The sequence below is a fragment of the Capricornis sumatraensis genome, chromosome 1 (assembly GCF_032405125.1).
Source record: "Capricornis sumatraensis isolate serow.1 chromosome 1, serow.2, whole genome shotgun sequence".
Taxonomy (NCBI): domain Eukaryota; kingdom Metazoa; phylum Chordata; class Mammalia; order Artiodactyla; family Bovidae; genus Capricornis; species Capricornis sumatraensis.
The window spans coordinates 99473919-99534866 of record NC_091069.1 but is presented as its reverse complement, the minus strand read 5'-3'; the positions used below and the strand labels follow the sequence as shown (position 1 = coordinate 99534866).

The window sequence follows — 60948 nt, the reverse complement described above, 5'->3', positions numbered from 1 at the left end:
GCAGTTACCCTTCAGCATGGCCAAAGGCACATGGTGTGATTTCACTTCCTCTCTTTGGCGCTATTCATGTGGGCTGCCCTGTGCTATTTAGTGACTGGGATCCCAAAGAGGCGGGTCAGCTGGACTCGTGTGTTTGGCTGACCACAGCGACAGTATGGAGAGGATTCAGTTATCGACATGCCTTTCATCCTGGGATGATGATGGTGTTTGGTGAGATTTACCTGCTGAGGTGAATGTACACCCTTGGAACTTCTTTGGCTGGACTGCAAATTTATAGCATACTTTTTGATCTTACCATGTTAAAGTTATGGGACAGAAACAAGTATTCCCCCTTCAACTGGTCCTTGGAAAAAGATTAAACAGGGATACAGTGTAACATTTACTCTTTGCCTAATAAACTCTTTTGGTGGGTATTCCCAGCTCCCGGAGACCCAAGCTTGATTCTTGGGTTGGGAAGATCCCCTGGAGAATGAAATGGCAACACTCCAATATTCTTGCCTGGGAAATATGGTCAGAGGAAACTGGCGGGCTACAGTCCATGGGGTCGCAGAGTCAGACATGACTGAGCAACTCACACAGACAGACAGCTTCCATAAGAACCTCATCATGAAGTTATGCAAACACTGAATTAATCCAGTAAGCTCACCTGTGGTACCCCTATATGCCTGGACCTCAGTTTGTTCTGCTTTAAACTGGAGGATGGATTTGACCATCTCAAAAGTCTCCATCTTGCTCCAATATGGTGTTTTTCTCAGCTTTTATTTACCCTTCTGAGTTGAGACCCCCAAGAATTACCTTCCTTGTTGTTGTTCAGTCACTAAGTCATGTCCAACTCTTTTGAGACCCCATGGACTGTAGCCTGTCAGACTCCTCTGTCCTTGGGACTTACCAAGCAAGAATACTGGAGTGGGTTTCCATTGCCTTGTCCAGCAGAATCTTCCCAACCCAGGGATCAAACTCACATCTCCTGCATTGTCAGGCAGATTCTTTACCACCAGGGAAGCCCTACCTTCCTTGTCATCAGAAGAATAAAACTAGGGTCAGTGGGTGCTTCTGACTCTGAACCATTTGCTCTGGGTATGAAACTCCTAAGATTTCTCTACAAGGGTTTCTGTTTCTGCATCTTTACCTTTAAGAACATCAGTATCTGAATAAATCAGACAGAAAGTGTCCGTTAGGATAGTAACAGGGATTTTTAAGGACATTTGGAAGTGTGTTTTTCCTTTCCATCCCCCAGCACCAGCCTGGGTCCAGGCTCATCCTCTCCCCAGGACTCCATCCTTTCTAGCTCCAGGGACTGTTCCTAAGGGGAGAGTTACCGCCATCTGTCTTGCACAGATGTGAATTTCCACCTCCAGGGTACAGATTACTCAACCAAATCCCACAAACTCTGATAAATATTTGGAAAAACCACCTTCTTCCTTCAGTAACAGTTAAACATCACATAAGACTGGGGGCAGGGGTTCTCTATCCCCAGAAGGACTTCACGGGGGAAATAGCAACTCTGTCCCTGGTTAAAGTTTCAAAGTCCTTTTTCCTTTTGAACAGGACTGTGGCGGGCAAAATACACATCCCTGTAAAATCACCTCACAGCTGGAAGTACGCAAGTTTTAGCGAGTCACAAAAAATAGGGAAACTCACACAGAGTTTCCTTGGCCACTTCCCCATTTGAGTGATCACACACCCAGAGCTGCAGCTCGGAGGGCGCTCTCAGTGAGAAGGGAAAAGGTGTGTTCACAGCCACCCAGTCGGGGGAGGGCGCAAGCCCGATTGGGAAATCCCTGGACAACGAGGATATAAATTCTTGCCCGACCGCTGAGCTTCCACTGAAGGTGAAAGGCCTGGCAGCCTTCCCAGGAGACAAGCTCCAGGTGAGCAATGCAGAGTTGCAGGTAAGGGGAGGAGGGCTCGATCTGGGAGTCAGGGCGCCTGGGCTCCATCATTTCTCCAGGGAACCTCAGGAAGCTTCCCTGACATCTCTAGATCGCAGATGGTTCCTCCAGGTGGCTCCCCTCTCTCTGTGACCTTCCTCACCCATGGGAAGGTGACTTGGACCTTTTGCGGTTTCAGTTTCTCTGTCAAGAAAGGGGCTGGATCAGAGAGTTTCCAAGGACTTTCTACGATTGGAGTGAGTGAGTGAAAGTCCCTCAGTCCTGTCTTGACTCTTTTGCGACCCCTTGGGCTGTAACCCGCCAGGCTCCTCTGTCCATAGGATTCTCCAGGCAAGAATACTGGTGTGGGTTGCCATGCCCTCCTCCAGGGGCTCTTCCTGACCCAGGGATCGATCCCAGGTCTCCTGCATTGGAGGCAGAGTCTTTGCTGTCGCTGTGATTGGAGTGACAGGCGAAACTGCCATGGAATCAGGAAGAGGGGAGGAATGGCTGAGAGGGTCTGTCTCTGGCTCAGAGAAGGCTGTGCCTCGGGGACTTACACTGAGCTTAGAGGCTTTCCTCTTTGGAAAGATCACGGGATGCTTTCTTTTCCAAAGTATGAGTAACTTTTCTAACATCTGAGCTCTCGGGGTTGGCTGAGCCCCAAACCTGGCTGCCTTGGAAGAGCAGTGGGCAGAGTGTGGTTAAGTGCCAGTCCCAGAGGCTGAAGGGCCCAAGTTCAAGTCCGGCTGTGCCTGTTATAACTGTATGACATCATGCGTGTGTTCCTATGGTGACTGTCTTTTAAGAACCCTGTATTAAGTGAATCAGGAGTGCCATCAACAGAGATGGTCCACCCAATGGCCAGCAGCTCACCAGTAGTCCGCGATCAGGAAATGGTAAGTAAGTGTAAGTGAAGTGGCTCAGTCGTGTCCAACTCTTTGCGACCCCGTGGACTGTAGCCCACCAGGCTCCTCTGTCCATGGGATTCTTCAGGCAGGAATACTGGAGTGGGTTGCCATTTCCTCCTTTAGGGGATCTTCCCACCCAGGGATTAAACCTGCATCTCCTGTGTCTCCTGCATCGGCAGGTGGGTTCTTTACCACTAGGGCCACCTGGGAAGCCCAGCAGAGCAAATGAATCCAACCCACATGGAGCTTGGTGCAGTGCCAGGCACAGGGGGGTGCGATCTGAAGGTTTTCTCTCTGTGTTAACCGTCCTCCTTCTCAAATCCCAACTCCGCTTTGGGAGCCTGTCCTCTCCCTGGCTCCCAGCTCCCTCGGGAGCCCCTGGCCCCACTCTGCCTGTAATGCTGTGTGATCCCGGGCCAGGGCGTGTCATCTTGGTAAACTGGGGCTGTTGAGTGACCTGCCCTTCGGAGTTCCTCCCGCAGCTCGCTGTCTGCGGTGGGGTGATGGGGCGTCCCTCCATGCCCCCCAGTTCACCCTTCCCTGAGCTCTGCCTTCCAAACAAGGCAGGGGTGGGGAGGGGGCTCCTCCCACGTGCATCATGGAAGCGGTACCTTCCTTGTAAACCTCATGACAGTCTTGTCCATTTTAATGGTATTTCCCACTTTTTAACCTGTCTGGTTATCCTAATGGACAAGAAGAGAGTTCAGGTGGAATGGGGCGGGGGGCTGTGAAGACAGTCACTGCCGCAATTGTTCCCAGCTGGTCTGGGACCCCCCCTTTCCATGCTGCCAGCCGGCCTTCCCCCTCTCCCCTCAATGTCTCTACTCCCACCAGCCCCTCAAAGCCAGGCTGTTTGACAGTCAACACCGGGGTGACCAGGAGTGCTCAGAGCTAGGATGGCAGAGGTGGCATCTGGTAAAGCACAGCTGAAGCAGAGCAAGCATGCAGCGTAGAGTCAGGTGGTCTTTTTCTTTTTTTAAGATTTATTATGTTTGGCTGTGCTGGGTCTTCGTTGCTGCATGCAGGCTTTCTCTACTTGCGTGAGTGGGGGCTACTTTTTGTTGCAGTGTGCAGGCTGCTCATTGCAGTGGCTTCTCGTTGTGGGGCACAGACTGTCCACACAGGCTTCAGCAGTTGCAGCTTCCGAGCTCTAGAGCACAGGCTCAGTGGTTCTGACACACGGGCTTAGTTGCTCCGTGGCATGTGGGATCTTCCCCGACCAGGGATTGAACTCTGCGTTGCAAGGCACGTTCTTAACCACTAGACCATCCAAGAAGCCCCAGGTGGTCTTTTCATGTCACCATCACCTGCTCTGTTCATGGGGGATACTTGATCATGACAGTGCCTTTGACAAGAGGTTCTCAAACTTGAGCTTGCTTCAGCATCCCCTGAAGGACTTTATTAAAATGATGGCTGAGCCCACTCAGGGTTTTGGATTCAGTAGGTGCAGGGGAGGAAGGGGGAGGAGGACCTGCGCTGCTCCTGAGTTACCAGGTGGTGCTGAGGTGACTGGTCTGGGGACCTGGAGAACCACTTCCTTAGGAGGTTAAGAGATCTCATGTCCAGAGGCGAATCAGCTGGAACAAGTGAGTGTATCAGTGTTGAAACCAGACCTCAGTTTCCTCTCAATTTTGTTCCCCACTCACGAAGGCGTATTGCTTGAAGGAGGGAGGGAGAGGACAGCGAAAAGATGAAAGGGATATGGAAGTTTCCAGCTGATGGGGTCACAGGAAAAATAGTGATGAGGATGGTGTTGACCCTCTAGCTTCTCAGAATACCTGCTCCAGTGTTCTTAGCCCTGGCTGAGCATTAAAATCACCTAGAGAGGTTTTAAAACCCCCTGTACCTGGGACCAATTACATCAGGAACTTTGAGGGGTAAGGCTCAGGCATCTTCAGCTTTTAAAGCTTTCCAGGCACTTCTGATGTGTAGCCAAGGCCGATATCCACTGCTCTGTTCTACCTGCTGTGTTCCTCACTGGCACACTTTTATAACCTGTTCAGGGACTTCTTTTTCTTTAACATCTATTTACTTATTTGCCTGCATCAGGCCTTGGTTGTGGCATGCGAGCTCTTTGGTTGCAGCATGTTGGATCTTAGTTGTGACATGTTGGATCTGGTTCCCTGACCAGGGATCAAACCTAGGCCCTCTGCGCCCTAGCCCTGGCCCACTAGCGGAGTCCCAGAGGAGGGATTCTTAATGTGGGGTCCACTGAAGGGGCTTAGAATTCTGAGAGTCTGTGAACTTAGATGGGAAAAAAATTACATTTCTTTTTTCACAAACATCTAAGTCTCCCCTCAGAACCTGGGTTCTAAACCTGTTATGTATCTGATTGACTCTCATTAGATAAATGGGCATTTGATTCACCAGTAGCATGAACAGCGAGAAATCTGAGAATCTGTATGGAACTCCATCAAAACATTTCTGGAGCATACTTGAGTTAAGAACCTCATATGAAACATAAATAATTTCCTAAACACAGGAGGTCAGTTATCATGGCACTTGATTATGGGCCAAAGGAGCTCCATTTAAAACTGGGATATTATCTTGCTATGTGACTTGGACATATAACTTTATGTTTCTGGATGTTTCATTCATCCGATGAAATGGATGGATTAGAGAGCAGGGGTTCTTTTGTTATTTTAAAAATGGTTTTGGATAGTACCCATTTCACTCAAATTTTTCATGACACGTCAAGAGGAACTTTAAGAGTGCTTGGGCTTGATTGGGGATTGCTAGTCTGAGTGTGGTCAGGGGCCAGGAAGTAAGTCAGATATGTGAGGTTGTGAGTGGCAGGACCTGTGACCCACTGCAATGAGTCTGTCCCTTGGAAACATTTAATGGAAGACAGCGCCACCACTCTGACTGGAAGACACACACCCACATGTTGAATAGGCCTGCGACCCCCCAGTCTGTGATTCCCAGCGTAGTTTTGACACCTTGAGACAATCAGATCACATCACCCTTAAGTTAAAGGGATGAGGGCCCGATCCTGGCCCCACCACTTCTATTTGTATTTCCTTGGAGGTGTTATTGAACATCTGTAAGCCTCAATGTCTTTCTCTCTAAAAGGAAAATACTAATACCTAGTTTGTAAAGTACGGAGAACGTTAAGAGAAATCATACATGTCAAGACTTCAGCCAGTGCCTGGCACATGGGGGATGTTCAAGAAATGTTGTCATCACCATCTTCACCATCATCATCATCAGATTATGAGACACTGGCCTCAGAATTTCAAAACCCACTCTGAGAGGGCTGGCGTGATCAGAGGCACAGGGACTTAACATTATCTCTGCTCTTAATTCCCGTGGGTCTCTGCTTGCTTTATTTAAGGATAAGCCAGGCCTAAATATCAATGCTTCTCAAATCACATGGGAGTCTTGGTAAAGCACAGCCGATTCTGGTTCCCTAGGTCTGGGCTGGGGCCAGAGATTTTGCATTTCTCATAAGTGGTATATGTCCACGCTGCTGGCCCAGGGACCACACCTTGAGTAGGAAGGCTTTAGAATATTTGAGACCAAGTGATCTTATCTGGGAGCAAGGAAGTTAACATACGGCTTTGGATGTGCCCTAAATTTTCTAGAGCTGATAGTCATCAGAATGTTTCCTTAACTGTCTGTGCTTGGCAGAATTATAAGACACCCCTCACTGATCATGCTTTGTCTAAGCCCCTCCCCTTGAATGAGAGTAGGTTATACAAACGTTATGGGATGGCTTTCCCACAATTAGGGGACCATATGCAGCAAAGGAGAGGGGATTTTGCAGGTGTATTTTAGGTCTCCAGTCAATTGACTTGAAATTAGTCAAATGGAAGTCCTGCCTGGCACAACCAGCTGGGCTGCTTATTTATTTGTGTATTATTTTGGCTGCGCTGGGCTTTGGTTGCTGCAGATGGACTTTCCGCAGTTGTGGGGAGTGGGGCTGCTCTCTAGTTGAGGGTGTGGGTTTCCCCTGTTGTGGAGCACGGGCTCTGGGGTGTGTGGGTTTCTATGGTGTGTGTGGTTCACGGGCTTAGTTGCCCTGTAGCATGTGGGTTCTTCCCAGACCGGGGATTGAACTCATGTCCCCTACACTGGCAGGTGAATTCTTAACCCCTGGACCACCAGGGAAGCCCTTAGTTCTTTAAAAGAAGATCTGGGGTCACAGTCCAGAGTAAGAGAGATGTGAAGTAGAACTGAGATTGTCCCTTGGCTCTGAGGAAACAAACTGTCCTGTTGAGGAGAGGGCCCCGGGGCAGGAAGCGGCAGCGGCCTCTAGTTGCTGAGAGTGGCCTTGGCTGACAGCCGGCAAGAAAGTGGGGACCCCAGCTGTAGATTTGCAAGGAACTGAAATCTGCCAACAGCCCCAGGCACGTGGGCCGGGACCTCAAGCTTTGATATCTGCCTGTGGGGCTTCCCTTGTGGCTCAGCTGGTGAAGAATCCGCCTGCAATGCAGGAGACCTGGGTTCAGTCCCTGGGTTGGGAAGATCCCCTGGAGAAGGGAAAGGGTATCCACTCCAGTATTCTGGCCTGGAGAATTCCATGGACTGTATGGTCCATGGGGTCGCAAAGAGTCGGACACGACTGAGCGGCTTTCACTTCACTGTGGGACCCTGAACAGAATCTATCCGAGGAGGCAGACCCACAGTGATGTGAGCTCATAATGGGGCCTGGTTTCACATCACTGAGTCTGTGGTCTTTGGCTCCAGGGCAATAGAAAGCAAATCCAACGTCTTCATTCTTTTCCTGGATTGCTGTGCCTAAAGAGAACTTTTGTAGACAACATCCACCTCAGATTATCTCAACACGAGTGCTGGGGTAAAAAATTGGTGTTTCTATCTGTTGTTGTTCAGTTGCTAAGTTGTATCCAACTCTGCGTCCACGTGGACTGCCGCCCACCAGGCTTCCCTGTCCTTCACTATCTCCCTGAGTTGCTCAGACTCAGAGCCATTGAGTCAGTGATGCCATCCAAACATCCCATCCTCTGTTACCCCCTTCTCCTGCCCTCAATCTCTCCCAGCATCAGGGTCTTTTCCAGTGAGTTGGCTCTTCACATAGGTGGCCAAAGTATTGGAGCTTCAGCATTAGTCCTTCCAATGAATATTCAGGATTTATGTACTTTAGGATTGACTGGTTTGATCTCCTTGCTGTCCAAGGGACTCTCAAGAGTCTTCTTTAGCACCACAACTTGAAAGCATCAGTTCTTGGGCACTCAGCCCTTTGTACGGTCCAACTCTCACATCCGTACATGGCCAAAGGGAAAACAGACACTCAGGACCAAGGGAATGGACCCATAGATAGAAGTAAACCTCAGCCTCCTATCAGGGTGCCCTGACTATCCGAGGTGGCCGCCATCCAGCAACAAGGGCTCAGGGTTCACCATGGTAGAAGACAGGGCTGGGGTGGGGGGTGGATTAACCAGAAATAAAACTCCTGGGGTGACCCACGTCCTTCCCGCTTCCTTCTTATGATAACCAGTCCTGTGACCATGCCTAACTTCAAGGGTAGAGAGAAGTGAAATTCCTTGTGCGCCTCAAGGTAGCACCAGTCCAGATGCTGGGAACCTGAGTCTATCAACCCCTGTGCTGCCAGAGAGGAGGCAGCATTTCAGATAGCTCAGCTTCAGGATGCTGGTCTCACACCAGGGATGGATCTGGCTGCCCTGGCCGCCTGGGAGAAGCCAGAGCGAGCACGTGTGTGTGAAGGGAATGCCGCCAAAATCTTGGCTTTCTCTGCCCACTGAAGTGGAATAAAAAAACACGGAGTTTGGAGGAGATGGAAAGGCAGCTTTAATCCTCAGCCGGCAGAGGGGGAGAACACGATAGGCTCTTGCCTCAAGAACTGTGTCCCCTTCCATGAGGAACCTGGGGGCTTATATTCGATGAGGGCTCACAGTCAGGGCGAGGTGATGAGGAGCGAAGGTGTGAGGATCCTGTATTCTTCCTCTTGCATTGTCTTAAAAACAGTCATAGGCTGGCATCAGGTCGTCTGTTAATTGAGGCTGGCAGTCTGGTAGCCTGTAGTTGGGTCTACTGTCTTGTGTGTTGCACTGGGCCTTCTTTCTATAATGTAAAAAAGAGAAAAACGACAAGGGGTGATCTGTGGGGAAAGTGCTGTAAAGGTGAGGAGATACAGTCAAAGGATAACAGGTGCAGAATGTGAGTTGGGGGGCAGAAACGTAACCTAGTTACAGACTACAGATTAGGAGCAGTCGAAGTAAAAGCTAAGAGTGGCCAGGCCTGCTTACTCTTCTCTTTATCTTCTTTGGTCTTAGGAAAGACAAGGAAAACTCCTCCCTCTCTTTTCCTTTTCCCTGCAGCAGAAACTCTCCCTCTGGGCCCAGAGGAGAGCAAAGAGTTTCTTGGTGGGACTTCCTGGGTTGGTGGACAATCCAATCAGTTCTGGGCTGTCTTCAGGCTAATGACTGGGGATTCTTGTGCCAAGGACTTTCCCCACACCTGATAGACCAGAATCGCTTGGGTTTCCTAGCGTGATTGGTTTATTTTGGCTTGATTTTCACCAGCTCTCTTGTCTGTGCTGGGCACAGGGCTGGGGGGGAAATTATGCCTTTCGTGACCCTTAGGGGACAAGCCATTCTGGGTGGGCATATTTTCCAGGGAGTAGGAGAGGACCTTTTGAAGCATAAAAAGAAATATTGCCTCTGTTCTGACAGCTTAATAACTTGGGGAGGAAATATTTCTAAAATATATGTATGGGGGTGAATATTTGTACTCACTGCAAGCTGATGTCACAAAAATGAGCTTTTAATAACTTTTCTAATAATCTCATTTGGTTCCTGAGGCTCCTGTCGACTTAAAAAATAGTCGCAACCTAAAAGTTGAGAGCTGTGTTTCATTTGATGGGAATTTTTTAGGACTTCAGGCCTGGGAGACAGCATCTCAAGTAACCCTGAGAGAATTACTCTGAGGAGGTGGTGGGGAGGAGTTAGGTTGTATAGGAGTTTGCAACGAAGGGTAGGTAGTCTGAACATCAGAAGTATTTTTGTGAATTACAGAAAACCAATCTGAAATTAAGGAATCCAGTGCCCTCCTGTGTATGGGAAAATGCAAGAGTCTGGGCTCACTGAAATCATTCCTTTCATATGTATCTCAAAACACACACCCAGTATCCTGGGTTTTTTTTTTTTTCTCACATCCTGAGTTCTTCAGGGCTCACTGTAGAGAGTGGCTGCACCCTCATGGATGCCAGGGCATGTGTTCTTCTTCCTGAGTGCCCTGGAGGGCTGGAAACGCTGATGACTGTGACATCCTTGTTTACTGATAGGGCAGGAAATACTCCATTTCTCACTCCTATTAGTGAGTAAAGAGGAATTTAAGCTGCCAGTCCATGTTATTCTGGTCTAGGTTGGTCCAGCTCTGCCTCTCTGGGTTTTATTCAGTCTCTTTTGGGTATATGGCTCAGATGGCAAAGAATCTGCCTGCAATACAGGAGACCCAGGTTCGATCTCTGGGTCAGAAAGATCCCGTGGAGAAGGAAATGGCAACCCACTCCAGTATTCTTGCCCAGGAAATCCCATGGATAGAGGAGCCTGGCGAGCTACAGTCCACGGGTTGCCAGGAGTCAGACATGACCGAACGACTGATGCTTTGGGTAGATGCTCAGTCTTTGAGAGTTTCTGACCTTGCCACCTACTTCTCGCCAGGACCAGAGTCTGAGAACTGGGGAAGCTGTGTCCCCAGGGTGTGATGGGGAGGGTGGCTGGTCCCCATCTGCTGGCCCGGGGGCTCCTCACTGGCTTCCATGAAGAGGCTCCTGGGCCTGGCTGGTCACACAGTGTCCACCTAACATCTCCTGCTGAAGTTCATGGCTGGGAAACCCGGGGTCTGGTCTTGCCTGGGAGTCAGAGCCAATGCATTGGCTGACAGGGCCCCACTGTGCCCCTTGATGGCCCCATGGGCTCTGAACGACTGTGGCTTGCTGGGAATGAAACACATGAGTGGAGTATTTGAGTGGCAGGATAAGCTGGGCTGATTTGCTGAATCTCTTGGTTCATGGTTCCTGGGGCAGAAGTTGGTCAAAGTTTAAAAAGTTCGACAGGGAATGAGTGATTTTATTTTTTTATTTAATTTTAAAAATCTATTTTTCTTAAAAAATTTTTTTATTGGTGTATAGTTGATTGATAATGTTGTGTTAGTTTCAGATGTACAGCACAATGAATCAGTTTTATATATACATACATCTATTTGCTCCTTTTTATTTTTGAGATTCTTTTCCCATAGGTCATTACACAGTACTGAGTGGAGTTCTCTGTGCTGTACAGCAGGTCCTTGTTGGTTTCCTGTTTTATGTGTAGTAGTGTGTATTGGTCAATCCCGATTTCCCAGTTTATCCCTCCACCCTTCTTTACCCCCCGGCAGCCATAAGTTTGTTTCTGCATCTGTAGCTCTGCTTCTGTTTTGCAGATAAATTCACTGGGAAAGGGTGATTTTAGAGAGAAAGGCACTTACTGGTAGACAGTACAATAGAGAGTGTGTAGCTCATGGTGGAGCTGAGTCTGAGCCTTACCAAGTTCTCCCCTTTGAGATTCCGCCGAATGTGGCCCAGTGGCTGATTCTGCCAAAGAAGGATCTTCCTGTGCCCTGGCTTCCAGTTAGCGCATCTGTCCCCCTGACCCCATTAGGGTCAAGGCTTGCTGCTGACACAGCCACGCAGACCTGAAGAAGTCCCACCGTCCTGCTCCAAATTCCGTTAATCCCAGGCAGGAGGGAAATGCTAGCTTCTCTTTGCTACAGGACAAAAGTAGTGTGTGGACATCTCTCAGGGATTCCGCTCTGGACCAACACGTTTGTCTGCCTCAAACCTGTCTGTAATTTCTCTGTATCTGAAGTTAGAGAATCTCAAATGCCTAACATTCTGTGCTTCCCAGAGACCTAGTTCCAAATACTTTTTATTTGGCTTCAACATTGAATTAGTAGTTGCTTTTCCAAGATTAATTTTGATGTAAATATTTCCCCATAGGTTTCAGGGGGTTTTGTATCACATCCCTGAAACACCCTGTTTAGATTTTTAGGAATTTGCGAACTGGACGTGACTCAGTGGTAGGTGTGAGGCTGGAGAGAGATTTGACTTCACCGATAGTCAAGGTCTGGCACCGCGTGTTTGTGTGCTGGATGACTGTACTTCCTGACTCATAGATGGAAGCCACTCGTAGTGGCTTAAAACCTTCCGGGAACAAGGTGAAGGTAGAAATAAAGAAAAGTTTCATCTTCTAGGTGAATTAAGAGAGATACTCAAATATACTAGAGAGTAAAATTTTTGCTCCTTTTATCTCTGGAGCTAACGTTTGCTTATTTTACTCTTAATAAACTTTCAGGGGTTCAGGGGAAAGTATGTATGTGTGTGTGCATGTGTGTGTGTGTGTGTGTGTGTATGTATGGCCCAGGTGGGACTAGGGTGGGCCCAAGCAGGGCTGGGGGTCCAGCCAGGGTTTGGGGGCCCAGGCCCCACTCCTGAAAACTATGGGAAATTACTATTTACATCAAAATTAAGCTTGGAAATTTTTTCTAAATTAAAAGCTGAAGCAAAATGAACAGTATTTGGATCTAAGTTTCTGAGAAGCACAGAGGTCATGAGGGGTCATGAAGGGGTCAAGGGCCCAGAAAGAGAGACACACAGAAAGACAGAGAAGATGAGAATAAACCAAAATTGGTGACTCTGGGTAAGATACACTGGGCCTCCCAGGTGGCTCAGTGGTAAGGAATCCACCTGCCAATGCAGGAGACACAGGTTCGATTCCTGAGTCAGGAAGACCCCCTGGAGAAGGCAGTGGCAACCCACTCCAGTATTCTTGCCTGGAGAATCCCATGGACGGATAAGCCTGGCGGGCTACAGTCCATGGGGTCTCAAAGAGTCAGACCCGACTGAGCGACTAAACAATAATAACAAAGTAAGATACATACTGGTGTTCTACTTTTTAGTTTATATAATAACTTCCTGCAACATTTTAGTCTGTTGGAATCGTTCAGAATTAAAAGGCGAAGTAAACACCTGCACACCTGCAGGCTGCATGTTCATCCTTGAGCAGGAGTCAGGCCCAGGGTCACAGGCAGGTACAGTCACCTGGGCCTCAGGTGGCCTGTGGTGGAGGCTGCTCAGGCCTCCGCCTCCTTCCCGCCCCTTCCCCTCCCTGGGCACCCCTGGCTTAGGTTGAACCATCAACAGTTTCCACCTTACTTCATTCTTTTTCTTTTTTTCAATTTTTCCCACATTTTTGGTCATTTTCTGAGCCTGGCCGTGCTTCGCCTCCTATTCCTCTCTACTTTTACACTGAGTTCAGCAAAACAGGTCATTTGACAGAAGCAAAAAATAAAGCTAGAACTGTAACTCAAATACTTGGAACAAAATGCCTTTACAATTTCTTTCTTCCAGTAAGAAGGTCATCTCAGATTCAAGCAGAAATGTCAAATTGCCTGTAATTTAAAGACACATATAAAGAAAGTAGGACAGGAAAACAGCATTTTGCTGCAAAATGAATTCTTCTTCCTCGGGGCTGCCAAAACTTGATGTTTCCCACACTGCGGCAGCTCTGGTTCCAGCCTGCTTCTGAGGTTTAGATGATTGAAAATGATCACTGCTATGTGTTTGTGGTTTAATTGTCTGAAGCCACTTCCTGGAGAGGTCACAGGGAAGCTGCTGTTTTGCCAAAGTCCACAGAGAGGGCTGGAGACAGCTGCCTTTGGCTGGGGGCCCAGGCGGGTCTGGGGGTCCAGGCCAGGGACTGGGGAGCCTCGGTGGCACTGGGTGCCCAGGAGGGGATCCGTGGCCCAGAGGGGGCTGGGGGTCCAGGCGGGGGGGTCGGGAGCCCAGGTGACACGGGGGGGTGGCACGAGGTGGGGCTACAGGGGCCGTAGCGGTGGCTTGGGAGCCACCGTGGGGCTAGGGGTCCAGGCAGGGCCTAGGGTCCATGTGGGGGTTGGGGGACCCAGGTGGGACTGGGGGGTCTAGGTAGGGGTTTAGGGGCCCAGGTGGGGCTCAGGGTCCAGGTGGGAGACTGGGGAACCAGGTGGGACTGGAGGGTCCAGCAGGGGTCAGGGATGGATGGGCAGGGGCTGGTCTGGGAGGAGAGCAACAGTGTAGAATTTTGTCCCCCTGGAACAGGATGTCTATGTTGGGTCAGCCCTACTCCTCACCCCCACCAGATGTGGTTTCGAGAGGAGAGGTGAAGAGAAAGTGGTGGCGTGAGATTTCTTGGATCCCCTCCCAGCTCCAAGGCTTCAGCAGGCAGCCACCCCAGAGTGGACGCAGCCTGACTCTTGGAATCAGAGTGACTTTAAAAGTGGTTACAAACCTTCTCCCCATCAGAGGAGGCTAAGCCTGAGCCTTGGGGGTGCTTTCATCCCAGGAGAGTTGAGATGACTTTTTACGGTCAACGGGCAGAAATGTTTTATTTTTAAGAGTCAGGTCTCAGAAAGAAGAGCAGTGAGAATGCTATGTGTGACAGATCCCTGTGGGGCTCCTTCCCTGAGCTCCTCGAAATTAGGCGTTCAGGATAGGGGTGACAGGAAGCCTGAACCAAGAGGGCAGTCGGGGTAGGGGTGGGGGCAGCTCCACGAAGGCACTGAGGACCAGGCTCCTTCTGCACATGGCCTGCACACGGCCCCATCCAGCCACCGTCTCCACACTGAGCTGGCAGCAAGGCAGACTTTGCAGCTAAGTCTTTGAAGTTTTTCAGGATAATTTAAAGTTGACGTCCGGGAGGGTCATACATTTCCACTTACATTTCATTGGCCCAGATTTTGTCATGAGGCCACTCCTAGTTGCCAGAGAGGCTGGGAAATGTAGTCTTTGTGTGGGATGGGAGGTGCTCAGTTAAGAATTGGGGGAGGGGGGTTTCTGTTATTGGGGAAGCAGACCCTGGAGAAGGAAGTTAGCATCTGTCATAGAAACTTTGTTTCTAAAGACTAGAGGCTTTGAAATCACCAATCCTGGGTTTAAACATCAACCCCACGTACTAGCTGTGAGATATTGGCCAAGCTACTTCAGCTTTTTGATCTCTTCTACTTTATCATCCATGGATTTGGCATGATATTCACATCACAGGGGCAAAACAAAAGAATGAACACTCAGTATTTAGCACAGCAGCCGTCACTGGTCCCCTGGTCCCTGTGTCAATGTCTTTGACTTCACTCACTTATTCAGATTTATGGTACTGATTGTTGTTGTTCACTCACTAAGCTGTATCTGATTCTTTGCAACCCCACGGACTGCAGCACACAGGATCCCCTGTCCTTCACCATCTCCCGGAGTTTGCTCAAACTCATGTCCTTTGAATCAATGATGCCATCCAACCGTCTCATCCTCTGTCACCCCTTCTCCTCATGCCCTCAATCTTTCCCAGCATCAAGGTCTTTTCTAATGAGTCGGCTCTTCACATCAGGTGGCCAAACTATTGTAGCTTCAGTTTCAGCATCAGTTCGTCCAAAAAAATATTCAGGGTTGCTTTCCTTTAGGATTGACTGGTTTGATCTCCTTGCTGTCCAAGGGATTCTCAAGTCTTCAAAAGCTCACAGTTCAAAAGCATCAATTCTTCAGCCTTCTTTATGGTCCAGCTCTCACATCTGTACATGACTCCTGGTATTGATTGTACGTGTGTTTAACTCCTATTTCTTTCAGTCCTCACTAGAGATCTCATGAGTCTGGCTAGGACCAGTACAACTAGCATGGGATTAGCTGCCTGTGATAGTCGCTCAGTTGTGGCTGACCCTCTGCGACCCCTTCGACTGTAGCTTGCCAGGCTCCTCTCTCCACAGGATTTCCCAGGCAAGAATCCTGGAGTGGGTTGCCATTTCCTTCTCCAGGGGATCTTCCTGACCCAGGGATCGAACCTGGGTCTCCCACATTGCGGGCAGATTCCTTACCATCTGAGCCACCAGGGAAGTCCCTGTCCAAAGAGGATAAAGCAACATGGTCAATGTTGGGGTTACCTTTACGCTAAGTAAACGGCCTGGTGAACCTTGGGTGGGGTTAGAGGCAAAGTTACAGGAATAGAAGCAGGAAGAGCTGATGGTGAGACAGCCCAGAGTGGACACCCAGCTAAGGGGAATGTCTCAGGTCCTCCATGTCACCACTTCTCACCAGTAGGGGAGCTCAGGACACAGATCTGAGCCCCCACCTTCTGGTGGTTGCCCAGTGATGAGGTGGGGGAGGTTTCTAGAGTTCAAGGATCACTTCCTCTGTCTGCCAACACTGCCCTGGCAAGCTAAGAGCTATTTGCATTTACTGTGAGCCATTCTGAATGATATCTGTGCCAGGAATGGGGAACAAGCCAAACTCCTTCAAGAACATGAAGGTGGGTTCTGGCAAGGGTGTTTTTATCTGGATTCAATTCATCACTCCCAGCCCCCTGACTGACTTTCAGGTGTGCACATTCCCTGGTACTTTCTGGGAGTGGGCACCACGTAGTCCATGGAAACTGGATAAGATGGAGCCTGTGTCCTCATGGGCTTCCCAGGTTGGCTCAGTGGTAGAGAATCTGCCTGCCAATGCAGGAGACGTGGGTTTGCTCTTCCCCTGGGTTGGGAAGATCCCCTGGGGGAGGGCATGGCTACTCACTCCAGTTTTCTTGCCTGGAGGATCCCATGGACAGAGGAGCCTGACAGGCTACAATCCATAGGGTCACAAAGAGTGGGACACTGAGCCGCTGAGTATTGTGTCCTCTAATCTGTCTCCACCCCTGGGGTCCGCAGGTGTGGTCCAAGGCCTGATGGTGCCCACTTCATTCCCTCCTGGGATAACTCCTCCCTCTACAGGTGGGGGTATTTACCTGCCCCACAGATGGCAGGTTTGGCCACGTGTCTTGCCTTGGCCAACGGAATGTGGGCCAACAAGAGTGAGCTAGTTCTGAGCAAGCAAGACCTCGCGTGCTCTTGCCCACGTTGTTTATGTTTTGCCATCACATGAGAACATCACTCCCAGAAAGTCACTGGTCCAAGGAGAGTGAGACATCGTTGAACTGACTTGGGTCCCACCTGAAGCTCGGAGCTGAGCCTAACCCAGCGTAATCTAGGTCGGCCAGCCTCCATCTCACCCACAGACCTGTGAGCGGGAACGAAAGACTGGCGTTCTATGGCGCTGGTTTGGGGCTGGCTTGTTAGGAGTATTGTTGTGGCAGTGGCTGGCGATACAACAGACAACTGTGATAGAGCGTGAGAGGGACCAGGGGAGATGCGGACGGTCTGGGGGGAGGTGTGGGGGTCCCATGGGGCAGGTGTGGGGGGCATCTGATACTCCAGCTTTAGGGAGGTTGATGGGGAGGAATGCTTTGTGAACTGGTGTAAAATATTCAGTTTTTGGCCCTCATTTTGCTTTTTCCTCTGGGATGCTCTAGAGCACAGATTATATAGAATTCCTCAGGTTATGTCAGAATTGTGTGTAAAATAAGAGTTCATCCGAAGGAGATCAGCCCTGGGATTTCTTTGGAGGAATGATGCTAAAGCTGAAAATCCAGTACTTTGGCCACCTCATGTGAAGAGTTGATTCATTGGAAAAGACTCTGATGCTGGCAGGGACTGGGGGCAGGGGGAGAAGGGGATGACCGAGGATGAGATGGCTGGATGGCATCACGGACTTGATGGACGTGAGTGTGAGTGAACTCTGGGAGTTGGTGATGGACAGGGAGGCCTGGCGTGCTGCGATTCATGGGGTCGCAAAGAGTCGGACACGACGGAGCGACTGAACTGAACTGAACTGAACTGATAAGGACTATAGCAAAAGTTCTCTGACAAGTTATATTTAACTTGAAAGTTATATTTGACTTAAAGTTATATTTAACTTTAATATGAAGGCCTTTTGACTTTGTGATTCATTCACTCATCCCTCACTCAATAGACAGGAGTTAGGAAACAGCTCTGAACAAGATGAATTAGAAGGAGCACCTGAAGCTTACATGCTGGTGAGATGAGACATAGTTGATGATAAATGTCAAGAGAGCCATAGAGCTGGAAAGGAAAGACGGAGTGTCGGGGCAGAAGCGGGTGCAATTATACGGCAGGTCGGGGAAGACCTCGTGAAGAGTTGTGTTTGAGGCCAGACACTAGCAGTGGCCTCAGGTGACGAAAGAACCTCTTGGGCCGAGGAGCCGGGAGTGCTAGGCACGTTTCAGGAGAGAGAGACTTAGGATACAAAACTCCTATTTCAAGTGAAAATTGCCAGAGAGGAAGAGCAGATTAAAAAACTTTGAGTTTTCTTGTTAAAAAAAATAATAAAAATCTAGGCTACAAGGTTTCTGTTGTCAGGTAAAAGCTCCAGAAAGCAGCCCAGGACCACCCTCGCGGGGTCCTCTCTTCCGGTGTGGTGGCTTCTGGTGACACCTGCTCCGTCTGTCTCCTCCTCTAGGCTCTGGTGTGCTGGGCTGGCAGTCTCCCCTTCCCGTGTCCTCCAGAAGTTTCTGGGAGCCATGTTCCTCTTGTCTGTATTGATAATGGGTGTGTCCACCTTCGCTGTGCAGTCTGAGGAGCACATGGGTAAGTGGTGACTCTCAGCTGGAGGGGCTTGCCTGCAGCTTCTCTGGGGATGTTGTTTAGTCACTAAGCTGACTCTTTGTAACCCCATGGACTGTAACCCGCCAGGCTTCTCCGTCCATGGGATTCTCTAGGTAAGAATACTGGAGTGGGTTGCCATTTCCTTCTCCAGGGGCTCTTCTAGACCCAGGGATCAAACCTACGTCTCCTGCATTGGCAGGCATATTCTTTACCACTGAGCCACCTGGGGATAGGAGTTGCTTTTATCTAGGGAAATTTTGTTGTTATCGAGAAGCAAGGTGTGGCCATCCATGCCTTGGTAGGAGACACAGTCTTCTCTTGCCGTTCTCCTCTGGTGGATGAGTTTGCTGTGGGTGTCAGTCACTCCTGCCAAAGGAACAAACCAAAGAGACAGTGCTTTTGCCCTTGATAAAGGGTGTCTTTGGATTTTTACCATCCAATGTGTTGGAACTAAGCTGAACTCAATCAAGATCGACTCTGAATGGCCAGCTGTCATCAAGTCAAAAATAAGGCCAAACTTGAGACTTCCCTGGTGGCCCAGTAAGGTTAGGTAAGACCTTGCTTTCCAATGCAAGGGCTGTGAGTTTGGTCCCTGGTCAGGGAGCTAAGACCCCACATGCCCCACAGCCAAAAATCCAAAACATAAAACAGAGACAGTATTGTAACAAATTCAGTAAAGACTTTAAAACTGGTCCACATTAAAAAAAAAAATTCTTAAAAAAGACCAAAATTTTTTTTGTTATCTTGTGAACCTAATTTAACTCTTCCCACAAAATGTAGATGGACCTTGTTAGCAGCCCTAATGTCATTATCTGGGAGCTTTGAGAGCATTGTGAGCTCTCAGATTTGTTGGTGGGGTCCCCCATCGTCAGGGCATGTAATGTCCCTGGAGAGACCCAAAACCTGACCGTGGATTCTCTGTCCTTCAGGGGCCGCAGGAAGCTGCCGATTTCATGGCAGGCACCCCAAAACGAGGTTCCAGCTAGAAGGGGAGCCTTTGGTCTTGAGGTGCCCCCAGGTGCTCCACTGGGAGTCTACCAGCGCCCATGTCAATGTGACTTGGCGTAGGAATGACTCTGCCACAGCAGTCCCAGGGGAAGAAGAGTCGCGCGTGTGGGTCCAAGACGGAGCTCTCTGGATCGTGCCAGCCTCCCGGGCAGACTCCGGCTCCTACATCTGCACCACCAGGTCAGCGCCTTGGGGACAAGAAGAGGGGAGGGGGCTCTCCCACAGCGGATGCTTGCGTGGCATCTCCAGAACAACCTGGGCTTCCAAATGCAGCCCACAGGTGGGAACCCACTTTACGTCTGCCTCACTGTTCCCGAAGTGCCTCCTAGCCGCGAGCCTGTCCCCGGATGTCCTCACGGTGCCCGCTCTCCCCTTCACTGAAGTCTTTGTCTAAGTGTCACCTCTAGGAAGAGGATGTCCCTGGCTGCTTTGTCTAGAGCGGGATTCCTGTCTCTGTCTCTCCTGAACCTGTAGTTCTTTGTCTCCATCTGACACACATGTACTGGTGTGATGTATTTAAGGCCTTGTCCACCCCATTAGAACAGACACTCCAGAGCGCAGGGCCGTGGTTTGTTTTGTTCACTGCTGAATCCACAGGGACTTAAGGAATACATGCAGAACCCTGAGTCGGATTGGAGACGGGGGAGAGACTTTAGGAAGCAGTTAATGCAAATGATTATTGGGGCGGGGAGAGCCAGGCTCATAAAGTTCTCCCAGGTGGTGCGTGTGGAGCTGAGGCTGGAACCCGCAGTTCCTGACATGGGACTTAGTTCCCCCTTCTTTGTCCTGCTGCTTTTTTCCTCTTTAATTGTGGCGACACAAGGATAATACAACATTTACCATTTTAACCTTTAAAACATTTTTTTAAATATTCAGCTGAATTTATTTTAATTTGTTTCTAAATTTTAACTGGGCTTCTTCTCCGATGGCTCGGTGGGTAAAGGACCTGCCTGCAGTACAGGAGATACAGGAGACGCGGGTTCAATTCCTGGGTCAGGAAGGTCCCCTGGAGGAGGAAATGGCAACCCACTCCAGTATTCTTGATTGAAAAACCTCATGGACAGAGAAACCTGGCAGGCTCTAGTTCAAACGGTCGCAGAGTTGGACGTGACAGTCACTAAGCACACGTAGCTGCTTTGCAGTGTGGCGTCAGTCTCTGCCGCACAGCACAGTGAAGCGGCTGCGCCTGTGCGTGCGTCCACTCGCTTCCGGCCTTCTTCCCATTCAGGTCACCGCAGAGCGCTGCCTATGTTCCCTGTGCTGGACAGCGTGTTCCCATCAAGTGTCTATTGTACACGTAGTATCAATAGTGTCTGTGTGTCAATTGCAGGCTTCCAACTCTCTGTTTCTATTAATATCACCATTTTGCCTCTGCCTTTTCTCCAGTTCTAAGGTCTTGATAGAATGATGATACTGAGATTATTGTTAGACCAACCGAAAAAACAGAACCCAAACAAGCTTACCAAGTTCATTTCCCCCATGCAGTATTGAAAAAAATACTTCACAGATCTTATTCAAAGATCTTAGCAGTTTCCTGATATGTGATTTCAGTTGATACATGATTTCCAATAGAAGTAAAGGGAATATTCTTTCTATGGAAACAGTGGCTCTTCAGAAACAGTCTCTCCATCTGGATAAGGTTTCCTGGGCTAGGAATTGGGAGCATGTTGGGGCTGTGCTGAAGCACCCCCCAGAACCTGGGAGAGGGTAGAACCCTTTGAAGAGGACTTGGAGTTTCTTGTGTACGTGTGCTAAGTCACTTCAGTTGTGTCCGACTCTTGGCAACCTCATGGCCTATAGCCCGCTGGGCTCCTCTGTCCCCGGGATTCTCCAGGCAAGAATACTGGAGTGGGTTGCCATTTCCTTCTCCACTAAGAAACTGGAATTTCTTCTGAGTGGCCTCAATGGCCTTGAAAGCAGGCTTGTGAAGGGTCCTTTGAGAAACATGCAGAATACATCACCATTCCTATATGACAATTAGGACACGGTACTTCTTTTGCCCCCCCAAAGATTCAAAAGGACTAGGGACAGAAATACTACAATACTAATGAGAAAAATACGGAATGAAGTATTCACCGAGATTGGGGAAGTTATTCTTAATTTCATTAAGTTTTACTTTCATCCTGCCTTGCCATTTAGTATTCTCTTCTCCCCTTTTCAATCAGAAATGCCTCTTACTGTGACAAAATGTCCGTTGAGCTCAGGGTTTTCGAGAAGACAGACGCCTCGGTGCCTCTCATCTTCTACCCACAAATTATACCCTTGTCAGCCTCTGGGCTACTAGTTTGTCCTGATCTGAGCGAATTCATCGGTAACAATGCTGACGTGAAGATTCAGTGGTACAAGGTACGTCTCTAAAAGTTGCCATTTAATGAATACATGTTTGAAGGGCCATAGAAAAGATATAAAATACCCATTCTGAAGGCAATATGTTCACTTTTCTATTTTTTTAACCAGTGATTTTTAAAGAGGGCCATGATTAGTATATTCTGTTTATCTTTATGAGGCTTGAGTAAACATCCTCAGGTAGTGATTTGAAAAGACAGAGTGTGAAATGAATGCAGAATAAATAAAAGCTGAAGAAAGTAGCTTTTTACTCTATGCTGTGTCTATAGAAATTTAGAAAGAACTGTTTAACAGCTTTATGTGCGTGTTAGTAGAGTTTTTGTAAAAGCACATGAAAATTAACCTTTGGGTTAAAGGCGTACATATTGGCATAGACACGATTTCCTGTCTTGTCTGATAAATACTGTTGTCAGCTCCCTTGTGTGGACCAGGGGTGGGCAGAAGGCAGCCGCGGGGCAGTGAGCTGCCTCTCCTTTGCTTGTTGTTTAACTTTTTATTTTGTATTGGAGTATATTTAATTAATGATGTTGTGATAGTTGCAGGTGGACAGCAAAGGGGCTCAGCCATGCAGATACATGTACCCATTCTCCCCCAAACTCCCCTCCCACCCAGGCCGCCACATAACATTGAGCAGAGTTCCCTGGGCTATAGAGTAGGTCCTTGTTTTTATCCATTTTAAATATTAGCTGCTACTCCTTTTTGGATGTTAACTATCCAGTTAAGGATAGTTTTCACGTTTTTAAGTGGTTTAAAAAATTAAAAGAAGACTATTATTTCATGACCTGTGTAACTGATATAAAACTCAAATCTTAGTGTCTGTAAGTAATGTTTTACTGAGCCAGGCTCATTTGTTTCTGTTGTTATGGGGCAGCGACAACTGAGTTGAGTAGTTGGACAGAAGACATGTGGCCTAAAATATTTACTTTCTGGCTCTTTACAGAAAAAGTTTGCTGACCCCTGATATAGACTGTGAGTTGATACTGAAAAGTACAGTTACTTGTTTAAAAATGGATAGAAATGAACACTTCAGTAAAAAAAATAGATTGACCAATTGACAAGCATTCTAACTACAAAATAGCTATACTATGTCAAGTTAATATTGGAAACTTTTAAGTGATTTTCAGATAAAATGATTTTCAGAGTTGGCCAAAAAGTCCATTCAGTTTTTTTGTATAGGATGGCATGGCAAAGCCTGAATGACCTTTTTAATGAACCCAGTTAAGTAGCCAGCTCTTATGAATTTGTCCACCCAGTAGAGGAACTCTTGGTTTCATAAGAGCATAGAAAGGTCAAGTGAGAGATTTTACAATAGAGGAAAGAGCATCGATTCTGGGGGGTGACCAGTCTGGATTGGAAACCCTGCATCTTCAGTGACCTGTTGTCTAGCCTTGGTCAGCTTCTTTCCCTCTTTAACCTGTTTTCTCTGCACGGCGGCAGTGCATGCCTCCTCACCTGGGACTTTTCGAGTTGACGTGGAGCAAGTGTGTGACACACCCTGGGCAGTGCTTGGTGTGTAAATGCGGGTGGACAGGGGCATCCTGGTAGCACTTATCATGTCGGTTCCCGTCCCAAGAGTGCTGACCGTTGCTGGGCATGCCCTGTGTCCAAGCCTGCTCTCAAGTCCCCGACATGAACCCAGTGCAGCAGGGGCTGTTAGCATCTCCATTTTATGGATTAAGAGAGGGAGACACACAAGTGTGAGTACCGTGCCCAAGGTCACTCAGCTGACAGAGGGTGAAGTCAGACCTCTGACGGTGGAGGCCAGAACGCGCACATCCCTGCCACACGGGGCACCCTGGAGACTGGTAGACCCTGGAAGAACCGTGTGGCTCTGCCCTGTTTTACCTTTTTAAACTTAATCGACACACTAGATACTGTTCACATTTGAAGTACTCTAATCAGAAACCCACGCTCTGTGTGTGTGTGAGTCGCTCAGTCGTGTCCAACTCTTTGGAACCCCAGGGACTGTAGCCTGCCAGGCTCCTCTGCCCATGGAATTCTCCAGACAAGAATACTAGGGTGGGCTGCCAGTTCCTCCTTCAGGGGATCTTCCTGATCCAGGGATCGAAACCGGTCTCCCACATTGCAGGCAGATTCTTTTACCATCTGAGCCCTGTTTGGGTTTGTTCATATTTGATCACATGTGTTGGGAATGATGAAATCTCTGTTTTTAATGAAGTATATTGTTCAATTAGACTTAATGAGTCATGTGGCTGACAAACTCTTCCAGTTATGCCCGAGCTCTTATTCAGAATAAGTCTATGAAATGACTCAGGGTTCTATTTGACGATTGCAATCGTCATGGTTTTGAAAGAGATGTTCCTGAGAACATTTTGTGCTCATGAGATGTTTGTTCTGCTCTGCTCTGCAGTACCTTCGTCCAGAGTGCGGCTTCATGTCTCACACTCAGTTTTCTCTTACAAAATTTGCTCCATCTCTCCTGACTCTTTAACTTGAAATGATTCTTAATGTGATTACTGCAACATCAACTCTTGCGGGCATTTACCATGACTACCTCATAGCACTCCTTTCTGGATGTTTCCCAGGGCCTATAGGCACCAGTTAGGCCATAAATATATTTATATTTTAACGGCCTACTTTGTCAAAGAAGATAGTTTCTTTTTTCCCCGTTGTGCCGAAGCAAACGTGCTTTAAACTTTGTGGTTAAACAGACCCAGCTGTTTATTACAAACTTTTTATTTTGTAATGGGGTATAGCCAATTCACAAAAATCTTGTGATAGTTTCATGTGGGCAGCGAAGGGACTCAGCCATACATCAGATGTATCCACTCTCCCCCAAACTCCTCTCCCATCCAGGTTGCCACATGACATTGGGCAGAGTTCCTTGTGTTAAATAGTAGGTCCTTGATGGTTATCCACTTAAAATATATCTGTGTGCACATGTCCATCCCAAACTCCCTAACTATCCTTCCCTCCATCCTTTCCCCCAGCAACTATAAGTTTTTCTTCTAGGTCTGTGAGTCTATTTCTTTTTTGTAAATAAGTTCATTTGTATCATTTCTTTTTAGAATCCCCATATAAGCAATGTCATATGATATTTCTCCTCTTTCTGACCTGTATCACTCTGTATGACAATCTCTAGCCCCATCCATGTTGCTGCAAATGGCATTATTTCATTCTTTTCAATCCAGCCATTTTATTTTATATGCTAAAACTCCCTCTCCTGAAAATACAGTTAAAAGCACGCCTCAAAAGACAATATTTGCAAAGTAAATACCAAGGTGATTCTTGGGTTGCAAATTCAGTAGTGATGCATAATACCGATGCTGTTCATAGCTTTTGAGATATCAATTAGAATATAATTTAACTTTTTAAAAAACTTTAAATTTTGTATTGGGGTATAGCCGATGAACAATGTTGTGATAGCTTTAGGTAGACAATGAAGAGATTCAGCCATACATATACAAGGATACAGTGTAACTTTGAAAACCATTTTCCCTTAAGGATTCTGTCCCTTTGGATCAAGACAACCAGAAGTTTCTCAGTGTGAGGGGAACTCGCTTACTCGTAAACAATGTGTCCATGGAGGACGCAGGCTACTATACCTGTGCCATGCCGTATGCCCACAAAGGCAGGCAATACAACATCACCAGGAATATCAAACTCCAAGTTAAGAGTGAGTACTTGCCATCAAGAAACCTCTGTACCCTGGTTCAGCAACAAGTATGCAAGGGAGAAATTAGGGCTCATGTAGAACTCTTTTTTTTTCCCCCAGGTGGTTATTTCTTGATTAATTTTTTTTTTAAAGAAATATTTTTAATTGAGGGAAAATTGCTCTACAATATTGGTTTGATTTCACGTAGAATTCTTTGAGTGTCTTTGGTATCAGAGGAAAACAGATATGGCATATGTCTTGGCACCAGGCTTATAAGACGTGTATGACACTTGGAAGGATAAAAGCTGGGTGATTTTATGAACAGTGAATCCCTGGGTAGTTGACAGGGTTCTAAGTCTGAAGTTAAAATATACACCGCTAGAGGGAGCCAAATAGTAGTTCACTTGGAAGGCCCCTCTGCAAGGTCCGTTTGGAAGGCTAGCACCTCGAGGGCCAGTCATCAGAGCCCAGTTGCCGTAACTTTGTGTCTAATTCTAGGATGTGCATGCGTGCTCAGTTGGTGGGTCATGTCTGACTCTTTGTGACCCCATGAACTGTAGCCCACCAGGCTCCTCTGTCCAGGAGATTTCCCAAGCAAGAATACTGGAGTGGGTTGCCATTTCCTTCTCCTAATTCTAGGATACTAGGATTTTTTGGAGTTTTCAATGAGAAGTCTATACATTGGTGTAGCTGGTGAAAAAAAATCTCTCCTTTTTGATCTTCCCCAAGCATGTCTAGCCTGAAGGCTCAGCCGGTAAACAATCTTCCTGCAGTGCAGGAGACCCAGGTTCAATCCCTGGGTTGTGGACATCCCCTGGATTTGGAAATGACAAGCCACTCCAGTATTCTTGCCTGGAGAATTCCATGGACAGAAGAGCCTGGTGGGCTACAGCCCAGGGTGTCGCAAAGAGTCGGGCACGGCTGAGAAAGCTGAGCGACTAACACACAAGTGTGTCTCGTGGCTCTTGAAACCAGGATTTAAAATAGCAAGGGCACGCATTGGTTTACATGAGATCTACCTGAAAATAATGTGTGAACAGTACCAATTAGCATTTCAGGTTTGGTCACTGTTTCTTCCACGCCTCCTACGTGCTGGGCATCAAGCTTGGTGCACGAGGCACACAGGCGGTGAAGTCCTGGCCCCTGCTCTGGACAGTATGGTGCTTCTCTTAATTTTATACACTGAATAACTGCACAATCAGGGTCTTTTCAGGGCTTCCCAGGTGGCACTAGTGGTAAAGAATCCGCCTGCCAGTGCAGGAGATGCACATGATAAGAGTTCGATCCCTGGGTCAGGAAGATCCCTTGGAGGAGGGACTGGCAACTTACTCCAGTACTCTTGCCTGGAGAATCCCATGGACAGAGGAGCCTGGCAGGCTACAGTCCATGGGGTTGCAAAGAGTTGGGCATGACCGAGCAAGTGAGCAGACACACACACACTCACACACGGACATTTCAGAGAGCTTTGAAACTATGTTCAGGCATATAATTAGTCTACAAAGGGAAAAGACTTTTTTCTCCCAGAGAATACAGAGATTCAGTCTTATTACAGGGAAAATCGAGTCTTCCATGAACGGAAATCTCTCTGTCTGGTGAGGATTCAATCACATCAGCCCCTTGCTCCCCTGCAGAAGGGATCCCCTAGAATCCTGACCCCCTCCACCGTTGTCCTGTTCATGTGATACTGCACAGGAACACGAGGGGGCGCCAACCTACCTATTATCCTGTGTCCTGAGGCCCACACTGTGTCTCAGCCGCTTTCAAGGGTGGTCCTCCGCCAGCTGCAGCATCACTTGGGTACTCATCAGACACGCAGACTCAGGCCTCCTCCCAGACATACTCAACAAGAAACAGTGAGCAGCCCATATTTAATAAGCTCCCAGGTGATCCTGACATGCCCTGGACTTTCGACCCACAGATGTATCTCGTTCTAGGGGCATCTTTCTCCCCTCTCTGCCTCCCTGAAGCAGCCCCTATGACCTTGGAGGGAGGCGCAGGCTCATGATCTCAGTCACTGGAGAAGCCGGCTGCTCCCTGGGCTCACCTGGGATGCTGCCTAAAGCTTATCCCATTAGGGTTTCAGATGCTCTTTAGTGGAAGACATGAGGATGGAGCCGTGGTGGACGTGGGCAGCCCTTCATCCACCCTTTGCTGGCCTTTCTGCCCCAGTTGAGATGCCCAGTTTCTTCAAGCTGCTGGGAGAACTGCCTCTTGGGGAGCTGGGCTCTGATTCCTCCACAAAGAGTCAATTTCCTCAATTACAAGCCCAGGTGGCCAAGCTGGGTTACCTTGTTTCTCTCTCAGTGTGGGGTTAGCAGGTTCCCCAGGTGGCCATTCCCAGTGGCACCCGCCTGCCAATGCAGGAGTCTCAGGCTTGATCCCAGGGTCGGGAAGAGCCCCTGGAGGAGGGCATGGCAACCCACTCCAGTATTCTCGCCTGGAAAATTCCATGGACAGAGGAGCCTGGTGGGCTACAGTCCATAGAGTCGCACAAAATCTGACACAACTGAAGCGACTTCGCACACACACGCGGGTTAGCATCACAAACAGGTGGTTCTGGATGTCCTGTGCCTTTTTTATTTTTCACAAGTGACTCCAGGACTCTGTGGCAGGTGTGGAGGGGGCTACTTTAGGGTGAGGAGCCTTTGAAGTAACGCCCGTCCCGTGGACATCGAGAACATTCTTGTTAAGGGTTCATTCAGGAAGCCGGGGAGTGGAATGGTTAATTGTTATCACAGAGCATAGGACATCTGCGAGAGGAATGTGTGTTTCACTGCGGCTTCTTCCAGTAATCTCTCTTCTGGGAAAAGCGTTGGCCAAAGAGCCTCAATTTCGTGGCTAGCCAGTTTCCTTTGCCAGACAAAAGCGAGTCTCACAATGTCTGGCTCTGCTGCAAAAGAGAATTTAGCTAATTAGCTAAACAATAGACCCTGACCCTCAGCTCGCAATGAAGCGCTTCCTCATTGAATCTCCTTTCCTCCTGCTTTCTCAGAACGAGAGGAGGAGACCATTCCTGTGATCATCTCTCCACACCAGACCATCTCAGCCTCGCTGGGTAAGAACCGTGTGATCCATGGGGGTGCCTGCAATCTCAAACCTGGGGCCCCGGGACCCCTATGTCACTCACTGTGCCTGCCCTAAGGGATGCACGTCTCGGGTGGAGACCCTCCCTGCAAGAAATAACCAATGTTGTTACCCCAGCAAGAATTAACAAGTGTGAGGGAACATTTTTCTTTGTCAAATGTTTATAGAAATGGCATTGTTTGGAAGTATGCATATTTAACTTCTTGAAAACTCTACCTACAAAAAAAACTCCATGTAAAAAATCAGAACATTCTGTGGCCATTGTTAACTACAGGAAAGGAATAATTGATGGCATGATGTCCCAGGCAGCACCTGAGGTGTATTTAAAATATTAATAATTCACTTCACCAACATGTGGCTAATGCTAGCATTACGCCCAAGGCTCAGACTGCCCTGCTGGCTCCCTGGAGACAGTTTCTTGTCGCTGGCTCCCTGGAGACAATTTCTTGTCGCTTACTATCAGGTCAGTGGGTCAAGGGAGGTAATGCTTGTCAGAGGTTTTCGTTTTTCACGCTTTCATTGTTCTGGCCAGCACACACTTTCTTATCAAACGCTGTCTAATAAGATGTCTTTCAATGCCAACATCAACCGTGTGGGATGGTCATATTTCTCCCATTTCCCAGAAGAAAAGGGTCATTGGCTCAGTGTCTGTCAAAAAGTCTCAGTTGAGTCTGGCTGGGGTTCAGACTCAGGCCTGTGTGTCTGTGAGGCCGGTACCTTGTGTGTGTGTTTGTTTTTATATAATCATTTTTTAGGTCTTATGCTCATTTATTAAACCCTGGCTGCAGAGTTCTGTCTATCCATCTATCAATCATATGTCCATTGACCCACCAATCATTTATCCATCCATCCATCCTTCCATCCATCCATCCATCCATCCATCCATCCATCCTTCCATCCATCTGTCCATCCATCCATCCGTCCATCCATCCATCCATCCATCCATCCATCCATCCATCCATCCATCCATCCGTCCATCCATCCTTCCATCCATCCGTCCATCCATCCATCCATCCATCCATCCTTCCATCCACCCTTCCATCCATCCTTCCATCCATCCATCCTTCCTTCCTTCCATCCATCCGCCTACCTATCTCTTCTGTTTGGCCTTAGGCTCATATTTTAAGGGCTTCCCCGGTGGCTCAGATGGTAAAGAATCTGCCTGCAATGCAGGAGACCTGGGTTTGATCCCTGGGTTGGGAAGATGCCCTGGAGAAGGGAATGACTACCCACGCCAGTATTCTTGAGGCTCCCCTGGTGGCTCAAACGGTATTCTCCAGTGCTCTTGCCTGGAGAAGCCCATGGATGGGAGAGCCTGGTGGGCTACAATGTCTGGGGTTGCAGAGTTGGACACAACTGAGCAACTAGCACCTATATTTTAAACTTTAACTGTTGACCATGGAGCCTAGGGGGCTCTTGCAGATGCTGGGGTTGTGGCCTGACACCTGAGTTGCAGCTCCCGAGGCTATCTGGGCTCTCAAAAGAGCCTTCTGGAAGCCTGGGGAGGTGGGGACCCAGGTCAGTGCTGACCCCGGCTCCTCCGTGTTCCTGAGCCCACAAAACTGTGCCTCCTACCCCGTTGCTTTGCACGCATGGATGTGCCAGGCAGAGTCCCTTGTGGCTGAATTGAATGGGCTGCTTCTGCCTGAGAAATCTTTTAAGGTCAGAGGGGTGTCCAGGAAGAACAAAAGCAGGCTTTCTGAGCCTGAAGTGGGGCCGCGGGGTTAAAGCCCATGCCCCACGGAGGCCCATCTCTCGAGAAAGACATGCATGGGCAGGATTTCTTCTTTTGTTCCCAACTTTGGTGACTAAAAAAAAAAGACAGTGATTGAGGCAAGGGACTCAGGACTATCACATCGCACAACTGTAGAAGGCACTCCTCATGTGAAAGACAGTGGCTTTTTCTTTTGAAAGAAGTTTTTATTTTGTATTGGGGTATAGTCAATTAGGGGACTTCCCTGGTGGCTCAGAAGGTAAAGCGTCTGTCTACAACGTGGGAAACCCGGGTTCAATCCCTGGTTGGGAAGATCCCCTGGAGAAGGAAATGGCAATCCACTTCAGTACTATTGGCTGGAAAATCCCGTGGACAGAGGAGCCTGGTGGGCTACAGTCCGTGGGGTCGCAAAGAGTCGGACACAACTGAGCGGCTTCACTTTCACTTTCATAGTCAATTAACAATGTTGTGATAGTTTCAGGTGAACATTTATCCATTCTCCCCCAAACTCCCCTCCGCCCATGCAGGCTGCCACATGACATTGAGCAGAGCTCCCTGGGCTCTACAGCAGGCCCTTGTTTCACCCATTTTAAATAACACAGTGTGTACGTTCATCCCCAACTCCTTAACTATCCTTTCCCCCGCTTCTTCCCTGCAGGCAACCGTAAGTTCCATCTCCAAGTCTCTGAGCCTGTTTGTGTATTGTGAGTTCGTCTGTATCATTTCTTTTTAGATTCCACATGTAAGGGATGTCATATTTCTCCTTCTCTGTCTGACTCACCTCACTCCGCATGACAGTTTCTAGGTCTTTCCACGTTGCTGCAAATGGCGTTGTTTTGTTCTTTTATCTGCTTAGTAATATTCCATCGTATATACGCGCCACGTCTTCTTTGGGCTTCCCTGGTGGCTTGGATGGTAAAGAATCTGCCTGCAATGCAGATTCAATCCCTGGGTCAGGAAGGTTACCCTGGAGAAGGGAATGGAAACCCACTCTAATATTCTTGCCTAGAGAGTCCCATGAACAGAGGAGCCTGGTGAACATGTAGGGTCGCAAAGAGTCAGACACGACGGAGTGACTAACGCACACACACACACACACACACACACACACACACACACAACGTTCCCTCGTATATATGCACCACATTTTCTTTACCCATTCCTCTGTGGACAGTTAGGTTGCTCCCATGTCCTGGCTATTATAAATGGTGCTGCAGTGAACACTGAGGTGCATGCATCCTTTTGGACCATGAATGGTAAACACAGTGACTTTTGAAAGGGTTAATCCTAGATGAACACAACCTGGGTGGAGAGCTCCCTGGGCAAACAGAGCCGAGACCAGCAGTGGGCAGAGAGAATCCACACTCCCATCTGGAGTTTTGGAGGCAGCAAGAATGAATTGTGGAGGAAGGTGGCCTGGGACTTCAGAATGCTCTGTAGGAGCCCAGGGGCCTTGGGAAGCTGTTTGCCTCTGGCTTTCCATCTACCATGAGGAAGGAGCTGGAGATGCTTAGTGAATACTGACGCTCGAGGTGAAAGCTTAAGGGAACTAACATTCCTTCTAAGAAAAAATAATAATGTGGTGAGAAGAAGTGGAAAGGCCCACTGCTCAGATGCTCTGACGTGACCCCTGTCCGCCCGCTGGGTTCTGACATCTGATGCACTGTGTCTTGCTGTCACAGGGTCAAGGCTGACAATCCCATGTAAGGTGTTTCTGGGAGCTGGCATACACACCACCACTCTGCTGTGGTGGACGGCCAACAACACCCGCATAGAGGACGCCTACCACGGGGGCCGCGTGACCGAGGGGGAGCGCCAGTAAGTGATGGGATGGATCTTCCTTGTCCGCTGGGCATAGCTGTTGTGACCCTCTGCAGACGTCACTTCCTTGTACAGACAGTGTCCTAGCCAACCCATCCTATATGACATACACACACACACCACAGTACAAACCCATATATATTTTTTATTCTAATCTGTTGGATTTTTAGCATCTTTGACATTGAGTTTTGCTAAGAATCGCCAACTGCTCCTGAGAATCAAGGCTTGGAACACTATGAGTTGAGTAGCAGCCTAATACTTGGTTGGTGTCGCCTCTTCTGGTTGTTTAATTAAACCTTTTTTTCTCGAGTGTTACAGTTTTCAAACAAATACTTTGAGCTAAGATGTGTCCATTCCTGACTTGGCAACCTGGGAGTCCAACATTTTCACAGCCCTTAAAGAGACCCTGAGATGTAGCGGCAGGATCTGAGCCCCACCTGTTTCTCAGGGAACGGTGGGCTACCACAGTCTCTAAGGAAGGATGCGATGAAAGAAAGTGAGGATTCTGTTCTCATAAGCCTTCATCTCTGGAAAACGTTTTCTCACTCTGAACGCAGAACAGTCAGGCCTAGATGGGAACCATTTTTGTGTGAGGAAGGCAGACCCTTCCATGTTCCAGATCATAAAGGATTTTTAAAATTGTAGTGTCGGTACTCTGAATTTGCCTGAATTTTTGCTTGCCAAATTCTTGTCTTTTTGGAAAGATCTATCCAACAAGTACTTTCTAGATGCAGTTTAGTGGATAGAAAATTAGATGTGGTTAGCATGGCCCTTTGCTCGTGGATCCTCATTGCAAGAAGTTTGGGCAGGACTCACATGCCATATGTCAGCTTGCTCATGCTATCCATTACCTAAAGGAGCCTATTTTCCCCCCACAGATGAAAAACAAAAATAGTCCTAGTGGATCCACAGCCACGGTATTTTTATTTGTACTAATAAATAATGTGAAGCATCTTTGGATGCCTGTAACATTACAAGTGGCAGTGATGTTGACTAGAGCCCTGCCCCGCGTCTGCTGCCCTTGGTTCTGAACTTGAACTTCCAGAGTGAGAGCTGGCGGTGAATGGTGATGAGAGCAGACGCAGAGGAGGATGGGATTCCTGGCACTCTCTCCCTCCCTTCAATATGCAAATGATTGGTTGGTCATACAGTCCAATTTCCCCAGACTAGACATTTCTGTTCCCACCAATGGTTCATTGTTCATCAAGAGCCTACCTGTTTATCCAAAGAAGCTGGCTTCTGTAAGTTCGCACTGTCACAAGCATCCTATCCCAGCGACCAGCAGCTTGAGAGTTATTCTTACCTTTAGGAACAGGCTTAGAAAGTCTCCCAAGCACATAACGACTGTAATGCCAAGTGGCCCTAACGTGGTAAATCGTGCCATCCGTTTAAGTCCAGTGGAGCTCTGAGGATGTGTAGGTGTGTGTATTGAAAAGCCAAGCCGGCGTTTGGCTGTGGATGTTGAGCTCTGTTTTCTTACTCAGGGCATACTCAGAAAACAATGAGAACTACATTGAAGTGCCACTGATTTTTGATCCTGTCAGAAGAGAGGATTTGCACACGGATTTTAGATGTGTTGTCCGTAACACAATGAGTTCCCAGACGCTTCGTACCATGGTCAAAGAAGGTATGGATTTTGCGGGGGTGGGGCCATGAAAGGGAAAGACAAGTGTTGGGTGATCCGTGGATGTGAAACAAACGTCCTGATTCATCAGGTGGTTACTTAGGTGAGTCTGTGAGTTTTCCATTAGTGGAGCTCAGAAAACACATCTCTCTGTATTGGTGAATGTTTTTGGTAGGGTGGAGGCTGGCTTTGGGAGATTATACTCAAATGAAAATTTAAAGATGAAGCTGATTTTTTGGATAAAAGACAAAATGGTTCTGTGATAGATTAAAAAACAAAACCAAACCATGTGTCTCCTGTGGTTCTGCTGGATCAGCAGGGCCAGTGTGCTTCCCTGACCCCTCGAGGTGTGTGGGAGGTTTTTCATCCTGAGGTTGAGAAACTTCATCCTCCCAGGGCTGGGGATTGGGAGGTACCCAGAGCTCAGGTGGCTTTAGGGTTAAAGCCATCAGTCACCAGGAAATAGGGCTTCTCTGCTTGCTTAGTGGTAAAGAATCTGCCTGTGATGCAGGAGAAAGGGGTTTGATCCTTGGGTTGGACAGATCCCCTGGAGAAGGGAATGGCAGCCCTCTCCAGTATTCTTGCCTGGAAAATCCCATGGACAGAGGAGCCTGGCGGGCTATAGTCCATGGAGTCACAAGGAATCGGACACAACTGAGTGACTAACAGCAACATCAGGAAATAAAGTGAAGACTGTAGCTAGGTCAGCTCACTGCTCGTGGAAGAACACTGAGACAAGGAGAAAGGAAAAATCCGATCTATCCTTTTGATGTGGCTCAGCTGGTAAAGAATCCTCCGGGAACGTGGGAGACCTGGGTTTGATCCCTGGGTTGGGAAGATCCCCTGGGGTAGGGAAAGGCTACCCACTCCTGTATTCTGGCCTGGAGAATTCCATGGACTGTATAGTCCATGGCGTTGCAAAGAGTCGGACACAACTGAGCAACTTTCAAAATTTAAAAAAAAAATCATTTTGAAAGATCGATTTCTTCTCAGTGTTTGAGTGCTGAGCAGGAAAGGGAGGTGTGAGTGATGTAGTCTGTCAGCTGCTCGAAGGACAAGAAAGGAAGAGACAAAGTGATGCCCACTGGGGACCTTACCCTGACTTCACCAGCACAATCAATAAACACAAGCCCCCCTACATTTGGGTGTCTGCAGAGGACACAGCTGCGGACAAGTTTTTTGTTTTTTTTTTTTTTTTTAAGTTGAGAGTTATTTCTGGAGGGCACCCAGAAAGAACAATACCTATGATCCGGGCCCCCACCAGGCTGCACCCACTTCCTGCAGTGACCGTGGAGGAGCTGGGGGTGGGTAGGGGGAGGGTGTGAAAAACCACCAGATACTGCCCCCAGAAAGCTGCCATGTATAGGAAAGGATAGATTTTAGTTAGCCCAGACCCTTGCATCTTCCCATACAGAAAGTGAAGTCGCTCAGTCGTGTCTGACTCTTTGCGACCCCGTGGACTGTAGCCCACCAGGCTTCTCCGTCCGTGGGATTCTCCAGGCAAGAATACTGGAGTGGGTTGCCATTCCCTTCTCCAGGGCATCTTCCCGACCCAGGGATTGAACCTGGGTCTTCTGCATTGGAGGCAGACGCTTTAACCTCTGAGTCTCCAGGGAGGCCCTACAGAGAGAAGCGCTAAATTCCTTAACATGAAACATCAGGCAAGCTTTTACTGCGCAGTTGAGGATCTGGATGAGCCTCAGGGCAGGAATGACCACACAGTGTAGCTTCTCTGCAACCCTGCTCTCCACCCACCAGCATGCCCCGCTTGAGCCACTGGTTGACAATGCAGATTCCTGGGTTCACCCCCAGACCTACCTAGTGAAATTTTCTCAGGCGGATGCCAAAGACTGACATTTAGCAAGCTCTGTTCATGCTGTATTTTGAGAACCATTGGCGGAGGACACAAGCAAGGGCTGATGTCTCAGATCATTTCTCCATGAACGAGCTGGTGGTGGTATAGATTTAGAAGTGGAGGCTCCACTGCCAGGCTGCAGAGTAGTAACCCAGAGGAAGCCGTGGCGTGTCTGGTCCTGAGGCTGGGAACCTGCTCACATTTCTAGGACGTGAGCCCTGACCTTGCATGTCCTTCGCTGGGTCAGCTATGACTGGGCACAGAGCTCACAGCTGAAAGCTTCCACCAGGACTCAGAGGTGCCTCCCAATAATTGCTCCAAAAATGAAAGCTTCACTCGGCTTGTGGTATTTTAAGATGCAAGAATCATCTGGAGAAATTGCCTGAGAATGTGTTTTTTTCCCCCAAATCTGCACAGAGTAGGATAAATAGTAGCTTAGAAATGTAGAATTCTGGCTTCCTCCTCCATGTGTGATCAATAATCAGAGCCTCTTTTGTGAATCTAACAAGTAATATACTTGTTAACCTTTTCATCAGTTTTTATTGGAGCGTAGTTGCTTTACAGCGCATTAATTTCTGCTGTACAGCAAAGTGAATCAGCTGTATGTTAACATTTATCTCCTCGTTTTTGGAGTTTCTTCCCATTTAGCTCACCACGGAACACTGAGCTGAGTTTCCTGTGCTAGACAGTAGATTCTCATTCATCATGAGTTTTATACACAGTATCAATAGTGTGTACATGTCAGTCCCAACTTCCCAGTCCATCCCCTGTCCCTACTGTTCCCTCTTGGTATCCATACGTTTGTTCTCTACATCTGAGCTGCACCTCTAATTCCAGCTCTACTCTTTTTTTGTGCTTTTATATTTATTTTATTGAGATATTATTCACATACCATAACAGTCACCATTTTAAAGTGTTAAAATATCCTTGTTAACTTTCTAAAATTTAATTTTTATTATGTTTTGCAGTATAGTTGGTTTATGATGTTGTATTAGTTTTAGGTGTACAGCGAAGTGATTCAGTTATACGTATACATGTATCTCTTCTTTTTTTGGATTCTTTTCCTGTATAGGTTATTACAGAGTATTGAGTAGAGTTCCCTGTGCCGTACAGTATGTCCTCGTTAATTATCTATTTTATATAGTGTGTGTATGCCAATTCCAACCTCCCAGTTTATCCCTCTCCTGCACCACTTGTTAACTTTTAATCAACACTTGCTTCCTATATTTTCGTAACACAGAGCTGCAAAGGAGCAGAATTACAAATAGCTGGATCCAGGCAATAATCTTGACACCTAAAGCTCCTTTATTCCAAATTTTTCTTTTCCTTTGTTACTTTACTGACTCCTCCTAACACCCAGGCTCCCTGGAAAAGGACATGTTATACCCTGGCCACATCACAGTTAGCCCGCAAAGACCTTGATAGACCCCTCATTGCAAACAGTCCAGCAGGTGGAACAAAATTAGACCTTGGCCCATGCCCCGCCCCCCGCCGAAATCCACACTGCTTCTCTCTGGTGGATATTTGTTCTACCTGACTTTGTTGTCGTTATTTATTTCTTTACTCACTGTGGGGCACATGGGATCTTTCCCAACTAGGGATCAAACCCGTGCCCCCTACGCTGGAAGCTTGGAGTCTTAACCACTGGTTGTTCAGTCACTGAGTCATGTCTGACTCTTGGTGACCTCATGGGCTGCAGCACGCCAGGCTTCCCTGTCCTCTACCATCTTCCAGAGTTTGCTCAAACTCATGTCCATTGAGTCGGTGATGCCATGCAACCAACTCATCGTCTGCCATCCCCTTCTCCTTTTGCCTTCAGTCTCTCCCAGCTTCAGGGGCTTTTCTAGTGAACCACTGGATTGCCAGGAAATTCCTGTTTTACCTTCCTGTTTCCATAATGCCACCAATATCGTTCTCAAATACCCTTGATCCGGGTGTAAGGGACATACTTTCTGAAAATCAGGGCATAGCTGTTAGAAGAATCAAATGCCGTTTCCTTCTCTGTAGAGTGCACGGCAGTGTCCTGTTTGGCCACAGGCGCTTGTTCACCTCTCGTGTGTCTCTGTTCTTCCTACAGCTGCCACGTTCTCCTGGGAGATCATGCTTGCCCCCCTGTCCCTCATCGTCTTGGTTCTGGGGGGCATATGGATGCACAGACGGTATAAACGCAGAACTGGAAAAGCCTATGGTTTGATGGAGTTAAAGACTGGCCATCCAGACTCGCAATCCTATCCGAGTAAAATAAAGGAAATAAAATAGTTCAAATCAAACCACGTCCTTTCCAACGGAAGCGGCTCAGCTTTTTGAAGGATGCTGTTCTTTTCCTCAGTTATTTACCAAAGACTGTGTTTATAGTGGGTTTGTAGTGAAAGACTGAAATGTCCACATAATGTTTACTGTGAAACCAGATCATGGGAACCAGTGTGCGTGTGGGTGGGTGTGAGGCGCTCTTTGAATAAGAGTTGAAAACATCAAAATGAATTTTGAAATTCATTTATTCATTTCATAAAAACGTGTTAAAAGTTCTATGTTGACTATGCTCTATGGCAGATGTTCTAGATACAAAAATAGTGAAGGCATGGTTTTCCTTTTGGAAAGGTGGAATTTTATCTTGATACTGGACAGGATGATTTAGAAATACTAAAGAGGAAGAACTCTCAAGAATTGGTAAATGCTTTTTAAAAGGATGATCCAGAAAATGGTAATTTCAAATAGATGGTCTGAAAAATACATAACATACCAGTGAATGGAGAAATGGATTTAGCTTTCATAATTAAACTTCTGAAAATAAAGAGGAAGAGTGCTGAGATGATTCATACACACTGTGGTAAAAAAAATCGCAGCCTCTTTTATATAATATATCAAAAATAAATTCCTGCTAAGTTAATGAGTTAAATTTAAAAATCAAATTGCAGGAAAATTGGCATGACTCATTCCTTTACCTATTCAAATCTTTGTTCAAATGTGATCTTCCCAAAGGCCCTTATAGTTCAGTTCAGTAGCTCAGTTGTGTCCGACTCTTTGCGACCCCATGAATTATAGCATGCCGGGCCTCCCTGTCCGTCACCAACTCCCAAACTCACATCAATCAAGTTGGTGATGCCATCCAGCCATCTCATCCTCTGTCGTCCCCTTCTCCCCCTGCCTCCAATCCCTCCCAGGATCAGAGTCTTTTCCAATGAGTCAACTCTTTGCATGAGGTGGCTAAAGTACTGGAGTTTCAGCTTTAGCATCATTCCTTCCAAAGAACACCCAGGGCTGATCTCCTTTAGAATGGACTGGTTGGATCTCCTTGTAGTCCAAGGGACTCTCAAGAGTCTTCTCCAACACCACAGTTCAAAAGCATCAATTCTTTGGCACTCAGCTTTCTTCACAGTCCACCTCTCACATCTGTACATGACCACAGGAAAAACCATAGCCTTGACTAGACGGACCTTTGTTGGCAAAGTAATGTCTCTGCTTTTCAATATGCCATCTAGGTTGGTCATAACTTTCCTTCCAAGGAGGAAGCGTCTTTTAATTTCATGGCTGCAATCACCCTCTGGAGTGATTTTGGAGCCCCCCAAAATAAAATCTGACACTGTTTCCACTGTTTCCCTATCTATTTCCTGTGAAGTGATGGAACCAGATGCCATGATCTTCGTTTTCTGAATGTTGAGCTTTAAGCCAACTTTTTCACTCTCCTCTTTCACTTTCATCAAGAGGCTTTTTAGTTCCTCTTCACTTTCTGCCATAAGGGTGGTGTCATCTGCATATCTGAGGTTATTGATGTTTCTCCCAGCAATCTTGATTCCAGCTTGTGCTTTTTCCAGCCCAGCATTTCTCGTGATGTACTCTGCATAGAAGTTCAGTAAGAGACCCTCTATTTCCATCCTTCTCTGTCCCCCCACCAACTGTGCTTTGTGTCATTTTAGCTCTTACCACACCAGACCTTCCATTTTATATTTGCTTGTTTATTTTCTGTCTATTTTCCCCACCAGCATGGGAGCTCCTTGAGGGCAGAGATGTTATTTTGGTCTCAACTATATCCCCAGTACCTAGAATCAAGCCTGCTGTTCACTGGGCATTTAATAATTATTTGTAGAATAGAAGAAAATAGGATGAATTCTCTATAGCAATGAAAGAATCACCTGAGTAAAGATGGGCAGAATTCATTATGTTGCAATTTCTGCATAATAGAACAATAAAAGCAAAATGTCAAAGAAATTGCGTCAAGCAAGGTCAAGGCATTAGTAACTATAATTTGCAGAGTGATTCAAGGTTTTAAGAAAGGTGTCAGAACTGAACAGATGAAAGAACATGAGTAAAGAACTGCAGAAGAAACATGCACCAGGGACCTGTGGTTTCAGTAATAATCATGAATTAAATAAGCACTCACACACTTTTGTTGTTGTTCAGTTGCTAAGTCCTGTTTGACTCTTTGTGACTGCATGGACTGCAGCACGCCAGGCTTCCCTGTCCTTCACCATCTCCTGGAGTTTGCTCAAATTCATGTCCGTTGAGTTGGTGATGCCATCCAGTCATCTCATCCTCTGCTATCCAGTGTTAAAAGGTGATACCAAGATCATTACAAAACAGTCACCCTCACATCCTGTGATACCGTGTATACGCTGGCACTGGGAGGTGGCAAGGTATACATGTGATGCCAGTGGGGTGCTGGGACCAGCCTCCAGTCCTGTGCGTGTGCGTTCAGTCGCATCTGACTCTTTGTGACCCCGTGGACTGTAGCCCTCCAGGCTCCTCCATCTATGGAATTTTCCAGGCAAGAATACTGGAGTGGGTTGCCATTTCCTACCCCAAAGGATCTTCCTGACCCAGGGATCTAAACAGAGTCTCCCGCATCTCCTGTTGGCAGGCAGGTTCTTTACCACTGCACCACCTGGGGCCAGCTTGCACCTCCTTAAAGAGCCAGTGTCATCTCCTCTACTCTGTTCAGTGATGTCATACTGTAGCTTAAAACCAAATCTGGTGGGAGAATTTACATCACAGAAATTGGCAAATGCCACAAGTCTCCCCTCTGTGGTACCCCACTATGAGGACCATAGAGATGCCCAGTACTGCTATTCCTGGGAACTTAGGACCTGATTCAATAAAATAGACAGGAGATAGCATTCAGTGAAACTTACCACCCTGATGATGAAACATTATGCCTCAGTAATAAGTGATAATTACCAAGATTCTGAGACCAGGATATTTATAATATTAAGGGAAGTTTGTATGCAAAACAGAAATTGTCTTATACAGTTGGACTGCACCCCACAGGTCTGCAAGCCTTGTAATTGCCCAGCCTGGAGACCCAAGAAAACTTGGAAACAGTGGCAGAGACATGAGTGGCTTGTTGGATGGGACCAAGTGGCCTGGAGCCACCGCCCACCGTGGCTGGCTAGCAGCACAGGGTGGCAGTCTTCACTCCTGGGGGAGAAGGAAGTGTTAGTTACTCAGTCATGTCCGACTCTTGGCCACCCCACGGACTGCAGCCCACCAGGCTCCTCTGTCCATGGGATTTCCCAGGCAAGAATACTGGAGTGGGTTGCCACTTCCTTCTTACGGGATCTTTCCAACCCAGGGGTTGAACCTGAGTCTCCTGCATTACAGGCAGATTCCTTAAGCTGAGCTACCAGGGAAGAGCAGGAAGCTACCGGTTCTAAAGGGAATTGATAGTAGATTGGCTTATTGGTTACCTGGGAAACCAGCTTCGGGCCTGACCTCACAGGCCCTCAGGGTAAAGACATTTCCCCGTAATAAGCTAGCAGGTGGAGGCCTTCTGGCCTGGAGCAGAGGGTGAGCACTCTCATGTGAGTGGGCTTAGGGGAAGTCCGTGTGATTCACGGGTGGGACGCACAGAGAGCAAGAGAGGAGCCGTTCTTGCGTCCTGGGCCCATGCAGTTTAAATAGTTGCAGCGATGTTAAAATTTGTTTGCATTGAGACAAGGAGAAAAACAAAACCCAGAGACTTTGAACACATGTTTCTTAGGCTCACGTCAAGCTGCCTTCATGATCCTGCACGAGCCCTTTCATCTCATGGGTAGGTCAGTCTTCTTATCTGAAAAGGGGATAGTAACAGGACTGACCCTGGAGTCTTTAATAGAGCCTTTCGCTGTTTTTGTTTATCTTTTTTTTTTTTTTTTTGAGTCTTTGGCTCTTTAATAATCAAAACCCATAGTGGGGATTCCCTGGCAGTCCAGTGGTCAGGACTCCAGGGCTTTCATTGCTGTGGACTCGGGTTTCATCTCCGGTCGGGGAAACTAAGATCCTACAAGCCGAGTGGCAAGGAAAAAAAAAAAACACCTAGGAATAGACAGAAGTAAATATAGTTGTATTGTTTAGACCAAAGGTCAGCAAATGAGTTTTCTGGCCAAATCCAGATGGCCTCTGTTTCTATAAATTCAGTTTTATCAGGACACGGGAAGGCCTGTCTGTGGATGCACCGTGGCTTCGAAGAGCTACCCTGGCTGTTTGAAGGTGGGGCTGAGTACTGGAGCTCTGGCTGGAGAATTTACGCTCTAGCCCTTTACAGAAAAGGTTTGCAGATGGCTGGTTTAGGCAAGGAGGTGATGGGCAGTTTTGACCCTTCATTTTAGATTCCCTGTTACTATCATCTCCCCTTCTTTGCCTGCTTTCAAAGCTGGTGAGGAGAGAGAAATGAGATGGTGCAGGCAGAGGGCTTTTGCATCCATCAGGAACTTCCACGTGAAGGAGTGGAAAGTGAGGCTGGAGACGGTGGACAGTTTGAGAGCCTTGTGAACGGCTGCTTCAGGTGCTTCTCCTTTGCTGCGTCTTCAGCTTGGGGGCCACGTGGCATTCATCCTGCTTCCCTCCTGGGGCCCCTCCTCCAGGGCTCTTCACCTTCAGATCTGGGGGGCTTCAGCCATGGCCCAGAAAACGGAGCAGTCTGCAGCCAGGAGAGCCACCACTCCCAGACTCTACCTGACAGCTCCCTTACGCATTTCCTCCCCTCTCCAAAGATTTGAAGTCTGGGTCACAGCATGAGAAAGTGGGAGACACTCGGGGAGTCTGGGGCACTGATCTATGATAATATCAAGGGGTAAGTGGGACACCTGGGTTTCCCAGGTGGCCTTAGTGGCAAGGAACCTGCCTCCCCATGCAGGAGACTTAGGAGATGTGGGTTTGATACCTGGGTTGGGAAGATCTCCTGGAGGAGGAAATGGCAACCCACTCCAGTATTCTTGCCTGAAGAATCCTTTGAACTGAGCAGCCTGATGGGCTACAGTCCATGGGGTCGCAGAGAGTCAGACACGACAAGCAACTTAGCCCACAGGCACAATCTAGTGCTGGAGTGGGAGTGATGTGGGTGAAATAAGACTGGCTGTGTGCAAGCCATTGCTTACACCGGTCACATGTGTAGGACATTCCTCACACCAATCTCTCTATGTTTAAAAGTTTCCGTCAGAGCGGTTTAAAAAAAAACACGTAGAAGCAACGCAGATACCCACTAGACAAGACAGTGGGTACATAAACTGAGACATCATAGCACAGCGGCATCTTCTACAAAGGTGAAAATGAGTAAATGACAGCTACCTGCAGCTGAATCTTAGAAAGATATTCCTGCAGAAATAGCAAATCCCAGAAACATTGATTTATAGAATGATGCCCTTTTATATGGTCTTCCCTGGTGACTCAGCGGTAAAGAAACCCCCTGCCAGTGCAGGATACCTGAGGTTTGAGCCCTGGGTCAGGAAGATCCCCTGGAGAAGGAAATGGCAATTCCAGCATTCTTGCCTGGGAAATTCCATGGACAGAGGAGCCTGGCAGGCTACATTTCATGGTGCTGCGAAGAGTTGGACACAACCGAGCGCGCACATACATTCTTTTATATAAAGTGGAAAACAGCTGAAACTAAACTCTCTATATACATGCATGCACATATGTTAACATACATTCAAATTTATATCTGAACACATAGGATAAAACTATTTTACCTGTATGTGAATGCATCTGTATTTAAAGAGCACATATGTGATTTGAAGGGTTTAAAATTGCCTGTACTTTTAAGAAAGCAGGCTTCCCTGGTGGCTCAGCTGGTAAAGAATCCGCCTGCAATGTGGGAGACTCAGGTTTGATTCCCAGGTTGGGAAGATCCCCTGGAGAAGGGAATAGCAACCCGCTCCAGTATTCTGGCCTGGAGAATCCCGTGGACAGAGGAGCCTGGTGGGCTACAGTCTGTGGGGTCGCACAGAGTTGGACACGGCTGAGTGACTGACACTTAAGAAAGCAGGAGAATGAGAAATGTAAGTTTCAGGATAGTGACGTCATCAGGTGACATGGAGGGAGGTGTAAGTTTCCTCAGGTGCTGGCTGTCACACTGTAGTTTAGTCACTAAGTCAGGTACAACTGCTTGCAGCCCCATGGACTGTAGCCCACCAGGCTCCTCTGTCCATGGGATTTCCCAGGCAAGAATACTGGAGTGGGTTGCCATTTCCTTCTCCAGAGGGTCTCTGCGATCCAGGGATCAAACCCGTGTCCCTGCACTGCATTGCATTGCAAGTGGATTCTTTACCACCGAGCCTCCAAGAATGTCCTGGCTTTTATGCTGGGTGGTGGGCTTTTATTTTATCAAACAGATCAAGAAACAGGCTGCTTAAGAGTATGTGCACTGAACCAAAGATTCTGATTAATCTAATTCTGAGCCCCTGAGTCCAAATTAAACAAAGAGAAACAAGATGGTTTCTTAATGTGGCTGATCTTACCCATTTTACTTTGATTCCATTGGTTTCACTTTCTTAAGGTGAATTTTTTCACCTCCTCCTACAAAATGTGGGGGCGAGGGGAGATAGCATCTGACCACCTTGCACTTCTCTGCTGCCCATGGGAAAAACAAGCCTGAGGTCACCCCACCCCACCAGCCCAAGGACTGCCTGAGGGTGACAGTGGACACTTGGGCCAGGTGTCAGCAATAATTTATGCGTGAGAAACGGAATTTGACGTCTCAAGCATTTTATATGCTCCGGGAGCAGATAGGTGCTCCTCTGAGAAGGCAGGGTTGTCTGTCTACCGTGACGGCCCCCCGGGGCAGGGTGTTCTTGCTCACTGACGTATCCCCAGCTCCCACAGGCACTGAGGAAGTGTCTGCTGGGGGGATGGATAAATCGTGTGTAACCTGAGTTCTCCGGGGACTCGCGAGCCTGTGTGAACAAACGGGATGGCCTCAGTGAGACCCTTTGATTTTCCCTTTTCCTAAATCTGCTCCCAAGCTAGCTCTGGTCGACCCCGCGGCTCTCACCGTGGCTCACTGCGATGTGAAACGGGACTTGTGCTTTTGTGGTTTCTTACCTGTTCTTGTCCGCCCCTCCATCCCCACTGGCTTTGGTCACTCATACCATCTTGTCGGGGCCCCTTGTTACAGCCGCTGGCCTCTGAGAGCGCTGTCACCCTACAAAGTGTTCTGGGTGACCCGATGGGGGAGCAAGCTGCCCAGCTGCCCCCCTCCCCCGGCTGCAGCCTGTCAGCTATGGTGTCAGGAGCCGCCTCGTACTGTCATAGGGCCCCCCGTTCCAGGCATCACAATGGTGATGCTGGTGGCCTGACAGCCTCTCTCCCACGGGCCTGGCCACAGAGCCACCCTCCTCCTCCCTGGCCTCCTGCCGAAACCACTTCCTCATTCCTTGGCAGACAGAGGAAAACCAGATCAACTCTCCTGCAGAGAGACTCCCCGGGGTGCTGACCACTGCTTCTTCAGAAACGGCACAGCTGCCAAGCCCTGAGGGAGGCCCAGGACTCAGGCTCCGCGGGGTCAGGAGCTGCTCCGCCAGAGGCCGGGACTCGAAGAGAAAGACTGTTGATGTAGGAGAGAGGGGGAAAAAAAGCAAGAATCGATAAGAGGAAACAGACATTTAAGCATCTGTAAATGTGCAAGATTTTCTATGTTTTACCTAATTTAATCCTCAACAAAAATCTGCAAGGTGGATACTGTAACTCATGTTTGAGAGATGACGAAACCAAGGAGTTTAAACATTAATTCCCAGAGAAGGTGGCTTAGATGTGCAGCCACAAAGGATTGCCTAAGACTGGATTCCAGAACTCAGCAGAGCTGAGAACAGCTGGTCCAGGCTGGGGGCAAGTTTTTTTCAAGAACGTAGGAGGAAGGAACGGGGCAAATATTTGCTTTCTGGGTGGTGGTGGAGGGGTGGGTGGGGAGTGGAGCGCAGCCTGACTGTCGAGAAGCGCTGAGCCACGTGTGTCCAGCTCCTCTCCCCACTCATCTAGAATCTGTGAGGGGACCGGAGTGACTCATGGGGGTCCCTCCACTCAGGAGGAAGCACCAAACACCAGACATGGGAGCCAAGCAGTCCTGTCGCCTTCGCTGGGGATTGTTCTCCTGGCTCGTGGGACTCCAGCCAGGGCCCTGCTTACCCCATGGGGATGGAGGTGAGCAGCCCACCAATACAGTCCCACTCAGTCCAGGAAATACAGGTGCACTTTCTGGATCATTCTGAGCCTGCTGTCGGACAACATGCATTTAGCCTCCAAAAGGCTCAGAAATGATTCAGAACATGATGGGAATTAGATTAGCAGCAAAACCACGCTCTACTCAGAGCTGGAAACTCACCTGACTGTGTTTCCTGTCCCCAGTAACCACATGAAAATGCAGGTTTTATTATTATTCAGGGCTGGCAAGGCCAGCAGATCAGGAGATGAGTGTCACTGGAAAGATGGCATGTTACTCACAGATCCCAAGAGAAGGGGCGTGCCGCACCAGTGTGGGTCAAGGGGGCTGAGGAGAGAGCCCTTATTGTGGTTCCTGTGGAAGGCGTGGGTGAGGCAGGGGAAGTGGGCTTAGTGGCAGCTCGTCTGAATCATGTCAGTGGGCTCTGGGACCCGGGGCTGTCCCTGGTGGCTGGTGTGTGGGTTGGGGCAGGTGAACGGTGGCCCAGAATGTCAGAGCTGATGAAGGAGATGTTTGGGGTGTGGACTCTGTTTGAAACACATGCTCTGGGAATTGGCTAGCCTGGGGAGGGGAAGTCCCTTCAGAGCCAGCGAGGCCTGGATATCAAAGCCTCAGAAACAAGTGGTTCATACATTTAAGCCCAGTTAGTCCGACACAGCGCATCACAGGATGTGCAAGGAAATCGGACGGCCAAAAGTAAAGAGCCAACCAAACAGAGAGGCTCCCAGTTTTATTCTTTCCAAGGAGATGGTCAAATACCCTTTTGTCCCCCCAGTTTTAATATTTTATGTATAGCTGATTTTTATAATGTTTGCATTGATTTCTGCTATACAGCAAAGTGATTTAGTTATACATATGCATACATTCTTTTTAAAATGTTCTTTTCTATTATGGTTTATCATAGGGTTCGATCCCTGGGTTGGGAAGATCCTCTGGAGAAGGAAATGGCAACACACTCCAGTACTCTTGCCTGGAAAATCTCTCGGATGGAGCCTGGTAGGCTACAGTCCATGGGGTCACCAAGAGTTGGACCCAACGAAGTGACTTCACTTTCTTTCACTTTTATCATAGGATAGTGAATATAGTCTGTGCTATGCAGAAGGACCTTGTCTGTCCATCCTCTCTATATGGTAGGTTGCCTCTGCTAACCCCAAGCTCCCACTCCACCCTCCCCAACCCTCTCCCCCTTGGCAGCCACAAGTCTGTTCTCTGTCTGTTTCACATGTACATTTACCCGCATCATATTTTGGGTTCCACAATAAGGATGTCATGAAATTTGTCCTCTTTCTGACTTACTTCACTTAGTATGATAATCTCTGGTTGTATCCATGTTGCAGCAAATGGCATTATTTTGTTCTTTTTTTTTTTGGCTGAGTAATATTACATTGTGTCCATGCACCACATCTTTACCCATTCACTGCTGATGGACATTTAGGCTGTTTCCATGCCTTGGCTATTGCGAATAGTGCTGCTGTGAACATAGGGATACATGTATTTTTTTGGATTATAATTTTGTCTGGATATATGCCCCAGAGTGGGACTGCTGGATCACATGGCTGAAACAGCCTTTGTTAAGCACAGTCAAGCCAGTAAAACAGTCACCATAAACCTGGCAAGCATTAGCAGTTGAAAGTTAGTGCTGTACGTAAATGGAGCCTCTTGTTTGTGGTTTTGACAGTATCCAAAACACACACAAGAAGTATTATTCTGTAGTCCCAAATTTGATTTTCAGCCTTTTCCCATTGTCTAGTTTCTGAGAAGACATTAAAGTCCAAAGATTAAGTTACTTTGCCCTTATAAATTGTAGTACAATGAAACCAAACCTCACAAATGTTGAAATCAAGGTCTGTGTTTCCTCCTCCCCAATTCCTTCCTCCTTAGTTCCAGCAGGGAGACTGCTCTGTCTGGGAAGGGGACCACAGTCCAGGCGCCTTGTCTTCTGCAGGGAAGGGTGTGGCTCCTTGGGCCTCTGTCATCGACTTGACCTCCCACACACCCCTTTATTTAAAAAAAAAAAAACAAAAACTAAAACCTTTTTCTGTTGAAGTATAGCCGATTAACAATATTGTGATGGTTTTAGGTGAAGAGCCAAGGGACTCAGCCGAACATATATGTACATCCTTTCTTCCCTAAACCCCTCTCGCATCCAGGCTGCCACATAACACTGAACAGAGTTCCCTATGCTATACAGTGGGTCCCTGTTGGCTATCCATTTTAAATATAGCAGTGTTTACATGTCCGTCCCAAACTCCCTAACTCTCCCTGCCCTACCCCACCCCCCATCAGCCACCACAAGTTCATTCTCTCAGTCTGTGAGTCGTTTCTGTTTTGTAAGTTCATGTATATCGTTTCTTTTTACCTGCCACATAAGGGCTGTTATATGATATTTCTCCTCTGTCTGACTTATTTCACTTTGCGTGCGTGCTAAGTTGTTTCGGTCATGTCCAATGCTGCGCCACCTTATGGACTGCAGCTTGCTAGGCTCCTCTGTCCACGGGATTCTCCAGGCAAGAATACTGGTGTGGGTTGCCATTTCCGCCTCCAGGAGATCTTCCCCAACCAGAGGTAGAACCCGAGTCTCTTGCATCTAACCTGCATTGGCAGGTGAATTCTTTACCGCTAGTGCCACCTTCACTTTACACACCCCTTAAAAAATGACCCTGATGTTAGTACAAGATTATCACATCTCTGGGCCCAATTACATGAAATTGTAGTGATACCAAGGGAACATTTCATGCAAAGATGGGCACAATAAAGGACAGAAACGGCAAAGACCTAACAGAAGCAGAAGATACTAAGAAGAGGTGGCAAGAATACAGAAAACTATACATAAAAGATTGTAATGACCCAGAAAACAATGATGGTGCGATCACTCACCTAGAGCCAGACATTCTGGAATGTGAAGTCAAGTGGGCCTTAGGAAGCATGACTACAAACAAAGCTAGCGGAGGTGATGGAATTTCAGTTAAACTATTTCAAATCCTGAAAGATGATGCTGTGAAAGAGCTGCACTCAATATGCCAGCAAATTTGGAAAACAGCAGTGGCCACAGGACCGGGAAAGGTCAGTTTTCATTCCAGTTCCAAAGAAAGGCAAAGCCAAGGAATATTCAAACTACTGCAAAATTGCACTCATTTTACATGCTAGCAAAGAAATGCTCAAAATTCTCCAAGTGAGGCTTCAACAGTACATGAACCGTGAACTTCCAGATGTTCAAGCTGGATTTAGAAAAGGCAGAGGAAACAGAGATCATATTGCCAACATCCAGTGGATCATAGAAAAAGCAAGAGAGTTCCAGAAAAAACATCTACATCTGCTTTATTTATTATTTTTACATCTGCTTTATTGATTATGCTAAATCCTTTTACTGTGTGGATCACAACAAACTGTGGGAAACTCTTAATGAGATGAGAATACTAGAACACCTCACCTGCCTCTTGAGAAACCTGAATGCAGGTCAAGAAGCAACAGTTAGAACCAGACATGGAACAATGGCCTGGTTACAAATTGGGAACAGAGTACGTCAAGGCTGTATATTGTCACCCTGTTTATTTAACTTATATGCAGAGTACATCATGAGAAATGCTGGACTGGATGAAGCACAAGCTGGAATCAAGATTGCCAGGAGAAATGTCAATAACCTCAGATATGCAGATGACACCACCCTTATGGCAGAAAGCAAAGAAGAACAAAAGAGCCTCTTGATGAAAGTGAAAGAGGAGAGTGAAAAAGTTGGCTTAAAGCTCAACATTCAGAAAACGAAGACCATGGCATCTGGTCCCATCACTTCATGGCAAATAGATGGGGAAATAGTGGAAACACTGAGAGACTTTATTTTGGGAGGCTCCAAGATCACTGCAGATGGTGACTGTAGCCATGAAATTAAATGACATTTGCTCCTTGGAAGAAAAGCTATGATCAACCTAGACAGCATATTAAAAAGCAGAGACATTACTTTGCTAACAAAGGTCCATATAAGTCAAACTATGGTTTCTCCAGTAGTCATGTATGGCTATTAGAGTTGGACAATAAGGAATGCTGAGTGCCGAAGAATTGATGCTTTTGAGCTGTGGTGTTGGAGAAGACTCTTGAGAGTCCCTTGGACAGCAAGGAGATCAAACCAGTCAATTCTAAAGGAAGTCAACTCTGAATATTCATTGGAAGGACTGATGTTGAAGCTGAAGCTCCAATGCTTTGACCACCTGATACAAAGAACTGGCTCATTAGAAAAGATTGAAGGCAGGAGGAGAAGGGGAGGACAGAGAATCAGATGGTTGGATGACATCACCAACTCCATGAACATGAATTTGAGCAAGCTCTGGGAGTTGGTGATGGACAGGGAAGCCTGGTGTGCTGCAGTCCATGAGGTCATAAAGAGTCGGAGATGACTGAGCAATTGAATTGAACTGAACTGGTCTCTGGGGCAGATTTCCCAGGAAAATGCTGCTCCCAGAACCAGGTGCTGAGTGTCAGCAGAGCCTCAGGGGTACCTGGAGAAGGAAGGGAAGACAGGTGCCAGCACAGAGCATGGACCCCAGACCAGCAGCATCAGCATCCCAGGGAACTCACCGGAAGTGACAGGGCTGCTGATGGGCTGGGCCCGGGACCCATTGCTCACAGGCCCTCTTGAGTGGTCTGGTGCTCCTCAAGGTCTGAGCCCCTCTGTGTTCTGTCTAGAACCCATGGCCTGGGAATGTGAGTTCTGTTGGGCCAGTTCCTCCAATAGGCATGAGTGACAGCACCATGGTGACCGTATCTGCGAAATCCAACCTGTGCGCTGTAGCTCAGCCTCTGGTCCTGATTCTTTCATGACTAATGCAGGTATTTCCAGGGGCAGTCTTTCCCTCCACCCTCATCTCCCAGGCTCTGGGCCATTTTGCAGCCTTTCTTCCCCACCCAGCATGTTGAAAACTTCTTACTGGGCCTTTTCCCCTAAGTCATGTGTTTTGGGCCCTTTCTGGTGACAAACTGTCCCCAGGAATGTTATCATTGGGCACAGACAATCCTGGGCCAGAACACGGAGGACCACGGCCTCCTGAGCAGAACTTTCTTTTCTTCCTTTTGATTTTCATGATTTACCTTCAGTGGAACAAAGCAATGAATCAGCAATTAAAAAAAACACTTAATGTCTTTAGTTTTGGTTGCCCTCTATCTTGATTGCTTTGCGCGGGCTTTCTCTCATTGCAGGGGGTGGCGGGTGGGGTGGGGAGGCGGTCTGCTCTGTTTCAGTGCTGGGCTTCTCACTGAAGTGGCTTCTGTTGTTGCTAAGCACGGGCTCGAGGGCACAGGCTTCAGCAGTTGCAGTGTGTGGCTCTTAGAGCTCAGGCGCAGTAGTTGTGGGGCATCAGCTTAGATTCTCTGAGGCACGTGGGGTCTTCCTGGATCAGGGATTGAACCCGGGTTTCCTGCACTGGAAGGAGGATTCTTTACCACTGAGCCACCAGGGAAGCCTGCGAGTGGAATGTTCTAGGCCTTCCCAAGGGAAGCACTCTCTCCCTGCCCCATTTCAGCTACAGAACCACCCTCAGAAGATCAGTGGCCTCCCCTGTGCCCTCAGGCCCATGAGGATGACCCTCTGGCTGTGTGGTGATGTTCTCTTGATGTATGAATGGTCAAGATCCCATGCAACCTTGCTCCCTCATGCACGTGGTTCTGATGTGGAGGACCTGCTTCAAGCGTGTGTGGCCCAGGTGAGCTGAAGGTTCCAGCCTTGGCTGCTCACAGGACCATCTGGAGAGAGGAGGGCGGTGCTCTGCCCTCTGAGCTCACCACGTGGGCCCTGATGCTGATGGTTGGGGCTCCTGGGGCCTCTGAGGGCCTGCGGGCGAGTCTAATGAGAGCCTGGCTGGGGCCCTGGTTTCAGCTCTTTAATTTTCTAAGTCAGATGCCACATCCTTAGCCTCTGAATTTGCCTTTCCCTAGGGAGTGCAGTTGTCTGTGTTCTTGTCTGTGCTTTCAAATGGACCCTAAGCTCCCTGAGGGCAGGGTCTTTAGCGGCTACACCTTGGCTTTGCCCTGGTGACTCGGGCTTCGGTTCAGTTCAGTTCAGGCGCTCAGTCGTGTCCGACTCTTTGCAACCCCATGAATCGCAGCATGCCAGGCCTCCCTGTCCATCACCAACTCCCGGAGTTCACCCAGAATCACGTCCATCAAGTCCATGATGCCATCCAGCCATCTCATCCTCTGTCGTCCCCTTCTCCTCCTGCCCCCAATCCCTCCCAGCATCAGAGTCTTTTCCAATGAGTCAACTCTTGGCATGAGGTGGCCAAAGTACTGGAGTTTCAGCTTTAGCATCAGTCCTTCCAAAGAACACCCAGGGCTGATCTCCTTCAGAATGGACTGGTTGGATCTCCTTGCAGTCCAAGGGACTCTCAAGAGTCTTCTCCAACACCACAGTTCAAAAGCATCGATTCTTCAGTGCTCAGCCTTCTTCACAGTCCAACTCTCACATCCATACATGACTACTGGAAAAACCATAGCCTTGACTAGACAGACCTGTGTTGGCAAAGTAATGTCTCTGCTTTTCAATATGCTATCTAGGTTGGTCATAACTTTTCTTCCAAGGAGTAAGCGTCTTTTAATTTCATGGCTGCAGTCACCATCTGCACTGATTTTGGAGCCCCCCCAAAATAAAGTCTGACACTGTTTCCACTGTTTCCTCATCTATTTGCCATGAAGTGATGGGACCGGATGCCATGATCTTCGTTTTCTGAATGTTTTCGCACGCATTAAACACCCACCAAATACTAGGTGAGTTAATGAGTGAATGAATAAATGAAGGACAGTGCTAGGGTTCTGGGCATGTGAAGCACAGCCCCTGTTCCCCACCTCCGTGTCAATCTAGGAAGCTCACTCCTGATTCCTGGAGAGTCTAAGAATCAGCTCTTCCTTAAGGGCCCATTGGTCTCTGTTCCTGCGTGTACCTCAATGCTTTAAATCAATCCATTCTCATAAAAGTTACTTAGAAAGGAGAGGTCCACAGATTTCTCAGAGTCAAAGACATCAAATGAATGGATGAACGGACTGTGCTGGCTGCTGGGTGTTCATGGGAGTTGGTTTGTTCTGAGGGCTAACGAGGATGTTTCTCTTCTGTGATTGAAAGAGAAGGTTAGAACCTGATTCCAGGAATCACTCCCTCCTGCACTCAGAGGTCAGAGAGGCTCTTTCTTTTCTTTTTCTTTTCTTTTTTTTTAATTATTTTAAGCTGTATTGAATATAGCTGATTAACAAACAATGCTGTAATAGTTTCAGGTGGAAAGCCAAGGGGCTCAGCCATACATATACGTGTATCCATTCTCCCCCAAACTCCCCTCCCATCCAGGCTGCTGTATAACATGGAGCAGAGTTCCCTGTGCTATGCAGTAGGTCCTTCTTGGTTATCTGCTTTAAGTACAGCAGTGTGTAGATGTCTATCCCAAACTCCCTAACTGTCCCTTTCCCTATCCTTCTCTCTGGCCACCATAAACAGAGAGGCTGTTTCTTGAAGAGGTAATTCTGCCAGGCTCTGTCTCTGCAGCCCGAGCCCACTGTGAAAAGAATCCTCAAATCCCCCCTTTGGTTTTAGGTGTAACATACCTTCTGTGTGAGGGTGGAGGATGACTTTCAGAGTCCCTGGCAGGGTTCCGAATGTTTTCTGTGCCATGGACTTAGAGCTTCCTGTTTTAAAGTCTGGGAGGATATCGCTGTCGGGCAACAGGGTACTCTGGTCTCTGACTAATAGATGCCTATGATTAAATTATTTTAGACTCTAATAAAAATATTTTTAGAGTAAAGTCCTTTGGGAATTATGCCGAGTGCTGAGCACAGAGTTTTTGGTAAATACGTGGACCTGCCAGGCCTTTTTCAGAAGCTTTTGCGCAGTGGGCACATCCTGAGGAAATTTAGGAGACTTATCTTCAGAGTCAGAAGCCGGGATTGATTTCAGGAACCTCCTGGAGAGAGAGGGTCCTGATGAGCTATCTCACAGGCAGTGCTTTAGGGTTTTTTTATGTCCTTTCACCTCTTTAAATACAAATTTCCTGAAACACACTTGAAATGACAATCTTTCAGGGGAGAAGATTTATGATGACACCACCCTCAGCCTCCCATTCTCTGTTGCACCATCCCCTGCACACAGAGCATAGCGTGGCCAAGGTGGGGGTGAGTGGAAGGGAGTTGGGGGACCGTGAGCCGCTTGACCTCTGTATGCTCACTGACCCCAGTATTTCTTACCTTACAAATGTTCTCCCATAGCCCAAAGCAGATTCTTATTTCTTCCTGCTTGTGTTCTAAGGCACTTCAGTCGTGTCTGAGTCATTGTGACCCTGTGGACTATAGCACACCAGGCTCCTCTGTCCATGGGACTCTCCAGGCAAGGGTACTGGAGAGGGCTGCCATGCCCTCCTCCAGAGGATCTTCCCCACCCAGGGATTGAACCCTCATTTCTTATGTCTCCTATATTGACAGGCAAGTTCTTTACCTACTTAGAAGCAATTTATTTACCAAAAAACCTGTTAAACACCCACCGTGAGTAAATGCTGTGCCAGGTGAGGGTTTGGGGGAAACTCATCAGGAGTGACCCAGCATGTTCTTGCCCACCTGGAGCTTGTGGACAAGAGCAGGCATGACATTCTCATACTTTGTACCTGCTGCTGCAGACCACACAAGCCCTGGGAGCCACTGGTGCGTGGGCATGCATGAATGGCAACTAAAAATCTTCTAGGTTGGTCTCAGTTAGGGATGCCTTTGCTTGCAAGTAACAGAAAATCAACAGAGTAGTCTATACAAAAACTGATGTTTATTTTTCCCCATATTGCTAGAAGCATAGAGATTGGGCAGTTCAATGACGTCAGGGTCAGTGACTCTTGAATTTTTGACCTTTCCTCATGGTCACGAAACAACTACTGGAGCGCCAGACCTAGTGCCTACATTCTAGGCAAGGAGAAGGGAAGGGAAACCTCAGTTCTGTATTCACCTTCATCTGGAAACACGTTGTGGAGCTCCCCCTGCAGGCTTCCACTGGGTCTCATTGATCAAAACGGCTCCATGGACTTCCCTGGCCCCAGGGGAGACTGGAATGCCATGTCCTGGCCTTGCACGCTCAGTTTGCTACTCAGTTCAGTTCAGTCACTCAGTCGTGTCCGACTCTCTGCGACCCCATGAATCGCAGCTAGCCAGGCCTCCCTGTCCAGCACCAACTCCCAGAGTTCACTCAGACTCACGTCCATCGAGTCAGTGAAGCCATCCAGCCATCTCATCCTCTGTCGTCCCCTTCTCCTCCTTCCCCCAATCCCTCCCAGCATCAGAGTCTTTTCCAATGAGTCAACTCTTGGCATGAGGTGGCCAAAGTACTGGAGTTTCAGCTTTAGCATCATTCCTTCCAAATAAATCCCAGGGTTGATCTCCTTCAGAATGGACTGGTTGGATCTCCTTGCAGTCCAAAGGACTCTCAAGAGTCTTCTCCAACACCACAGTTCAAACGCATCAATTCTTCGGTGCTCAGCTTTCTTCACAGTCCAACTCTCACATCCATACATGACAGTTCGCTACTATTCAATAGTAAAACCCTGCCAGCAGCCTTTCTTTTTTTCACATATTACAGCCCAGTTTCCTAAGAAGCTGGTACAGTGTTTCTGTAGGCTGAGTTGGCAGAAGGCTGGTGTGGCAGAGCCAAAGAGGACGTGGTGTCCCAGACATGTGTTAGGACAGCAAGCAGAGGGAACACAGAGGAGAAATGACTTCCAGGGTGGCTGACAGTGCGTGAGTCATAGAAGAAAGAACATTTAGTCCACGCTTTCATGTATTCATTCATTCAATAGATCTTAGCTTTTCCTTCCTTAGCCAGACATGTCTCCTGCCCTGTGGGAGCTTAAGCCTCATAAAGAAGACAAAGATCACCCAGTGAATGAGACAAAATGTGCAATTGTGCAAAGTATAAGAAAGGAGACTAGATGAGGGACTATAATTAGGTGTTTCACCCACTCAGGAGGTCAGAGAAGGGTGTTCAAGGGCAAGTGAGATTTCAGCAAGGGGAGGGAGGGGGGTGCCCCATTAGAAGAACAGGCTAGCCATGAGCAGGGCTGGGGGGACCTGGACCCCAAAGAAGGCAGAGAGTGAGCAGGGGTTGGGGCAGAGGATACCAGGCTCTTGGCCAGATGTTTTTCATGTTCTGAACTAGGGAGAGTTTGTGCTTAGAGCAATCCTCTAAGGTGAGAGTCCTTTTAGTTTTGGCTCTTCTGAAAATAAATTCTGAGACACAGTGGATGCTGGTAGTTGATGAGGAAGGGGATTCCAGAGCACAGGAGTGAGGGAACCCAGAGAGAATTAAAAAACCACATGAAGGGTGATTTATGGGGTCACCTGCTGTGGCCAGGGGGCTCTCACCCACCAGGGCTGCCTGAGAGGTGTATGAAAGGTCCCCCAGAGTTTTTGTTTTTTCGCTTGAGAGAATGGCACAGATCAGTAACAACAGTCCCCGGAGACACCTGCCCCAGGGGTTATATGCAGTTTAAAGATAAGGATCAGAAAATGCTAGCCTCTTGCCCAAATTTTCACAGCAAGTAAATGACAGAGCAGGGATTTGCACCATGGTGGGCTGTGACTGCAAAGTTCATACGCTTACCACCATCCTCTTCACTGTATATTAAAGACACACAATTATCAAGAATACAGTGAATTAAGATGGATATGAAGGTCAGTGTTGGTGTGATATTTTTTATTTATTTTTAAGTTGAAGTATAGTTGATTTATTGGGTTTGATCCCTGGGTCAGGAAGATCCCTTGGAGGAGGGCATGGCAACCCACTCCAGTATTCTTGCCTGGAGAAGCCCATGGACAGAGGAGCCTGGTGGGCTACAATCCATAGGATTACTAAGAGTTGGACATGACTTAAGTGACTTAGCATGCATGCATAGCTGATTTACAATGTTGTGTTAATTTCTGCGATACAGCAAGGTGATTCCATTATATATATCCACACACACACACATTCTTTTTTAAATATTCTTTTCCATTTTAGTTTGTCACAGGACAGTGATATAGTTCCCTGGGGGTATGAAATTTTTCTCACAGTCACTGTCTCCCCAGGCCTAGAGGTGATGCTGAACCTCTGGTGATTCTAGAGTACCTGCAAAAGAGGTACCACCTCCCTGGGGGATAGTAAAGGATGATGTCACATGATCTACAGAGCAAACTAATTGACCCACAAGGATTTAACCCAAGTGTACAAGAGTGAAAGGGTTGTCAATATGGTCTCTAGTAGATTGAAGAGGACTTCCTAAGTGCACAGTGGTAAAGAATCCACCTGCCAATGCAGGAGACACAAGAGATGTGGGTTTGATCCCTGGGTTGGGAAGATCACCTGGAGAAGGGCATGGCAACCCACTCTTGTATTCTTGCCTGGAAAATTCCATGGACAGAGGAGCCTGGCAGGCTACAGTCTAGAGGGTTGCAAGGAGACATGACTGAGCAACTGAGCACTATAGTAGATAAAAAATGGTCACAAATTCTTTGAGAAGCAGCAAGGAACAAGGGGAGAAATTGAAGTCTCCTCCCCACACCTGGTCTGGTCTCAGTGACTGGTTTGACCAGTCAAATGAGGCAGAAGTGACCTTCTAGGAGCCCAAAGGTTTGCTCACAGGGGTCCTGCCACTTCCAGCTGAGGTGCTTGAATGGAACACTTGCTCTTGGAGTCCTGAGCTGCCATATGAGCCACCCTGAGGCCACCATGCTAGAGAGGCCCCAGGTGAGTGGTCCAGATGAGATGGACAGACTCTAGGTGAGTGGTCCAAGTGAGACCAACAGGTTCTAGATGAGAGGTCCAGGTGAGAGTTTCAGAAGGGTTCAGCCGTCCAGTGTCTCTGCCCAGGTGCCAGACATGGTAGAGACCCACCAGACCAGGCCACCTTCAGCTGGTACCACCAAATAAGCTCTGTTGATGGTGCATGGAGCAGATGAATCACCCAGCTGCTCATACTCCTGACCTACAAAACTGAGATGAAATAACATCCCTGGTAGTTTAATTTTTTGTTGCTCAGCCGGAGATAACTGGAACACGAGCTTTACTTTCTGTTTCCTGTAGGCACTGCAATCTTACTCTTGGTAGAAGAATTTTATGTTATATTAGTTAGTTGTGTCTGACTCTTTGCGATCCCATGGACTGTAGCCCGTCAGGCTCCTCTGTCCATAGGATTTCCCAGGCAAGAATACTGGAGCGGGTTGCCATTTCCTTCTCCAGGGGACTTTCACTATCTAGGGATCGAACCTGGGTCTCTTACATTGCAGGCAGATTCTTTACCATCCGAGCCACTGGGAAAACCTACATTATAGAAGAATATGTACCATCATTAAATCTAGGCCCACATGGCAGGTTGAAATTCAGCTATTTGGACCAAGTTCTATATACATTTAGAGGTCAGTGGGGAATTTGGGCACCTCTCTATTTCTTTCTGTGATTCATAGGTAGAATTTTGGATCAAACATCTGAGGGATTTGCCCCAAGGAGTGAAAGCATGTTCCGTTCTCAGCCCTGAAATGTAAATGGTGGATGCAAGTCCAGGAGCCAGTCTGTAAACATAAGTGTGCAAAGCAGTAGCGAATCCACACAGTGTGAGGAGGCTTCCCTGAGCGCATAGCATCGTAGGCAAAGCAGTGATTATGGTTGTGCTTCTGAGAGAGAGTAATCCAGAAAGTGCAGGAAAAACGTAGGGGGATGCCCGTAGCCAAAGCAGCCAGGAGTCAGTGGGGACCTGGCTAGGAGATGGTTTGCAGAGTTCAGCTCAGGACAGAGGAGGCTGCCAGTAGGAAGCGCTGGTGTCCATGCCACTGGGAGGCCCAGGGCACGAGTTCAGAGCTGTCCTCTCAGCTCCTTGTGACCTCAGCCCTCAATATGTATTTTGGGGGAAAAAGGCATCTTCTTTCACTAATTGTGTAACTGATTCAGTGAGGTGTCCCACCTCTTGGGGGCCCAAAGTTGACATGGTCTCACTTATTTTTTCAGTAGCCACAGCTGTGTCCTGACAGCTCCTTTCCCACTGGCTGGGGATTCCCCAGTGACTGCTGTCCGTCACCATAGCTTCCCAGTAGTGCTGGGCTGTCGGCAGTGTCTGGTTCTATTCCTAAGGCTTCATCTTGTTTGCGCAAACATTTAATCTTATGATGCGCTTCTTTTACCCACTCTTGTGATGGATGTTTGTATAAGTGTGTGTTGTGTATGTGTGTGTAAGTATGTGTATGGGTGTGTCGTGTATGTGTATGTACTGTGTGTATGTTGTGTATGTGTATATGTGAGTGTGTTGAATATGTGCATGAGTGTGCTGTGCACACATGTGTATGTCTGTGCTGTGCATGTGTGTACATATACGAGTATGTGTGGTGTGTTTATATACATGTGTGCTGCATATACGTGTATATGCATGTGTGTATATGTATGTACATGCATGAGTGTGTATGTGTTGTGTACATGTGTGTTGTATACTTGTGTGTATGTATGTGTTCTGCATACATATGTGTGTATGAGTGTGTTGTATATGTGTATGCGTTATGTGTATGGTGTATGTGTGCATGAGTGTATGTATGTGAATGCATATATGTTGCATATGTGAATGTGTGTGTAGTGTTGAGTGTGTTTGTGTTGTATATGTGTTTATGTGTATATGAGTGTGTTGTGCATATGATGTATATATATGTGAATGTGTGTGTAGTATGTGTATGAGTATGTGCTGTATATGTGTTTATGTATATATGCATGTGTTGTACATATGTATATATATGTGAATGAGTGTGTTTTATATGTGTGTGTGTATGCTTGTGTATGAGTGTGTATGTGTTGTGTGTTGTATATGTGTTTATGTCTATGTGAGTGTGTTGTGCATATGATGCATATGTATGTGAATGAGTGTGTTTTATATGTGTGTATGCTTGTGTATGAGTGTGTTGTATATGCGTGTGTATGCGTTATGTGTATGGTGTATGTGTGCATGAGTGTATGTTGTATGTATGTGAATGCATATATGTTGCATATGTGAATGTGTAGAGTGTGTATGTGTTGTATATGTGTTTATGTGTATGAGTGTGATGTGCATATGATGTACATATATGTGAATGAGTATGTGTTGCATATGAGAATGTGTGTGTAGTATGTGTATGAGTGTGTGTTGTATATGTGTTTATGTGTATATGCATGTGTTGTACATATGTATATATATGTGAATGACTGTGTTTTATATGTGTGTGTGTATGCTTGTGTATGAGTGTGTTGTGTGCTGTGTGTACGGCTGAGTCTATCACCTCACCGACGGGCGGGTCTCCCCGAGCTCTGCTCGGGACTGCTGGGCTGGCCAGAGCGGGGGCGAGCCCTGGCGGGCTCCAGGGTGGCCGCTCTGGCCAGGCTGCTGTCCTTTTCCTACTGGTGGTCACTGCTTTTTCATCTTAGGACACTGTGTGAACTCTGGGGTCCTTTGGGAGCTTTCCACCAAGTGCTGGCTCTCTGGAGGAGGGGGAGGGAGGGCCCTGGCTGGTTTCTCAAGGGTCCTGGGGGAAAAGGTCTCATCCTGTACCCTCCCCTGGTTTTCATGACCATATCCCCCACGCCTTCACTTTTTCTAGGTGAAGATGCTACCCCTCTGGACCACCTTCCCACAGCCTGCCTCCTGCTGAAAGGAGAATAAGTCCTTTCCTGAGCCCTGGATGTTCCAGCCACCCCGAATGTTGAGTGCTGGATGCACCCACTCTTTTCTGAATGCTCCTAATCAAATCCTCTTGGCGGGGGAGGGAGCAGAGGCTCAGAAGGGCAAGGCTGCCCTGGCCACACCACGGTCAGTGTCCTGTTGGGATTTCACCCCAGTCCTGTGGTCTGCTCCAGTGTTTATTTGTCACACCATGTACACATTTCCACAATCAATCATTAATGCTTCTGAGAACTTCCCTGAGTCTCAGTCTGTCTTTTAAAAGACGTGGTAACCCAGAGTTCACCTAATTCCCTAAATACAGCTGAAATTCAGCTTTTTATCAACTCAGGATGGCAGTTCCTTTTGACACAGGGGTTTCATGTCCTTCGACTCTGGTGGGACAATGGGTAGATGTTATCAAGAAGTGGTCAGTATCGCATCTCTTCTTGTAGTTACAATGGATTGGTTGGGCGTGTGTCTTATAAAGATAGTAGGGGTGACTTTTTGGAAGTCATTTTAGGGAAAAGTGTCATCATGAAATACTTGCAGAGACCTACAGCTCTCATTT

General features: G+C 47.6%; 1 protein-coding gene across 2 annotated transcripts; it reads left to right on the top strand.

The window, feature by feature from the left end:
* The first annotated feature begins 1829 nt into the window (after positions 1-1829).
* Positions 1830-38068, top strand: IL1R2 (interleukin 1 receptor type 2). 2 transcript variants are annotated; one of them, XM_068976958.1, is made up of 9 exons: positions 1830-1871; positions 18117-18244; positions 19192-19450; positions 21436-21616; positions 25082-25253; positions 28225-28287; positions 31713-31848; positions 33336-33478; positions 37408-38068. In XM_068976958.1, the coding sequence occupies exons 2-9, from the start codon at positions 18178-18180 to the stop codon at positions 37587-37589; spliced, it is 1203 nt and encodes a 400-aa protein (XP_068833059.1). In that variant the 5' UTR covers positions 1830-1871; positions 18117-18177; the 3' UTR covers positions 37590-38068. The 2 variants fall into 2 exon arrangements, with proteins under 2 accessions (XP_068833059.1, XP_068833068.1); XM_068976967.1 differs by lacking the exon at positions 1830-1871 and adding an exon at positions 2071-2132.
* The last annotated feature ends 22880 nt before the right edge of the window (positions 38069-60948 follow it).

What these genes read in the sequence shown, in the direction of transcription:
- IL1R2 (XM_068976958.1), top strand. Translation starts at nt 18,178, where the DNA reads ATGTTCCTCTTGTCTGTATTGATAATGGGTGTGTCCACCTTCGCTGTG. An exon ending in TATCAAACTCCAAGTTAAGA is followed by an intron (nt 25,254 to 28,224) that starts GTGAGTACTTGC and finishes CTGCTTTCTCAG; the next exon opens with AACGAGAGGAGGAGACCATT. An exon ending in GTGACCGAGGGGGAGCGCCA is followed by an intron (nt 31,849 to 33,335) that starts GTAAGTGATGGG and finishes TTTCTTACTCAG; the next exon opens with GGCATACTCAGAAAACAATG.